The sequence below is a fragment of the Lissotriton vulgaris genome, chromosome 6 (genome assembly GCF_964263255.1).
Source record: "Lissotriton vulgaris chromosome 6, aLisVul1.2, whole genome shotgun sequence".
NCBI classification, from domain to species: domain Eukaryota; kingdom Metazoa; phylum Chordata; class Amphibia; order Caudata; family Salamandridae; genus Lissotriton; species Lissotriton vulgaris.
Window position 1 is genome coordinate 389,486,074 of NC_141694.1, and position 72,089 is coordinate 389,558,162.

Here is a 72,089-nt window from a genome sequence, read left to right on the forward strand (position 1 = left end):
CACTGCAAAGGAAAGTGCACCTCCCAAGGCCAGGGACACTCCCAAGGACAAGGACACTGCAAAGGAAAGGGCACCTCCCAAGGCCAGGAACTCTCCTAAGGACAAGGAAACTGCAAAGGAAAGGGCACCTCCCAAGGCCAGGGACACTCCCAAGGACAAGGACACTGCAAAGGAAAGGGCACCTCTCAAGGCCAGGGATACTCCCAAGGACAAGGACACTGCAAAGGAAAGGGCACCTCCCAAGGCCAGGGACACTCCCAAGGACAAGGACACTACAAAGGAAAGGGACACTACAATGGACATGGACACTACAAAGGACAAGCCAACTCCCAGGGACAGGGCACCGCCCACGGATCAGGCACATTCCAGAGACAGGACACCTCCTACGGCCAAGGCACCTCCCAGGGCCAAGGGTTCTCCGATGGACACGAGCTCCACCAAGGACAGGCATACATCACCCCTGCGTGCCCTGAGTCTGATGTTGGTGAAGGAACGTAAAACACATGTGTCAGCGGTGGAGTCCCCCCATACCTCTACTTCCATCCACACCGCACTGAAGCAGAGGAAGGAGTACACTATTGTTGCATCCCCCATTACACATGATGCAGAGGGCAGAAGGCAGGGCCACAGCAAACGTCAAGCAGGGTCCAGCACGTCCCCAGAGAGCAGACCCACACCAGCACATGATCCACCTTTGATGGCTGATGTTTCTGATGAGGCCACACCACTTACCAGTCCAGTCATGTCCAGTGTGCCCTTCCATATGCCAAAGAAACGGAGACACACACCAGTGACACCAGCCCACCCCAATGTCGCTCCAGTACAGCTGCCCCCAGCTCCCAGAGCCACCCTGCCTCCTGGACCATACAGCCCTGTGGCTCATCATTTCAGTGGTCCTAGTGGGTCAGCTGCAGTTCACTCTCATGTGTCAGATAGTGGCACTGTGTCTGTTGTTCGCTGTCATGCCTCATGTAGTAGCACTGTGTCAGTTGTGCCCTCTCCTCTTTCAGGTACTGCCAATGTGTGTGTCCGCCACTCTCTTGTATCAGATGCTGGCATGGTATTTGTTGGTCACTGTACAGGGACTTGTCCTGGCAGTGTGTCTGGGTCTATGGCTCATGTGTCAGTCACTAGAGCTGTGGCTGTGTCTCACACTCCTGTATGTGGGTCTACGGCTCATGTGTTAGTCACTAGAGCTGTGGCTGTGTCTCACATTCCTGTATCTGGTGCTGGCAGTGTGTCTGGGTCTATGGCTCATGTGCCAGTCACTACATCTGTTGCTGTTATGATACTGCATTGTGCCCTCTCATGTGCTGCCTCTGAAGTACCTGTTCTGTTATGAACACTGCCCTGTTGCTGTTATGTTACTGCATTGTGCCCTCTCATGTGCTGCCTCTGATGTACCTGTTCTGATATGAACACTGCTCTGTTGCTGTTATAATACTGCATTGTGCCCTCTCATGTGCTGCCTCTGATGTACCTGCTCTGTTAGGAACACTGCCCTGTTGCTGTTATGATACTGCATTGTGCCCTCTCATGTGCTGCCTCAGATGTACCTGCTCTGTACCTTGCCATGGACTGTTGATGCTCTGTGCCCCTATCATGTGCTGCCTCTGATGTACCTGCTCTGTGCCATGGAATGTTAATGCACTTAACCCCTCTCATGTGCTGCCTCAGATGTGCCTGCTCTGTGCCATGGACTGTTGACGCACTTAACCCCTCTCATGTGCTGCCTCTGATGTACCTGCTCTGTGCCATGGACTGTTGATGCACTTAACCCCTCTCATGTGCTGCCTCAGATGTACCTGCTCTGTGCCATGGACTGTTGATGGTCTGTGCCCCTCTCATGTGCTGCCTCTGATGTACCTGCTCCCCGCTGGTTCGGCCGCTGTACTATGATGGTGGCGGTAGGAACACTATATATTTCAATAATAACCGTGGGTCTAAAGAAACTCAGGTCTCTGTGTTCAAAATATGTCTAATCTGCTACAAGATACATCTGGACTCATCACTGTGTGATATAGATTCCCATCAGTTACACACTCTGAACCGCCCTTCTTGTCATCATTTGGGCCAGTTTCACAAAGTGGTATGTCCACAACGTACATACAGTATACTTGGATAGTGGTAACCGAAAAGCAGTGCACAAAAACAGTGAGAGAAAGTGATATAGTTAAAAATGGATAGTGGGTGCACAAATGACTTTAATGAAAAGCAGTCCACTTCCAAGATTAAAAACGTGAAGTGCAAAATGACAGTAGTTTTAAACAAATATCTACTGCGTGTATGGAAAAGTCGACATGTTTCTGCAGTTGACAGATACTAACGGTATCTCCTGCTTCTTCAGGACCAACAATGTATTTTGCTACTGCTTAAAAAGTGCGTGCGTGCATAATAGAAATTATATATATACCAGGATATCACCTGAGTCGGCCCTCTCAATGCTCCTATTTAGGAGAAGCGGATTTCCACAAGCGAGAGGGATCATGTGTAGACGACATATATAAAAGAAAACAGAAAATAGGACAACATATTAATGAAAGTTATCTCTCCTGAGTTTCAACAATTGAACACCACAAGACAACTACCTCCACCAGAATGAAGGATCCCACAGCGGGATCCATGTTAAAATATCGATGTTAAAAATATAGATGAAAAATTACATAACTCAAATAAAATTAATTAAATAATATTAATATTATTAACAAACTTAATTAAATTTTAATATATATTTGAATTAATTATAACAAATAAACACAAAAAAGTTTTTATATACATATATTTACTTAAATACATGTTATTAACTATTAACTGTATTTAATTATTAAGCTATTTAAAGTATATAAAAATAAAATATACGCATATATATTTAATTTAAAATAACATAAAATATTCTATATTTATTTAACACATTAAACTATTAAAAAAAGAATAAAACATACATTTAATAACAAAATAACCACAATAGTAGTGAAAACGTTGGATAACTAGAGGGTAAAAATGACAATTCCCACTCCAGTAAGTGCCATAGTAGGAAAAGCACTGGATAGCGGAGGGGTACAAATTACTATTCCCACTCCAGTCAATGCAACAGTAGGGAAAGCGGCGGATAGCAGAGGAGTATAAATTACTATTCCCACTCCAGTGAGTGCAACAGTAGAGAAAGCGCTGGATAGCGGATGGGTAAAAAATACTATTTCCACTCCAGTGAGGGCAACAGTAGGGAAAGCGTTGTATAGTGGAGGGGTAAAAATGTATATTCCCACTACAGTGAGTGCAACAGTAGGGAAACAGTAGGGAAAGCGTTGGATAGCGGACGGGTAAAAATTATTGTTCACACTCCAGTGAGTGAAACAGTAGTGAACGTGCTGGATAGTGGAGGGGTAAAAATTACTATTCCCACTCTAGTGAGTGCAACATTAGGGAAAGTGCTGGATCTCATAACAATAAAAACAAAAACATTAACATTTTTATTACATTTATTTTCTAATATTAACATAATTATTATATAAATGTAAATATAATATTATTAACAAAGATAATAAAAATCATTATTTACACATGCATTAATTGAATATCTATTTGAACTAATTATAACAAATAAACGTAATTCAATAAATATAAACACAAAAAAGTGTTCATATACATATATTTACTATTATCTGTATTTAATATATAAGCTTTTTAAATTATAAAAAAAAAAATATACGCATATATAAATAATTCAAATTAAAATAAAATATTCTATATTTAATTAACACATTAAACCTTTAATAAAAATAAACATACATTTAATAACAGAATAAACAAAATAGTAGCGAAAACGTTGGATAGCGAGGGAGTAAAAATAACTATTCCCACTCCAGTAAGCGCAACAGTAGGGAAAGCACTGGATAGTGGAGGGATAAAAATAACTATTCCCACTCCAGTTGAGTGCAACAGTAGAGAAAGCATTGGATAGCGGAGGGGTAAAAATTACTATTACCATTCCAGTGAGTGCAACAGTAGGGAAAGCGTTGGATAGTGGAGGGGTAAACATTACTATTCCTACTACAGTGAGTGTAACAGTAGGGAAATCGCTGGATAGTGGAGGGGTAAAAATTACTATTCCCACTCCAATGAATACAACAGTAGGAAAAGCGATGGATAGCGGAGGGGTAAAAATTACTATTCCCATTCCAGTGAGGGCAACAGTAGGGAAAGTGCTGGATAGAGAAGGGGTAAAAATTACTATGCCCACTCCAGTGAGTGCAACAGTAGGGAAAGTGATGAATTCCACAACAATAAAAAACAAAAACATCAACATTTTATTTAAATTTAATTTCTAATATCACGATAATTATTATATAAATTTAAATATATTGTTAACAAAGATAATAAAAAAATCATTAATTACACATTAATTAACACTATAATATCCACAACAAACACCTAACATTATTTACACAATTACAGTTAATAATTACTCATTTATTAATTTAAATTAGTTTTAAAATATTTAATAATTATTAAATAAAAAAATTAATTACTTACCACCCTTCACACCATTTACACCTATAAACACCACAACACACACCTAAAATTAATATTAACAATTAATATAATTAAATATTAATTGATTAATTGAAATTAATTAGCATCTAATTATCAATTATTAATTATTCAATTAACACATTTAACTCATGAAATTCACAATTATACAAAATAATTATTCAATTAATTTTATATAATTAAATTACTTCCCACCCTATTCCCCTATAAACCTACCACCCGCTACAGAACTAAAAACGCAAATTTCATTGTAATTCCTTTTTATTAACTACTATAAATAATGATTTAAATATATATCATTAAATTATTTCCCACCCTATTGCCCTATACACCCAAAACCTGCTATGCAACTAAAAACACAAAAGTAAACGTAAAACAAATGAATAATTAGTAAAATTTTAGAACATATCATAAAATAACAAACAATTCTCATAAAACACACTAAAATACATAACATTATTAACCCCTTGTATGCTCATGACAAGCTCAGCTCAGCATGGCATACAGCTCTCGGGTGCTGATGACGAGCTGAGCTCGTCATGTGCCCCACCCACGGGGGTGCGCTGCTGCTCCCCCGTGGTGCCGGATCTAGATCATTTTTACGGGGAAGGCAGGGGAAGACCTTCCCCTGCCTCCCCCGTCCGCGTCATCAATGATGTCAGCGCGCGAGGTGTGCTGACGTCATTGGAGGTTCCCTTTCTCCTCTGACGCGCAGGGAAGCCATTTGCTACCTGCGTGTCAGAGGAGAAAGAGGTAAGTTTTGAGGCTGGGGAGGGGGGATTTAAACTAAAGAAGCATCAGGGGAAAGGAAAGCATTTCCCTCAATGCCTCTTTAGAGCGTTCCTGCTGCACGATCGTGCGATCATGCAGCAGGAAGGCCCACTAGACGACTTGGATTTTTTTTTTTTTAAGTTGGGCAAAGTTTGTTGGTTTGGGGAGTGGCCCCTTGGGCAAAGGTCGTTCCCCTTTATGGGTGCATTAATTGTATCGATGTTTGCCACCCGGGAGGGGGCAGAAAAGTTTAAAAAAAAAAGTATATTTGTCAACAAAAATTGGGCATTTTTTGGGGGGAGTGGCCCCTTGAGCAAGGGTCACTCCCATGGAGGCCATTTTAGGCATGTATTTGCCTAAATATTTAGTCTTGGGGAGCAACCCCTTAGGCAAGGGTCGCTCCCCTTTTGGGGGCAATATTTTTTTATAAATGTTGCAATTGTGCAGGCGAGTGGCCCCTTGGGCATGGGTCACTCCCATGGAGGCCATTTTAGGTAGCCTGTTTTTAATATGTAGTTTTGGGGGCATTTTAATTCGCTTTGTCTGCCCCTCTGGGGCTGCAGAACTATTTACTTTTTTTAATTGGGCCAATGTGCTGGGGAGTGACCCCTTGGGCAAGGGTCACTTCCATGGGGGCCATTTTAAGGAGCCCAGTTTATCAAATGTAGTTTTGGGAGTTGCTCCCCTTTTGGTGGCCTATAATTTTTCTGTATTTCTCCCCCCGGGGGGGGGGGGGCTGATTTAAATGTTTAGAACTCGGGTGGTGGAGAGAGCTAAAGAATGATGATGGATTAAACCCAGATTAGTTGATGGAGGTGAGAGTTAGATTTGCTGAAGCGATCCGTCCATCATCCCTTTAGATATCACCCTGAGGGGCAGTTTGGTGGGGTGCTGCCTTTGGACATGGGTTACTCATCTTTATGGGAGGATGACTGTGACCATTTTTGCCCTCTTTAGGTGGCAGAGTAGCAGTAAGAGTTTAGGCCCATCTGCTCCCAAGGGGTACAGAAGCCATTAGACACCAGAGTTTTTTGTTAATTTTTGTTTTGGGGGGTGGCCTCAAGGGCAAGGGTTGCTCCCCTTTTACGAGGGTGAATATTTAATTTATACCACCTACCCCTTAGCTTGGATGGTGGCTTGGTGCATTGTTTGCATATGTTATTGTAATTTTTTTCTCATTTTTATTCTAGTGGAAAGCTTTTGATTCCTGTTTCTGGTTTTGACTGTGGTTGTTGTGCAGTTTTGCATACTTGCAGCTTTTGGGTAAGTAAAATATTTGGATTGTATTTGCTCCAAATGAGTAATATTGTAATGTATGAATTAATGTTTTTGTAAGTGGTCTCATAGTGGCAGCATATTTAGTTAGTGCTTTGAGCAAGAAAGTCTGTGTGATGTGTTTTGCATTGTCTAATGTAATTTTTTTTCTCTTTTTTTTAGTGGGTTATTGTTGATCCATACTGTGTCTGTGCAGAGTTTGTAGTGTAACTGCTTCTTGCAAGTCAGTGGTATTGTTTTGCAGTGTATAGGTAGGTATTTTTGAAAAAGGAGATTTTTGGTCATTGCTTATTTTACATAGTGTTTGTGGTTGTTGACTTGTGTGACAAGTTACCTTTATTAGTAATCATTATGGCTAGCCGTAGAATGACTGCTCAGCAGGTGGTTGGTATGCTTCTTGAATCTTCCTCTGAGCCGGAGTATGACACTGACAGTGCGTCTGAGGGAGAGGAGGGAGGGGAAGATTCTGGCAGTAAGATTTCTCTCCACATGGAATCATCGGATGATGAAGGTACTCTCAGTGCAGATGAAGGGTCTATTTTAGAGGAGGATACTGCTGTGCCGATGGTGCAAGATGGCATCTGGTTTGCAGCCTGAGGCTGATGATCTTCTTACTGGAAGTGCTGGACTCTGAGTTGATCCTAACATGGTGCAGCCGGTGTTGCCTGCCTTTAGCGGTGATGCAGGGTGTAGAGTGGCTTGTGAATTCTTTTTGCCTATACAGTATTTTCAGTTATTCATTGATGATGTGTTTTGGGGTGAGATTGTTGAGCAGACTAATTTGTATGCTGAACAGTTTTTGAGGGACAACAGTGACAAACTTAGGCCCCACTCTAGAGCTACTCGGCGGACTCCCACAAATCTGGAAGAGCTAAAGAAGTTTTTGGGTTTCACTTTATTGATGGGTTTGGTAAGGAAGACAAACCTGGCTCCATATTGGTCTTCCAGTCCCTTGGTGGCAACAGCCATATTTGCAGCTGTTATGACTCGTGATCAGTATTTACTTTTGCTACGCATGTTGCATTTTGTGGATAATTCTTTGGCGTTGCCACGTAGTGTCCCAGAGAATCTGCTTCTACACAGAACTGTGCATAGAGACTTGGAATCTCAGTGAGTTAGGGTGTGCCAAAACTCACCTTAGTATCGAAAATCCCCTACCATACTGGCAATCAGTGTTTCATTGGTTCTTCCATACCCCCAATGATTAGACAACTCAGAACATGAACTGGTAACGTGGAACACACAAACACTCTTTTGTTATACTATCATGCCAGTCAAAAATGAGGAGTAAATGAAGACACGTGCAAGTTTGAAATATTTATTTCTAGTGCTGTGTTCTCAAGCGAAGTATCTTAGCTAATACAAGCAAACATATTATAAGCAACAAGGTTATCAGCATAGTTACTATTCCATAGAATACAAAGGGAGAAAGCATGTTAAAATGCTAAAGGGAAGAAGGCTAAATTACACTTCAGTCTTACCCTCCCTTGCTAGTATATAATATTATATCTATAGAAGGTCTCTTTCGGTTTACAAGGATGGCCCCATACCTCTGGTCCTAGTATAAAGGTATCACATAATTTTCTACACCAGCTCTCTGCATGTGAATGTTCTTCAAGTGTGTGTGCATGCTTTGCGCAGTGCATTATTAAACGCGCCAAAATCAGAGGTGGCCACAGCTGCATATGTGTTATGTCTAGGACGTGCACTGATCAGACCGAACAACAGCCACTGGAGTTATTTCCTTTTAAATAATGAGAACTTCTAATAAGCTCATGCTAACTTAACACAGTGTAAAGGCAAAGCCCATCTCCATGACACCCTCCCTTGATCCAAGCATGGATAAGATAAGAGAAGAGAAGGGGCAAATTTTGTAATGCAGAGTTCAAGAACAATAGTCAGAACAAGTCTCAAATTTGCACAAGGAGGAAACATTTTTTGAAGAAAAACCTTATAGTCTGATAATACTTCAACTTAAAAAAAAAAACGTAGCCATTGGACATAGTGAAGTCAATAGGTCTGGGCAGAAAAAAAATTGACAAAAAAGTCAAAAATATCCGATGTCCAATAAGTGACGTCGGTCATGGAAGAGAGAGACGAAGACACATCTCATTCTGATAATGAATATGCAAAATATACAGCAACATCCTCCAACAGGAAGTCAATGTTCTCATCTGAAAATAATTCAGCCATCCAATTTAACAAAGGGAAAGAACATACATGTTCCTCAATTACCGGAGCCACTAACACCATCAGAGGACAATTCGGTGGATTTTCAATGAAGCTGTGTGCCAAGAAATCTTGCGCGCTGCAAACACATTCCAATGACCCAGACCTCCATGCATCGCTGCAAAGGCCATAATACCTCCGCCAGAACAAAGCAAGAGAGACACTGTATTGCAGAGACACGAATACAGGGCCCAGTCGAAATCGTAACTCAGGCAATGAAAGACAGGCTGGACGCATGTAAAATAGGAAAATCGAAACGATAATCCATAAGCTGCACTCAATGTAGCAAGAGGCAGCGCTCCATAGTACACAAGCATTCGGTTGTGAAGCAGCCCCAGCCATGACAGCTCTTCTTGTAACACAGGATGTGCATCCATTTTGAAATGAACAAAACAGAAAAAGCACGCCTGCAGCCAGAGCCAGCAGTAAAAGAAAACTACCAAACAGGACAGAAAAAATAGAATGAAAAAATGCTGGGAACGCACCAAATATAGTTTGAAAAAAAGTCACAAGGCCACTGCTTATAACTTTAAAAAAGTGTGCCAGCCCTGTGATGGAGGAGGCATTAACATGCACCGAAATGCAAAAGCAAATCAGTGTTCAATAAAGCATGCACTTCTGTGCGGGTGTTTGCCACGCCAAGGACGAATGTCTCACTTCTTTCTGGGACAATAGAGCTCTTATGCGACTCATCTTGTTGAACTCTGCTCTCAAGGTCCGAATCTTGGGCCAAATAGCTACCCATGCGGAGGAGGATCCATTACATTTTTACGGCACACCACACGTTCACTGTTGGTAACCACCTAAGCAATTCCCGCTGCTAACCCACAACAGTTCTCATTATTTAAAAGTAAATAACTCCTGTTTGCCAGTAATGTGAATGTGGGTACGATAGCAGGCACTGGGGTACCTTTCAAAATACAGGCTAAATTCGGCTCATTCTGATTACAAGAGCCATGAAATTGGATATGTCTACACATCAATGAGTGATTTGGTGTCTCAGTGCATTCTTCACCATTCAAATAAACTTTCTTTCCCTCCCTAAGGCATTTATATGTAAATGGAAGCAACCAAGCTTCATGGAGATAAGTACTGCCAAGAGGCTCATATCTTCCAATGGCAAAGTACTTCATACATGCCTCGAACTTGAACAAAGGAAACGGGAGAGTTATTAACCTGTGGATAAGCCACGTTGCTGAGTTGGCTTCATCCACTGAAAACGGTAAAGGTTCCAACCTCTCAATGTGTAACATAGAAAAAAGAAGCATCTTTCATTGACAGTAAACGTTGCTTGTCAGTCAAATTAAATGGAGCAAACAATGATGAGGTGTTCATGCACTGCCAGGTAACTTTTCCAGCTTTTAAGGTCTGCAAGGTCCATGCAAACTGCATAATGGAACGCAATTGATTTTAGACCATGGTACAAAACAGACACTTCATCCTGTAAAATATCAACAACAGATGATACAATATTGTCTAACGTGTAAATGCGGGAGGAGAGCGTGTTTATGCTGTTATCTACAACTGCTAGCACTTTCTCTAAATTAGCCTGATCTATAGCTCTAATGTGGGTAGCCTCCTCAATCTGGGACATTTTCCAGACTTTGTTGTAAATAGGATATATCCATCTTTTGTATCTGCCGTTAGCCGGGCCTTTTATGAAATCATTCAGATCAACATCGTCAGTCCGTTTAGATAAATGTAGCTTAACTGACGCCAAGGTGGACTGTTTGAGCCAATTTTGACATAATTTGCCTACAGAATAGGTAGTCACAGAATGTAAATGTAGTGCTTTTATATGGCACACGAATAACCCCCGAAGGGGTCTCAAGGCGCTGTGTACATACCGCTGTGGAATCCTTCCTGGCCTTTCCCTTTGAAGTGCCCACTCCTGGGCACCCCCAAGGTGAAGCCAGGCATCCTAGCGCTGTTGGGACCATTGTGGAGATTAAGCAAGCTATTGCCCAGAGTTGCAGAGTGGGACCCAAGATTAGAATAGGCACCGAAGCGAGAATTATCAGGTCCGGGGAAATTGAGCCCAAGACCCGCCGAGGTGGGAATTGAACCCTGGTCCGGGCCAGACCTCTGCATCAGGGTCTGCCGCTCTAACACTTCTCCAATGGCCACTTTCAAAACGGGGATCCACCCTGACCTGTGTAAAGCCATGAGGCAAACTCAGAAAACAATGCTGGCAAGAGTCTGCACTTCTGTGCCAGAGCAGCAAACCCTCGGGATCCAAACTGGATATGTTAAAGGAAGACTTTAGCAACAGAGTAACTCTTTGAATGAAAATTTTGTGACATTATTCTAACCAGAATATTCTTCTACTTCAGGAAAAGAAGGAGCATTTATTATTTTAGTTGTAGCCAATCCAAAGCAAGTTGTCTGTGAAATTGTAGAATTCAAGTACAACATATGGTTTGGGATGAGGCATGCACGGTGTAAAGCCTCAGTGCCTTGCACTTGCCAGCTCTTAGAACCCAAAACTGATTTAAGATCAATGGTATCCTTCCACAAACTCATAGCCCCCAAAAGCTAACTGGTCTAGAAAGGACTTCAAATACAATAATTTAGTATTGGTAAGTCTAACTTTGGATGTGGGCTTTTCAGTCATTTTAAAATAAAAGGGATTGGAATTTGACTGATTAAAATCGGTAAAATAAGTGAACCTTTTAAAGAAGGAAGCAGAACTGCCTTGTATAGGAGCCGGACAATGTTCCCATTTGTATAATTGACAGTGTTCCTCCTGGTATTAGCTTTATGGAGGTAGTGATTGCCAAAATGTTGGTAGCAATATAAATCACCATAATTAGCAGACTCTAAATGCAAATCTTCAGCATCAAAGGCAGTATAATATTTCAAATCAGAAAATAAAGCTTCTACGGCCTGAACATCCCAATCATCAGAACGTATATTTTGTTTAATCACATCCCCCATAGAAACTCTAAGCACATTAGGGACATTTATAACTTCAGTGGCCCAATGGATTTGAAATCGAACAGCATCCCATACAATCCCATCTAGGACAGGCCAAGCAGTGATATTAACAAAAGCCAATTCCCTCTTCAATCTGTGTGACGAGGAGTGGGGAGCCAATGTTCCATTGATATGGTGAATGCAAGTTCTCTCCTCGACATAGTGTCCTTTGACAAGTCGAAAAAAATATACCACAAAGCCAATATACATGAATAGGTAAATCGAAAAAAGCACCAACCAAATGTAGGTCCAAGGAGGAATCAAAAAATGTTTTTTAAACAGTGTTGCCAAAACAGAAATGTTTCGAAGGGGTCTTAGATGTGTGGGAAACAGTGTCAAATGAAAATCGGGATTCTGTAGCCAAGTGAGTTTGCAAATCAGGCATCGATAAGTCTGTTGGGTATGTGTAGTCAGTTTCATCAAGGTAAGCACCAGGCAATGAACCCATTTAAGGACTTGAAACTGCAGGCATCTTGAGGGCAACATCATTCCTGGGATCAGAAGCAGGGGCCAAAACAGAATGTCTCAAAATTGATGGACATGAGACTGCCGGAGTCATACTAAGAAGAATAGGCCACTCTGTGTAGTTTGACATTGTCAATGGAGATGTACCTCTGTTCTTTACGACCTGGAAGTTGTGGTAAAATGGCTGTTCTTGTGCCCTTTACGCCAAGCACTGGAACCGGAGCTCGATATGAGGGACCAAATTCTTTCTTGTTTCGATCTTCTCAGGAACCAGTTCTCCAACTTGGGGTAGCCAGCCAACTACCGAGATCTGCAACGCATCATCAGATGTGGAGGGCAAGTGTTCCTTTGCAAGACTGTCTCTCGTCTCTTATATATTCTGTAAAACATGACAATGTTCATCTACGTCAAAGGGGGCAGCAACCGCCACCTTGTTTAGACTGTCAACGTCCAGGACGAACATTTTGACACCATAGAACATTTCGTATGGGGTCCGCTCACCCAGAGACGTTCTAGGGAGAATATTAGGGGCACTCTGCAGGCTATTGAGGTGGGCAACTCTAATAAAAGAGAGAGGGACCCCACAACCCAAAGGGATGGAGTACCACAGAGAACTTTTTAGTCAAGCAAATATTCCCTTTGGGACACCTTATTATTGAAACAGATATTTTCAAAAACACAACAACAAGAATAAACATTTAACACAAAACAGTACTTAAGGCAAAGTGAAAATACATACAAAATTATGAAAAATACTGGACAGTTTATTCATCACATAATACACTATTAAAAAGATATTTCCATTAAAATAAATTTAAAAACAAGGGAGTAGACATTAAAGGTAAGGAAACAATAGATACCTATTTGTAAAAAAGGAGGTGTAGACAAGCAGAATTCATTCAGCGAAAACGTCAATAAATATATGAAACAATCCTCCTTTCTCTCATGTGACGCGTTTCGGTGGATCAATATGATTACACCACCTTCATCAGGAATACACTGTAATGTCTTCCCAGAAGATTTCCTAATGGCTATTTTATAGACATAACTTCTCGGGGTAAGTACCTCCTATCTCTTAAAAATGACTCTCGTCCAGCGAGATCAGAACTTTTTATCACCGGCAATCTTACTCAATGCCTGTATCTGCAGTGTAATATAGACTTGGTCAATCTTTCAGGTATTGCAGCAATGGACTCATGCAGGATGTGCAATTAAAATAAATGAATATTCATAGAGTTCATCAATGACACACGGTACCGTGCGAAGGTTCACCGCAGGGGAAGTTCTTCAAAATTAGCGTTTATAAACGGCGATATAGCGTAGCATCAAGATGGTTCCTTTATGTATTATGGTCGGATACCACTTCAGTGTTCAAGATACTCGCATCCTGTGTGTCAGCCTCCGCCAGCCCAACGACTTAACACTTGGTATAATGCCCATTGTATCCACCTTGGGTGCAAAGCTTTAGAATTTGGTACACTGGCCTTCGTTACTGCCTCTAGTGCAGGATACGGGGTAACAACCAACATGCGTTTTCCCTGAGACAGTGCACGTTCTTTGAGAATCGCCATTTGCACTGCTATCAAAACTTTTTCCACAGTGGAAAAACACATTTCTGCCCCAAGTGTACAAGTGTGACTTGTAAGCAATAGGTACTGTGTCTCCTTCGTTAAAAGTAAGGTAAGTGAAACCCACCGCCCCAGGATTGATTCTTATCACCAGGTTGGTGTGGTTATCACGAGTCAGTAAGAATTTAGATTCAATAAGATCACCCAGCAAAGACTGCAAAATGGCTGAGTGTTTCGGCAGCCAGCACGATTTGGTAAAATTTGGTTGTATCAAAGCATACAAAGGCTTGATACGCTGGACATATTCGGGTATGTAAGTACGTTCAAAATTCAAAAATCCCAGCAAGGATTGTAATTTTTTCAGAGTTGTAGGAGCACGCAACTGTGCCCATTTCCCCAAGAAGTGAGGAGCCAATCCTCGACCTTCATTGTTGAGCTCGTAGCCCAGGAACAACACTGTATACTCTGCAATGTGAGACTTTGCAAAGTTGAACTTGTAACCGAAGTCTGTAAAGTTACAAATTATGTGGTCAACGCGACACAGATGCGCCCAAATTTCGTCGTCTGTAAGATAGATGTCATCCACATACGAACACGCATCTGGGTCAACTCTCTCCAAGAGAGAGACTATACGGGCAGCAAACACACCTGGACTATTTATAGCCCATATCCAAGCGCTTAAATTGGCGGTGTTTGCCGCCATAGGTAAAACTGGTCCATTGGGAACTTAGACCATCCAAATTGTGGGAAAAAAACGTTGGATATGTCAAAAGTGGTTTTAAACTGTTTTCGCACAAGACCTTCCACTAGAGCAGAGCCGTGGGTATTCTGTACTGCACAGGTACGGCAATGCAAGTTCAAATGCCGGTAATCTAATTCCAAATGATAAGATCCGTCTGGCTTGGTCACAGTAAAAAGTGGGTTATTCATCAGTGACACACAAGTTTCAATTACACCTTGATATTCAAATTGTTCAAGGATTTCCGCTACGGAAGCCTTAGCTTTACATCGGATGGGATATTGAGGTTGAAGCTGTGGCAGAGATCGCAAGGGAATCTCGTGGTGTGGGGAAAATGTATCCCAACCACAGTGCGTACATTACAGAGCCGGCGCAAGGGCTTCAGCCGACTCTTCTGCAAAATTCAGCGAATGCTCCTTCGAGACTGTGTGCGAGAAACTAGGGAGGATTACCTCCTCCCCTCTCGAAGCTGCGAAAACAAAAGGTGGGGGCCAGTCAGCCTCCGCTAACAAAATGTCATAGGTAGTTGTAAGATTTTCCCAAAATACCCCTTTTATGGTACACTGTATGTCACCTTCAATTAAAAGGACTATTTCATAAAGTCTTTCAGGGGGAGCTACTCTGGTATCAGCTGCCTCCACAACAACATATCGGTCAGTCGCTGTCACCTTCAGTAGTGGACGCAGGGACTCTCGCACAATGATAATCTCCACCGCACTGTCCAACAACATCAGCGCCATGTCTGATTCCGAAGCTGCGTTCTCACTATCTGTGGCATATCTCGCTGTTAAAGAAGCAACTTTCTTCTTCTGAAACTGGAGTCTTTTCGATGTTGACTCGTCCTGCTTGCCTTTACCGTCTTTGGGACAGGGCTGGTCGCGTCCCTGCTGGCCACCCCGACCTCTGCCGCCTCCTCCATCACTCGTGGATGAGGCCGATGAGTCCTGAAAAGAACGAGGAGAGTGTTGTTCAGAAGCCTGAAAACGATCAGGTGATTTTATCGTCGTGCGATCGCGCATGTCATAAACACGTTCTGTAGGTGCAGGCACAGGAGATGCAGGACGTGACCCCTGTTTTTGTTGTTGTTGTTTACCCTGTTTTTTGTTTTTCGCCCAATTTAGCTTTTTAGCCTTGGGCTGTTCGTCCGTTTCTGACTTTTGCCCTTGGGGTTGCTTTTTCTCCTTAGAAGAGAAAGGCTTGACACCCAAACTATTACGGCCCACGGTTTTATGAGACGCCGTAATAATTCTCGGTAACTGTCAGAGTTTATCGACATGGGAAACATCCTGCAAAGCATTAGACACCTGAAAGCTCACCGCATCTCCCTTGACATTTGCAAGTACGAGATCAGAAACTACGTCAAAAGTGTCGCATAGCTGCATACCCTATTCAACTGCTGCCTCAGGTCCGTGCTCATCCGGAACACGCTTAATGACCGAGGTTAGGACAGTCATTGACGGAGTCCCGAAGCACGTTGTATACACCACCGCAAAAATCTTACCCCAGGACTCACAGTCACCAGCCTCCGGTATCAAGTCTTTAGGCAAACTAATTGTTAGAATCCTGTGTTTTTCAACAGGGGTTGTGTTAGGAAATACTGCCTCCAGCGGGTCCAACTTCTCGGCAAGCCAGAAAGGCATATCATCCTTATCCTGGGGAAGCTTGCCCATCACTGCGTTGACCATCACAGGACTAAGCTTCATTACGCTCCGTCCGGCTGGAAGCGCCGCAACACCCGGTGCCCCGCCCGGGAGATTGCGGGTAATGTATTGTACTAACGACCTAATGACACTAATCGCGACTGTATGTAGCCGCCTTAGATCTGCAACGGGAACCGCTCCTGCTTGAGGATGCAGTGTAAATCCAGCCAAAACAGGCCAAGTAGTGACTGGAATGGACAAAGGACCTAACCTATTTATTGTGAAAGAGTGGGGTAGGGCGCCATTACACCAAACTCGGCCCTGCCAAGCATTAATTGGAACTTCCTGTGTCCGATACGGAACATATTCGCCGGGCACGGCTTTGTGAGTATATGTGTGAAACACACCAGTATTTGCGTTCACAGCAGGGAAGGTCACCCACGAGTAGAAAATCTCAAAAGGGTAAGCCACTTCCGCACTCACATATATGATAACCGCCATGCTCTCTAACCCGGCGTTATAAGCTTGCAAATGATTGCGAACTGCAATACGACTATGCTGCGGTATGTCAACGCCAGCCATATCGACACAGTAAGAAAGTGGTACAATGAAGAACCTATGTAGCACAACTGGGTAGCAATTCAAAAGTAAACCGTTTGAAAAGACTTATATTATTATAGGTAGGTTTGTCCGACACTACTGTTATCCGAAAACAATAGCGAAGGGGTTAAGGACTGAATGAAGTACTACTCAAGCGTCATGTAATAAGACCACCAACGGTTGGGCGCCATGTTGCAGGGATTCTGCTCCTACACAGAACTGTGCATAGAGACTTGGAACCTCAGTGAATTAGGGTGTGCAAAACTCACCTTAGTATCCAAAATCCCCTACCAGACTAGCAATCAGTTTCTCATTGATTAGACAACCCAGAACATGAACTTAGAATACCTCAGGTAACGTGGAACACACAAACACTCTTTCGTTATACTATCATGTCAGTCCAAAACGAGGAGTAAATGAAGACACGTGCAAGTTTGAAATATTTATTTCTAGGCCATTGTTCTCAAGCGCAGTATCTTAGCTAATACAAGCAAACATATTATAAGCAACAATGTTTTCAGCATAGTTACTATTCCATAGAATACAAAGGGAGAAAGCATGTTAAAATGCTAAAGGGAAGAAGGCTAAATTACACTTCAGTCTTACCCTCCCTTGCTAGTATATTATATTATATCTATAGAAGGTCTCTTTGGGTTTACAAGGACGGCCCCATACCTCTGGTCCTAGCAGAAAGGTATCACATCATTTTCTACACCAGCTCTCTACATGCAAATGTTCTTCAATTGTGTGTGCATGCTTTGCGCAGTGCATTATTAAATGCGCCAAAATCAGAGGTGGCCACAGCTGCATATGTGTTATGTCTAGGACGTGCGCTGATCAGACCGAACAACAGCCACTGTGTTTAAATAACCTTGAAGGCCTCGGCACTCACTGTTCAGACATAGCTTACTAAGCAAAGCTGATACAATAATAAAACATATTATTCTTGTGTGAAGCAAAATGTTCTGCTAGACTCTAAACATTGATAATATTGTGTGCAGTGTGCAAAAGCAGCAGAAAGGAAAAATGGCGTTTATACTTCTAATAAGCTCCTGCTAACTTAACACAGTGTAAAGGCAAAGCCCATCTCCAAGACAGTAGTCACCCTGACTGTGACCGTCTTTTTAAGATTCGGCCTGTTCTTGATCACTTTGTTGAGCGACTTTCAGAGATTTTCATTCCCGGGAATTAAATATCTATTGATGAGTCTTTGGTTTTGTTCAAGGGTCGTTTGGTTTTTAGGCAGTACATCCCTAGCAAGAGGGCACGCTATGGAATTAAACTGTATATGTTGTCTGAGAGTAAGACAGGATATGTTTTTAATTTTCGTGTGTATACTGGTAGAGATTCCACTATTGACCCCCCTGGTTGTCCGTCCACTTTTGGAGTTTCAGAGAAAATTGTGTGGGATCTTGCTAGAAGACTGTTCAACACAGGCAACCATTTGTACCTTGATAACTTCTACACTGCTGTGCAATTGTTTAAGGAATTGTTTAAAGTAGACACTTTTGCATGTGGCACAATCCGCTCTAACCGCAAATGTTTTCTGAAAGAGCTTGTTTGCAAACATCTTCAGAGAGGTCATTGCAGTTCCTAGCGTAGTGAACAACTATTAGCTGTGAAATTTGTTGACAGGAGGGATGTGTACATGCTGACTACCATCCATGATGAGAGTACTTCACCTGTGCTTGTTTGGGGTCAGGTTGCTGATGTGCACAAACCTGTGTGCATTCTGGACAACAATAAGCACATGGGTGGTGTTGACAGAGTACATCAGAGGTTGGAAGCTTACACTGCTATTCGGAAGGCTTATGTTTGGTATAAGAAGATGGCCATCCATTTTTTCAACTTAGCAACTTTTAATGCTTTTATTGTGTTCAAGGAGTGTTCTCCTGCGTCCAAGTTGACATTTCTTCAGTTTCAGCACTCTGTGATATCTAGCCTTGTTGTTGTGGAACAAGTAAGTGTTCCTAGATTTGGAGTTGTGGAGGATGTGGCTCTATTGAAAGATCTGGAGAAAACACTCGGGCACCGCATTTTGATCCCCGTACCAGCTGCACAGCCTTTTAACGAGTCCAATGAATTAAATTCATAGTTGACACTCCACTTATTCAACTGTTTTGGCCAATATTCATCCAACTTTTATCCTATGTATTTCCTTTATTTCATTATACTCATTTTCCTCATACTCAAATCAGTATGGTTCATCAAAACGCAGGAGTAAATGATGTTTCTGCATGCCATACTTTATTTAAAAGTCACCCAATGCATTTCGGTAAAAAACCTTCCTCTTTAATACAAAAGAATTCACCATCATCGATTCATTTATAATATGTATGTAACCAGAACCATACTAAATACACTCGTATTATACTGCTCTGCTTGACCCAAAAGACGCTACTATTTACCGTAGCCTGCTGTGTCACCCATTGTGCTAACAGCTCTTGAAACATGAGCCTGTATTTAGATGCGCTTACTAACCAACCACCCCACATTGTTGGAGTCCTAGCATTCTTACTTGCAAGTTCGTAAGCCCCTTTAGTCCCACCACAATTTACAATATTCTTTTTCAATATAAAGGAGCTTACCATGACATGCTGATCTGTCTCCGGACGAAACCGAATTAAACAGGAAATGTATATGTCGTCACAAATTATTCACTGTTACCATCCTTTTTAAGATGGAAACCTGCAAAAGGCTCCCGCCCCTCTTGTTCATGAAAACAGCTTTAACTACATCAAGCGCCCCCTTGCCTTAATTACCCAATTCACTCCCGGTGAATTATTGCTTGCCAGCCAGTATGTGCTAAACTCAGCACCAGATTCCTAAACTTACTTTATAAGCCCCTTCTGAAGCACATAGTTTACAAAACTCAATTACCCAGAATGCCACAAAAGTTAGTGTACTATGCACTCAAACTGATGTTCCCCACCCTGGTACACTGGAATCCAAATTTTCTATACTGAAACAGTCTTCCAAGCTTAAATCACCACATGCACTGACATAATACTGTGCAAATAATATTTCACAAGTGCATGATGATTGCCGATGATGTCAAAAAAGTCAGTGACTGAATAGATACCATTTCCTAATCGAAAAATTGTTTTAACACAGTCTTCCATGACAAGGAAACATCATTCCTGCGTCTGCGATGTTCTAGGCGGTGTATTCATACTGATGTCTCAACATTTCAACCATGTTTCATTATTTCACTCCTCCTGGGAGCAATATCTCCTTGGACAGAAAGTTCATTTTAAATTAGTATAATTAATTGAAGACTCCCCAGGTCTCCCGATAAAAATGGTGCCTCACTTGTGTGGGAGGCCCAAGTACCTGCGACAGGCAACGACCCAAAACGTAGTGTGGCGACTTCAAAATTGCCTATGTCAAAAACACCTGCTTTTGCAAGGGGGGTCACTTGGGTTTTTGGCCCCTGGGGGAATGCTAGGTGGTAGCAAATTTGTGTGGATGTACCATGTTACTCCGCATACTTTTACTCCGCATACCGTTACAACGCGACTTTTACAACGCATACCATTACAACGCATAGCGCTTTGGGGTGCTGGATAGTGGTAAGTATAATTTACTATTCTAACTCCAGTCCCCGTGGACCCTAGGGAAGGTGTTGGATAGTAAATTATACTTATTCCCTATCCTAGAGCGCCCCCCAGCGCAATGCGTTGTAATGGTATGCGGAGTAAAAGTCACGTTGTAATGGTAGTGCGGAGTAAAAGATGCGTTGTAACGGGTGTATACCATTTGTGTGAGCCCAGTGATGCCACGCTTTCCCGCACACAAATGTGTGAAAAAAGTGATGTCTTCCAGCTAAAATTGAGGTTTGCAAGGTATTCTGGGCAAGCCATACCTCCTTTGAAGCCCCCGGGTGTCTACTTTTCAGAAATATGTCTGTTTGGTAGGTTTCCCTAGATGGCCGTCGAGCACGGGGCCAAAAACCCAAGTGACCCCCTTGCAAAAGCAGGTGTTTTATACATAGCAATTTTGAAGTCGCCACACTACATTTTGGGCCCTTGCCTGTCACGGGTACTTGGGCCTCCCACACAAGTGAGGAACCACTTGTGTGAAGTAGTGTGGCTCACTGGTTAGAGGCGGCAGACCCGGGAGCAGAGGACGGCCCGGGACCAGGGTTCGATTCCCGGCGCGGCAGGTTTCTGGACCAGGGTCAGCGGACTCGATAATTCTCTCGCCTCGGTGCCCACTCTGATCAGCGTTCACACTCGGCAACTCTGGGCATTAGCTTGCCTCATCTTCACTAACGGCCCCACCAGACTGCCGGGGATGCCTGGTCTCACCCTGGAGATACCCATTAAGGGACCATCTCTCAGGGAAGCCAGGAAGGGTTTCGCAGCGGTCGAAGCGCCTTGGGACCCTCCGGGTAAGTAGTGCGCTATATAAATGCTTATACATTTACATACACAACCATTTTTATCAGGAGACCTGCGGGAACGCTGGGTGGTAGGAAATATATGTGAGCCCAGTGATGCCACGCTTTCCCACAGAAAAATCTGTGAAAAAACTGATTTTTTCAGCTAAAATTGAGGTTTGCAGGGGATTCTGGGAAAGGAAACGTTGGGGGATCCACGCAAGCCAAACCTCCTTGGAAGCCTACGGGTGTCTACTTTTCAGAAATGTGTGGGTTTGGTAGGTTTCCCTAGATAGCCGCCGAGCACGGGGCCAAAAACCCAGGTGACCCTTCTTGCAAAAGCAGGTGTTTTCGACATAGGCAATTTTAAAGTTGCCACACTACGTTTTGGGCCTTTGCCTGTCGCGAGTACTTGAACCTCCCACACAAGTAAGGCACCATTTTTATTGGGAGACCTGGGGGAATGCTGGGTGGTAGGAAATGTGTGTGAGCCCAGTGATGCCACGCTTTCCCACACACATATGTCTGAAAATACTGATTTTTTCAGCTAAAATTGAGGTTTGCAGGGGATTCTGGGTAAGGAAACGTTGGGGGATCCATGCAAGCCATACCTCCATGGAACCCCAGGTGTTTACGTTCCAGAAATGTATAGGTTTGGTAGGTTTCCCTAGGTGCCGGCAGAGCTAGGGTTCATAAACTACAGCTGGCACTTTGCCAAAAAAGGGTAATTTTTCACTGCGAAATTGAGGTGTGACCACGTTGCTTTTTGCACCGTTTCCTGTCGCAGGCACTAGGCCGACCCACACATGTGGGGTACCATTTTTCTCTGAAGACTTTGGGGAATGCAGGGTGGAAGGAAATTTGTGGATCCATGCAGATTCCAGAACTTTCCACCACAGAAATGTGGAGAAAATGTGTTTTTTGTCCATTTTGTAGATTTGCAAGGGATTCTGGGTAACAGAACCTGGTGGGAGGCAGTCAAGTCACACCATCCTGGATTTCCCTGGGTGTCTAGTGTTTAAAAATGTATAGGTCTGCTAGGTTTCCATAGGTGCCGGCAGAGCTAGGGTTCAAAAACTACAGCTAGGCAATTTGCCAAAAAAGGGTCATTTTTCACTGCGAAATTGAGGTGTGACCACGTTGCGTTTGGTGCTGTTTCAAGTCGCAGGCACTAGGCCGACCCACACAAGTGGTGTACCATTTTTCTCGGAAGACTTTGGGGAACACAGGGTGGAAGGAAATTTGTGGATCCATGCAGATTCAGGAACTTTCCACCACAGAAATGTGGAGAAAATGTGTTTTTTGTGTCCATTTTTTAGGTTTACAAGGGATTCTGGGTAACAGAACCTGGTGGGAGGCAGCCAAGTCACCCCATCCTGGATTTCCTTGGGTGTCTAGTTTTCAGAAATGTGTAGGTTTGCTAGTTTTCCCTAGGTGCCGGAAGAGCTAGGGTTAAAAAACTACAGCTAGGCACTCTGCAAAAAAAAGGCAATTTTTCATTGCGAAATTTAGGTGCAACCACGTTGCGTTTGGCACAGTTTCCTGTTGTAGGTACTAGGCCGACCCACACAAGTGAGGTACCATTTTTCTCGGAAGACTTTGGGGAGCACCAGGTGCATGGAAATTTGTGGATCCACGCAGATTGCCGAACTTTTCACCACAGAAATGTGGGGAAAATGTGTTTTTTTAGGTTTGCAAGGGATTATGGGTAACAGAACCTGGTGGGAGGCAGTCAAGTCACCCCATCCTGGATTCCCCTGGGTGTCTAGTTTTCAAAAATGTATAGGTTTACTAGGTTTCCCTAGGTGCCGGCAGAGCTAGGGTTACGTCTGCGGGAGTAGCCAGCTGAGCGAGAGATTGGGCTGTGGTTGTGGCATCCGGCTGAGGCTGAGGGAGAGGGCCAGCAGGGAAGGATCAGAGCATCTCCGGGTGATTTTTGACAGTGGGAACCAGAAGCCAGTGCCCACCTCTTGTGGGGCCGGTTGACACCATGACGACCTTCAAGCAGGATAACGTGGAGGCACACTATGACATGCGGGAGGAGCTGGGCAGCGGCCAATTCACCATTGTGCGGAAATGCGGCGAGAAGGGGACCGACCGCGAGTTTGCAGCGAAGTTCATAAAGAAGCACCGCCTGTCTTCCAGCCGGCATGGTGTGAGTCGCGAGGAGATTGAGCATGAAGTGAGCATCCTCAAGGAGATCCAGCACCCCAACATCATCACCCTCCACGACATCTTTGAAAACAAGACCAATGTGATCCTTATCCTGGAGCTGGTGTCGGGTGGGGAGCTCTTCGACTTTCTGGCAGAGAAGGCGTCCCTGACGGAGGAGGAGGCGACGCAGTTTTTGAAACAGATCTTGGATGGTGTTCAATATCTGCACTCAAAGCGTATCGCCCACTTTGACCTCAAGCCTGAGAACATCATGCTTCTGGATAAGAACGTGCCCAGCCCTCGTATAAAACTCATCGATTTTGGCATCGCCCACAGGATAGAAGCAGGCAACGAGTTCAAAAATATCTTTGGGACCCCGGAGTTTGTGGCTCCAGAAATTGTGAACTATGAGCCACTTGGACTAGAGGCAGACATGTGGAGCATTGGTGTTATCACATACATTATATTGAGTGGTGCGTCTCCGTTCCTGGGTGAAACAAAGCAGGAAACTCTGACCAACATCTCAGGAGTTAATTATGACTTTGACGAGGAGTATTTCATCAACACGAGTGAGCTTGCCAAAGACTTTATCCGCCGGCTGCTAGTGAAAGACCCCAAGAAAAGGATGACCAGAGACCAAAGCCTTGAGCACCCTTGGATCAAGGTTAAAAAAAAAAAAAAACTACAGCTACGCACTTTGGCAAAAAAAGGTCATTTGTCACTACGCAATTGAGGTGTGACCACATTGCGTTTTGCGCTGTTTCCAGTTGCAGGCACTAGGCGACCCAAACAAGTGGGGTACCATTTTTCTCGGAAGACTTTAGGGAATGCGGGGTGGGTGGAAATGTGTGGATCCACACAGATTCTAGAACTTTCCACCACATAAATAAAGAAAAAAATAGTTTTTTTTCTCTTTTTTAGGTTTGCAAGGAATTCTGGGCAACAGAACCTGGTGGGAGGCAGTCAAGTCACCCCAACATGGATTCCCCAGGGTGTCTACTTTTCAAAAATGTATAGGTTTGCTAGGTTTCCCTAGGTGCCAGCAGAGCTAGGGTGCAAAAACTACAGCTAGGCTCTTTGCTAAAAAAGGGTTATTTTTCACTGCGAAATTGAGGTGTGACAACGATGCATTTTGCACCATTTCCTGTCACGGGCACAAGGCCGACCCACACAAGTGAGGTACCGTTTTTATCGGAAGACTAAGGGTAATTCAGATTTGTAAATCAACTGTTATTACCTATCGAGTTACCATGCATTTCAGCCTTCCAAATGAAAGACATTGTGAAAAAAAAGTCATTTTGAAAAATGACCAATAATTCTCATGCTAGTATGAGTATTCCCAATTTTGAAAATGTGCAAATATATACTGTTTCTAAACTATATAATTTATACCCAATTCAGAAATACATAGGTGTCTTTCATACCGATGTTTCCATGTATACATTTTCCCAGAATAATTGCTCTATACCCGGTACATAATAAAATACCATTGCAAGTTGCTTCTTAGTTTTTGGCTTTTGGTTAGTCGGGTTCTTGTTGAACCTACAAGTCCTATATATCTCCACAACCAGGAAGGTCCAACGGATGTAACCGTATATTGATTTTAAAGAGCTTTCCTAATTACAAGAAGTTACAGGTGAAAACGTTGAGTCGAAAGGCTGTTTTTTTCAAGTAATTGTCAATTTTTCCAATATTTAACTGTTAGTTTCTGTAAAGAAACCTTAATGGATTTAGACAAATGACCCCTTTCTAAATTCAGAAATGTGTCTACTTTTCTAAAATGTATAGCTTGCCAGGATCCATTATTGCTTTCATACTCATTTTTTCCATTAACTGGAAGGAGGTTGAAAGCACTAAAAATAGCACAAATAGGCTATGTCCCAGGAAAATGCCAAAACTGTGTGAAACATCTTCAGTTCAGTTTATAGTTTATTGCGCAGTTAATTAAAACCAATGCAATACAGTACACAATAAGAAAGTTAAAATGCTCATTAAAAAACATGCGTTTAAGATCAATTCTATACTATAGTGCGATATGCATAAGCTGTTCAGCATAAAAAATTATTTTGCCTGCCGCCCACAATAGGCCGTTCTGTACTTCTCATCCACTTTGTAGGCCTGTTAGTCTATTCGTATTTCCCGTAAAATCCATTAAAGTTTACAACATAGATGGTTCATCAATGTAAATTAAATCATATGTCCTGTTTATAGATTGTTCATGGGTCAGTTTTTGGTAATTTTTTTTCCACTGCTTTTAACAATTTCACGAAGCTACAGCTCAGCTGAGGGTCCTGTGCTGAGAAGCAGGTTAGCACTGCACTCCTTTGTGGGCGTACACCCTGCAGAATAAAATGGCGTTTCAGCAGGAGCTTCCTTTCTTCTTGCAGTTCTTTACACGAGCATAGCAGATGCATCATGTCTTCAGCCCCAATGCCACATAGCCTGCATAGTATTCCTGCTTTCGATCTCAGCCAGTGAGGGAGGTGTAGGATGCATGGTAGTAGGCCCAGTCTGTATCTTAAAAAGGACAGTTTGGTTTTTTTGTATAGCCTAGACCGAGATAAGGTTGGGGGGCTTGTGTCATGTATGTGTTTAATACCATCCATGCGTGAGATCTTTTTGATAAGGTGGCTTTATCCTGGACCCATGACTGAAGCTTGATCGATTTCTTCACCAATTTATTTAGTGATTTGTGATCTGCAGGGGACGCCCAGAGTTCTGCCAGCCCGGTTTTCACTATGCTCTTTTCCAGATATTTTGCTGCTGGTGAGTTTTGGGTCTGCTCTAGCTCTATCCATAAATATTCGTTCAACGTTCCTTCAGTCGTTTTCCTTACTTTGTCCCATGAGCAGATATATGCCCCCTGTCGTGCCAAAAACTGTGACTGAATACCAAACTCCAATCTGATCTGTGCTGGGGAGGTTCGCTTTGGTAGGCTGAAGATGATTCTATATGCCGACACGATTGTACTGTCAAGTGTTACGACATCTCTGCCTCGGTGGGCCTCACTCCCATAAGTCAGTGTTGGTAGCAGTTTGGCACGTATCACATGTAGTAAAGGGGTCAAAGAAGGGCCGGAGAGGTTGTTATTTAGTGTTTTTAAGGCGATTGCCAGAGCGAGGCCTTTGCATCTTATGCTGGCCCTTTGTTCGCTGAATTGGCCACCACTGTCAATTTTCACACCTAGATATTTGTACGACGATGTGTCTTTAATGCGGGTGTTATTCCAGAACCACGAGAAGACTTTCTTGTTTTTGTTCTTGCTGATTGTCATTGTTTGTGTTTTCTCGAGGTTCACTGTTAAATCATTTAACTCGGAATATCTCTGGGTCGTATTTAAGAGATTTTGGAGCCCTACTCTTGTATGGCTTATTAGCACCAGGTCGTCTGCATATAAAAGGCATGGTAGATTTAGGCCTCCTAATTTTGGCGAGTGTGAGTTGCAGTTGTTTAATAGGGGCACCAAGTCCGCCAGGAACAGGTTGAACAGTGTGGGGGCCAACACGCAGCCCTGTTTAAGGCCGTTGTTTGTTTGTATCCGCCTTGAGCGCATTGAGCCGTCCCCCACCTTAATCTGAATCCAAGTGTCTGTATGTAAATTAATTAACAGCTCCAACAACCCTTTTGGGATACCCCAATCATTGAGTTTTGTCCATAGTAGATTGCGGTTAATGTTGTCGAATGCCGCCTTATAGTCAATATAGCAGAGGTGCAGGGGCATTTTTTTCATCTCTGCCTTATCTATAAGCATACCCATAGTCAGTATGTTTGTTGTTGTCCCCACTGCTTTAACGAAGCCTGTTTGATTAACAGGTATAAGAGACTTCCTCATGGCCCATGCCTTTAGTTCTTCCAGTATTAGACCTGCAAAATACTTCGCATCATTATCGATTAGGGCAACTAGCCGGTAATTTTGAGGAAGGCCTCTATCCCCTGCTTTATATATGGGGGCAATGATGGAACCCTTCCAAGTGTCTGGTAAGATGTTAGTGTGCCTGATCTCCCGAATAAGGGGTTCAAGTGCCACTGCCCAATAGTCCATATCTTGTTTGAAGAGGACGGGCGGAATCCCGTTTGGACCCGGCGCGCCTTCCCTTCTTCCTTTCTTTATTTGCCGCTTTATTATGGGTTCCAGTAATATATGATCTACGTCCCCTGCCGTGTCCTGGTCAATTGGGCACCTTTGTAACCTATTACCAACGTCATGGGCTCGTAGAGGTAAAGGTTTGCTCATATTCTGATTGGCCGCCAGATCACGGTTAAAGTGATTTTCGAGATATACTGCCCAAGTTGCCTCTGTGATGTTTGATGTAATCTCCATTTTTGAAGGGTGCGTTAATGAATTTATTGTTTTCCAAAAACTTGCACCATCATTCTTTTTTATGTCCTCATGAAGTGTTGCCCAGAGTTGTTCCTCTATAGTTCTGTTTGCTTCCCACTTTAGTTTTTTTAATGAAGCTTTTAATTTAGAGAGTTGATGCAGCTCCCCTTTGTTATTATGATCCTGCTGTACTGCTCTAGTTAACTTAGAGATTGTGTGTTTCATTTCTTTTATTTTCCCTCTATATGCTTGGGGAAGGGTGCCCAGCTTGTTCGTCCTTGTGCGCCCTTTTGGCTTTGTTGCATATTGTCCCAGGGTAGTAGTAAACTGCACCCATTTCGCTACTTCATTGGGGCCTGTGCGCTCCATATAATGTTGCTTTGCCAGTCCAATCAAAAATTCACCCATTGCGGCCGAATACTTGATCTTTTTAAAATTTACGGTGTAGATGGTCTCTTTAGGAGCCATCGAACACTCGTAAATTGGTTTTGCAAGGTCCATAGTGATTTCCTGAGGACAATGATCACTATCTGTTTGGTTCCCTATCCGATAAGATATTGTAAATTGGAAGAGTGAAAGTGACATGAAGGTATAATCTAGCGTACTATTCGCTATTCTTGAGTGAAAAGTTGAGGCTGGCGGGTTATCCCCTGCAAACCTGCCATTTAATGCCCTGATGTTGAAGTTTTCTAGTGCTTCGAGTACCTTCTTTCCCAGTTTTGATTGATTGGCTGTTCGTGGCTTGCCTTGTTGTGGCAGGGCCCAGAATGTATTTTGTGCCATGATACCCTCCTCTTGTGTTGTTCCCATAAGATTGAGGTTGAAATCCCCAGTGAGTATTAAGTTCGCTGTTTTTTCCCCCATGATGCACTCTTCTATGTATGCATATAACTCCTCCGCTGCTTTTTTCTTTCCTTTGGGGTGAATATAAGTATTGACCAGGATGCAGTTATTAATTGTTTTACCTTGTCCTGTTGTCAGAGTCAGGTTAACTGCAAGTGCAGCTGTCGCCGAGGGCCTGATTTCTTTAGCCATCGCAAAACTAGTTGTAGCTACATATATTACCAAACCTCCTCTTAAGTGACCATACTTGGCTAAGCGCTTTGCACCGGAGAAAAAGCGTAGGTACCCCTGAATGTGCGGGGGCTCGGCAAGCCAGGTTTCTTGTAGCTCAATTAGATCAAAGGATCGGATATAAGCTATGAAGTCCGAGTCAAGCATTTTGGATGCTTGGCCATTTATATTCCAGGAACATAAACGCAATTGATCTTGCGGGTGCTCCGTTGTTGTCCGCTGCACTTGTCAATTACTGTTTGTTATGGTTCTCACGAACCGTCTTTGTTCCTGCCACCCGTTAGGGGCTTGTCTTCCATGTCGTTCCCCGTGAGTGAATCCAATGAACCCATTTCTGTCAGTGCAACTTGGCCCGACAGCACCCCTTAGAACCGAGATTTTACTGCCTTCTGCGTGCTCCCTCAGGTTCAGGCTTCTCTCAGAGCACAGTACGTCCGGGTATCGTGGCTTTGTAAAGGGCTTCAACGTGATGCCCCAGTTTTTAAAGGTCTCGGATTCCATAAGGATCTTCTGTGCCAGGTCTACCGAAGCCCAAATTGCCTTCGTCGCTTCTTTTCCTGTGCCTTCTGCAGCTATAAATTCAATAGACTTCAGGTCAAAGCTTGCCACAAATGCCAGTGAAGGGATATGGGCCAATAATCGAAAGATGTTGCCTCTGTTAAGGATATCGTGACTTCCTTTGGAGGTAAAATCAGGGGTGAACCATATGGCATCCGAAACTTCCCCTTGGTTGGTAGCACCTCCAGATACATTGTCCGTATTTAGTGTTGCTGTCCGCTTCGTATTACTTATTGTATTTACTGATGCCCGAAAGCCCTCTCGATTGTGGCTGTGACACTGCCACCGCAAGGCCCACCCAACCTGGATTCAACTCGGAATCCGGTGGACAGGTTCTCCACAGGCTTGGCAGTCTTCCTGGGACTGCAGTGGTGGCGGTCCCACAGGAAGACTGCACAATTCATAATTGGGCCCATAGTGTATAATTCAAGAAATGTTAAGCTTTATTTCTCAGGAGAATGATAATGAGGGCATATGGATATTATTTAGAATGTCTTATGTCCTAAATGCAGATAATTATTCTAAATATGTATGGACTAGGAGAGAATAATCCAAGATTTTGGAATAATGTTAAATTTAGGGGTGGATGGGACTCACAGACTTTCATTCTGCAGAATTCCACAGAGTTACCTAAAAACTCTGTGAGATTCTGTGGCGCTCAGTGAGAGGGCTGAATTCGGCACATCTCACTGCATGCCCTGACTTTTAGCACTGGGAGCTTATTGAACGCTAGAATATCAGTGTGAATAGTGCCATGCATTGTGCCAGAAGGTGTTACTTCTTTGTGCTGATCAAGTAGATTTTCTACTTAAGTAGCAGCATTCTCAACGTGAATGGTCAAGACCAGCCGCGACTGCCAGTGTTGAGAAATCTAAACACAGTGCCTGAAATCATGACGAGGGGTCAAAAATTCTCATTTGCACTTGCCAACTTAATGTTGGCGAGCTGTGAGCAAGAAATAACTCTGCCGTTCGGTGGTTGGCAGAGGTTTGAAGGAACTCTGTGTTTCAAGCAGAACGCGGAGAGGGCAAAACACCGTGAACTCTGCTGGAGGAACGGAATTATTTGCCCACCGCTCCGTAGTAAAATTGAAAATAATCCTTTGTTATAATGCTATCTTAATTGGCAGTGGAATTCTAGAAACACATTTGTGAACCATACTTGACATAAAATGTAAATTTGAATGTTCTCCTGGCAAAACACATGCAGGTGCTGATTTTGTTCAAAGAGAAGTGCAATTAATTATATCCATTTCTCTTTTGATAGCAACCATTAGAAATACTTGGAAATGTGTTGGAGTCGGATTTGTGGAGTTAAAAGCAAAGCATGTCACACATTAGTGTATGGTAGCAGATAATCTGAACTTTGCTGCCAATAAATCATTTTTAATTCAGCTGCTTCTGGAAAAGCCATGTTCAGGAACATAATAAAAACATTTTTCTGTTCAGAGGATTGTTTGGCAGATCAGTTATCAGAATGCAGGCTACTCGGCTGAAAGTAATCTATTTTCAAACATGGCCAATGCAAATCTATGTAGAAATAGGAAGGCAAAAATGTCCGAACAGTCTTTGGAACTGCTTGTTGATTCTGTCTTGGAAACTATGATGTTTTATTGGGTTCACAGTCTTATCGTACAGCTCTGCACATTAAAAACGGTATCTGGGACAGTATCCTGAAAAATAAATGCCATCTCCACTACCAAATGCCTTGTAACTGATATTTTTTCGAATGTGAAAAACTTTATTGTATAGTTAATTAAAACCATTACAAAGATACAGATATGATAGTATGCTAAAAACACACTGAAAATGTACACTAATGTGAGAATAATAACATTTAAAATTGGAGGTAAAAACAAGTGTCTTTCTGGGGTAAAGAATAACAATTTCCAAGTTCAAGATTTTGCCAATGTTCTTTGCTTTTTCTCAAAATATTCAATAAATTTGATTGATCTACAAATGAATTGTGGGTCTGTGGTACATAATGTTTGTATAATCGCAGACCTACAGGTACGTATTCCAAACTGCTTGAACTTGGCTTTCAACCAATTTCGACGTTCCTGTATGAGAGCCGGGCAGATGCACATCAGGCGGATGAAGTCTTGTCTTGCTGCACCGCATAGCCCGCACCCTTCACTTTCTTGGGACTTCCACTTAGGATGCTCGGTGTTGGTTGGCAAACTACCCAACCTTATATTAAGATATTTATGTTTGATATAAGGCGAAAAAGTCAGGTCCAGGAAGTGCGCCAGCACTAGTTTTTTGTACGATTGGATAGTCATCCAGGCATGTGACCGGAGACTGAAAGCTATTTTGTCACCCAACAATGAGTGTTTGATGGCTGCCTTCCTGACCACCTGTTTGAATAAAGGTACTTGTAGCTTGGTTTCCCAGAGTCCAGCCAGATTTGTTGATTCCAATGACATTTTGAGGTACTTGGCATAGTTTGAGTTTTGACATTTAATGATGGTTTCCCACATAGCACGATAAATCATGATCTCTTGGTGCATCTAGACATTATACCAGAATTTTATGGTCTCATACTTCCTCAGTAGCACTTGAGATTTCAGGCCAAGTTCCAGTCTTACCTGTGCCGGGGATGCTTTACTTGGTAGCGCGAAGATGCGCTTGTAAATTTTCATTTGCGCCCTATCCAAAAGTTGTGCACTCTTGCCATGGTGCAATATGCTCCCGTAAGCTATCGTTGGAATAAGTTTAGCTTTCATTATTGTTAACAGTGGTGAGACCAAATGACCTTTGAGTTCGGTAACTAAGCTTGTAAAGGCGTGCATTAGGGCCATGCCCTTCTTTTCCATGCTGTTGAATTGTGCCTGGAAGTTGAGACGCTTATCCAGCAGTATCCCGAGATACTTGTAATTTCCAACCGCTTTCAGTTTGACATTGTCTATGGTAAATGTTGGTGGTGGTTTATGGCGTCGGGTTATGACCATGGTTTTTGTTTTTGCACTATTTATTTCTATCATGTTGTGTTTTGTGTAGCGGGTCAGCTCCTGTAGTAGCCGATGCAGGCCTATTCGAGTCTGGCTTAACAGGACCACATCATCGGCGTAGGATAGGTGTGTTACACGAAGCGTGCCCAGCCGAGGAGGATGGGCATTGATCAGATCGAGCCTTAGTGTTAAATCGGCCATGAATAAATTGAAAAAGTGGGGAGCCAGCACACAACCTTGCTTCAACCCATCAAAGGTGTGTATCTTCCTGGTTAGCCTTTGCCCATTGCTGATTTTTACCTGCATCCAGGTGTTGCCATACAGGTCGATGATCGGCATTAGGATTGACTCCGGCAGACCCTCCTCTTTCAATTTGGCCCATAGCAAATTCCTATTAACACGGTCGAATGCCGCTTTAAAGGCGACAAAACAGGTTAAGTAGACTGCTTTCGCCAATCATTCACAGCGCCATTGCATTAACCATTGTACCAGTTCCGCGACGAAACGTTATCTGATTTAACGGGACCTTGCTGTTCAAGTCCGATCACTGTATTAGATCGGCTAGCACCAGGGATGCATAGTATTTTGCCTCTGCATCAATCAGGGCAATTAAGCTGTAATTTTCTGGATTTTTGCGATCTCCGCCTTTATAGATGAGGTTGATGATGGCACTCCTCCAACTTTCTGGGACCCGACCAGAATTACTAATTGACTGGAATAGGAGATTAAATTTGCATGCCCAGAATTCAGGGTCCTTTTTATAGATCGCCTGCGGGATGCCTTTTGGCCCCGGTGCACTCTCTTGCTTGCCTTTCTTTATTATAGAACATATTCGTTGATCGTCAGCTGACCAGATTGATTGGTCCAAACCCTCCACGCAATTAGGTGTGGCTCTGGGACTGGAAAAAGATTTGCTTTCCTTGATCCTAGTTCTTGTAGTTTCCGGTGCTGTTGTAGTCATCATGACCTGAAGCTCCACTGGTTTTACTGCGAATGTGTCAACTATGTGTTGGACCCAGACGTTTTCGGGGATGCATGTCATGCTTGTGGGTTTTGCTGCTCTGTTGATTGCATTGACTTGCATCCAGAACGCCCTGGAATCTGCTTTTTTAGTGTTAAGCATCAATTTGGCCCAAAAGTCATTGTATTTGTTCCTTTTTTTCCATCCATACTAGCTTTTTGTATTTTTTCCTAATCAACCAAACTTCTTTCCAGGTGCTTTGCTTTGTCCTTGAACCTTGTACCCGTCTTGTGAGCTTTTGAAGATGTTTCTTCATAGCTAGAGTGGTTATTGAGAATTTGGTTTTGGTTTTGGTCGTGGGACTGGTCTCCCTCCTGGCCTTGCTGCTTGATTTTGGCAATCTTTCCAGGTAGTTAGCCCAGGATTCTGAACAAAGATCATTCTCTGCCATGACCATTTGTAATAAGTTATTGGCATCCAACGCTATTTGGAATAGTGTTTTGCTTGTCCACTTAAGCCGCTTCAGGTTGAAGGTTGATAGTTGTCCTGGTATTTTTGGAGCCATTGTATACCTAGGGGAGCTTAGTTTCATTTCAATATGTTGCATGGAATGATCACTATCTAGTGTGCTGATTATTTGAAATTTTTGGACCAGGCTCAATAGGGGCAATGATATCAATGTGTAGTCCAGAGTTGAGTTTGTATTATGCCCTATGTATGTAGTAGCTGGGGGTTTATCGTGCATCGATCTTCCATTTAATACTCGTAGACCGAGTCGTTCCAGGTCCCAAACCAGTTGCTTACCCAGTTGGTCTGACCTCAAGGGCGATATAATCTCCTGAGATACGACATTCCACATTTCATTTACCACTGAAATATTGTCCTCTTCCTCCGATTGATGCAAAAGATTGGAGTTAAAGTCGCCCGTAACAATAATCTCCCAACTTGGGTGATCTAAACGGATGGAAGTTACAACATTAACTACACGTTGGAACAGTTCTTTTTTTTGCTGTTTTTTCGGGTGGGCGTATATGTTGATTAAGACAATTGTCCTTGCCACGCGTTTGATTATGCTCTCTAGCTTAATGATTTTCATATCCGTTGCTGAAGCAGGCATTTGCAAGACATTGATCTTTAATGAGGTGGAAACATAAATAGATAGACCTCCCCTTGCGTGTCCGTAGCGCTGAAAGCGTGTCGCGTTTTCATGGAAACATAATCTTCCTGGTACATCAATTGGCTCAGTTGACCAAGTTTCCTGCAGCGCTATGATTTCATATTAATCCCAGGTAGCTGTTTTCCTGCTTTGATTTAGGATGTTTTTTGCTCCTGCGATGTTCCATGAGAGCAGTTTTATAACGTTTTCTTCAGTTTTGCCAGCCTCATGATAGGTTCAATTACCATTAACGCCTTATATTTGTCTCTGGTAACTATTGATTGATGTTTCGGCCCCCCTGGCACCATGTAGAATTGAAAGAGTGGTCAGGATTGTATAGTCTTCTCTTTTCCTACATCTTTTTAGCAATGGAGGTGGATAGCCCTTTTTTGATTGTTCCTTCAGAGAAATTCCCCACTCTTCAAATTTACTTCCTTCTGCAAGGATGCTTTTTGCCACTTCGAGACTCCTCCAGGTGGTAAGTGTGCCTTCCCTGAAGGCATTCTCTCCTAACGTGACAAATTCGATTGATGATAGGTCAGCCGACGTTAGGTGGGTTAGGCTGGGAATGGAGGATGTGAGATGGAGATTGTTCCCTCGGTTTAAGAAGTCTTGGGTGCCTTGGGGCTCGTAGCTGGGGATGAACAGTATCTTCCCCGCTGTGGCTAGTTGCATCTCAGAGGGTGTTTTGCTACTGATCTGGGCTTTTTGATTAGTGGTAAATTTCTAATCATCGTAACCCTCTGCATTAAGGTGAAGGTATTGCCCTATTTGATTGTACGTTTCATTCTGAGTTAGTACTAGCGGCGTATTTGTCATGGTTTGTGCCTCACGAGCTAATCTGTTAGGTCCCGCCTGTTCTCGGTGGTGCCCACTGGATGTAATCACTGGTCCAGGGCGTGGACCTATTCTTTCTGCATTTACAATCTCATTAAATGCTTTAGTACCATTAATGCCAATATGTATTGTGAGTTTTGGTTGGTCATCCATATGACTGTCAGCCTTTATTATTATTTGCCTATGACTCTTTTGGTCACTTTTTCCCGGAGTTTGATGGTTAGGTGATATGGTGATATTTTTTGTTGCGTTAATGCTTGGAAATGTGACACGAATGGAGTGGACCTTTTTTTGATTTTTATTTGTGTCTTTAAGTACAGCCCAATGGGGTCTCTTATTACTTAGCTCATATCTATTCATTTGCTTGGTCTTATTTGTGGGATTCCTTTCATCATCAGAACTGGTGCGCCCTGTTTGTTTGGGAACGGACCCAGTTTGTAACTGATATTAAAAAGAGGTAGTGTGACCTGCGCAAGAAAGTGTGTGACGATTATAGCAAGGCAAAGCAGCACACTAAAGGGACAGGTGACAGGTGCCCCTTAGAGCTTAACCTTATTAATATTGAATTGAAAATGTTGGAGATTATGGATCCTGCTGGTTTTGAAGCACTAGATGGAATTCATACCTCCCTGGAATGTACAAAAACTGAACAGCCAGGTAAGCTTTTTCTCTTCTCCTTTTGGTAAAATCTCTTTAGGCCTTAATGAAATGTCCATTACGTGAGCGTAATCTCACATAATTTAGGTAATTTTTACATCACTCTTGTTAAGCAACATTCCCAAAACTAATGTATTATCTTAAATCACATAATTAAGCATCATACATAACAAATATGTAGCAGAGAACATTGTAAATGACCAGAACAGAACTCTACTGACTGCTATTTGCTGTCCTTCTGTTTTTTTGCACCATGTATTTAGCTAGCAATGCGACCTCTCATCAAGAATGGATGCAAGCAAGCAATTTGTGCTTTAACCAAGGCCACTGAATTTATGTGAGTGTGCAGCAGCAGTGATGTTTGAATAATTGTAGATTTGCTGCATTTGCCACATAATTAACCATCTGCAAAATAATCTGCAGATTTGAACAAAAAAAGTGTTTCTACCTCAAACGGATCAAAAGTTACTAAAAATGCGACAACATGTGTTACTGCACAATGGAAACCCCTTTGCAAAGCAGGACTGGTCACCTTTCTGTTGCCGAAGGCTATAGTTGGGTGTTAAACTTGTATTAAAGAGGTGCAACCAATGCCCAGAGAGTGTTAACGAGTTTAAAAATGACCAAATAATGAGGAAATACGATAACAAAATGTGCCCCATTATGCACACATAATTGACCTATTCCGGTCGCATAATTTACTTAACCCTTCCGCATAATTTGGCCCCCTCCTGTCGCATATTTCTAGTTAATCTGACTATAATAATGCGCCAAATGTCGGTCTTCCATTTCATGTAAGTATGCATTTCTATATTTTTCAGACATTTCTCATAATTATGCCAAAACACATTACACACATTTCACACATACCTACATACATTTAAACACTTTTCAAAAGCTTTCATTTTATGAACTTTCTTGTTAACTGACTTCTACATATTTTTTGCAGCCTGTGCACCATCCCAGAGACCAGATAGGCATCGGGCAGGAAGTCAGGTCTCCACAAGCATAAATGGAAGCTGGTTCTCAACAGAGTGTTGAATCTGAAAATTTGTTAGCTGAAAATGAAGTTATGATGTTGGAAGTCAGAGACAGAGAGTAAAATATTTTGTCAAGTACCACGTGTCTTGGGGAATGTACAGGATGTTATAGACTTTGAGAATTAAATAGTCCTACCAGAGTGGGGTGATAATGGTGAACTGGAGATCGTGCAAGAAACATACCCTGTAAGGAATGTTGATAATCTTGAAACTAAAAACCTTGTTCAAACTGCACACAATCTACAAGGTGTAGTGGGTGAAATTAATGATGTAAGTCAGAAAGATGAAAGGGATGTAAGGCGACTTAGGGATCTAAGTACTGCAAAGGGTAGAGCGGGTCAGGCAAATCTGACAGATGTAATGGGTGACACTGACGAAATGGGCAGAATAGGTAGGAAGAGTCAACTGTTTGTAATGAATGAGAGGATTAAAAAGAGTATGGAGGGTCAAATGGACAATGAAATTAATGGGGGTCAATATTTTAGAGAGTCAAAACAAATTAATGCAAAATACTGGCAAGCAGTGTCTATTGATGGAGTCAATGAATATTTTAATACATAGACATACACTTGCAATGAAAAAAGACCACGTGACCTCTTATGTGGACAGCTTGTCCACATTGCACGAGTTGAAGCAAATAGGTAAAAGTATTGATAATTTGACAAAGTCAGTGACAAAATATCTAGACTGTAACTTAAACATCAAGAAACAGTTAATTACAATACAAGCCAATTAGAAATACTGCATTGACAGTAACACCAAATGTATGGAAGCCATAAAGACATACTTGCACAACAGTGAAAGTGTCTGAAGAAAAACAGACCTTAGTAGTGGACAAAAGTTAGTAATTTTGTCGACTACTAAGGTCTGTTTGCTGAAAGATTCCCTCCTGTGCAATATGCGAATAACACTCCTTCCATTTTTAATGTGCTCCTGCCAACTTCACAAGTGCTATGTAATCAGTGTGGATGTGTGTAGGAGAGTAGGATCTGCTATCCTATGGTGACCCCAATTTTTGCTTTTTGCTTCACTGGTTTTCGACTTACAGAGGCTGTGGGCCTGCTAATCAGACCCCCAGCCTGCTGTTCTCTCTCTAAATTCATAATACATGTGCTATAGGTACATACCACAATTGGAAATGGACTCCTTGTCAGTCCCTGTACCATGCACTATAGGTGCTCAGGGCATAGGTGCCACCAAGGCCTACCAGGGGCTGAAGCATAGCTTTTGCCACCCCTGGCTGGTTCTTAAATAGACACAACTGGCTGATCACTCAGCTGGGGCAAGTGGGTGTAATCACCCCTTGCTTAGATATAGTATACCTATATCTAAACCTATATCTGGACACATCTAAACCTGTGAGTCACTCCTATGGAAGGCCTTATCAATCCTGGAGGCAGAGTGCGTGGTTTAATGTGAGATGGAGCTCTGGAATGAGCTGAGCCTGTCTGCAGCTGTCGGGAACAACTCCCTAAGCTGATCTGGGATAATGCCATACCATATACTATTAAGTGCCTTATAATCCTCGCGGTTATATAGCAACTTTGGTTTGGCTTTATCAAAACATGTCGTGTAAGGTGTCATACGAATTGGAATACTACCCCCTCGCCAGTTCTGGCGATGGGGGTAGCATTCCACCCTTCTAGAGGGAGAAGACATGTTACTTTACTGAAACACGGTTGATTTTAAAAGAGCTTCAGATCCACAAAATCGATGCCTGTGCCACAGACACGGGTCTGGCCTCCTGCTGCTGAGCGAAACTCAGCAAATGGTGGCCTGGACAAAGGGTTTCCTGTCGCAGGGCAGTGTTACACCACCCCAGACAGGAGATAGACAAGATCAAGCTTGCCTGCCTTCGTCCAGCCTGATTCACAGTCCCTGCAGAGCTGAGACCCGTGGAGGCGACCGGAAGCGTGGGGCACGCCATCTTGAAAAGGCCACGAGACGCTGACCGTGCAGCCCACGAGTGACCCTTGAAGCTGTACACCAGGGATTGAGAAGCCCCAGCCCTGAGCTACACTTGCACCAAAGCTCACCCCTCCACACTCGACGAGTGCTGCGTGGGGCCCTTCTGTTTGTGTTGGCTCGACGCCTTGGCCCGGTCACTTGCCAGCTGGCTTGTGGCCCCTGTGCCAACGAAAACCTTAAACCAACCTGCTTTTCTGGTTGCTCCAGATTTGCACCAGCTCCTGTGAAAAGGAGCGCCTGCTCTGACCCTCCTGGTCCGAGTGAGAAGCAATCACCCAGTTCCGCGTGGATTGCTTTTGCCAAGTGATGTTTGCTCCAATCTTGAAGCCGACAGCGCTGACGGCGAGAGCCTACGTGGGACAGATCGTGACCAGCTCCTGGATGTCACAGATGCCCCAGAGCTCACGTGACAGCGGAGAGAAGCTCCTCGACAACCATCTGATTGCGCCCGACATTGCCTGGTTCCATCCTGGTTCCACCCTGGTCACTGCTGAGAGACCCAGAATCTGTCCCCTCTGCTTTCAGATACTTCTCGACTTCGATCCACCCTTGGATCACACCAGACACTTCTGCTTCCCATCGCCTGCAGCATCTTCAGCTCCAAGCACCAAGAGCCTGCGTGTCAAAACCCGACGCCACTTCGACCCTGTGCACCCGCTTCCTGTGGGTGAGGTAACATTGCAACGCCGGTGTTCCCACACTGGTACACACCTCTAGGGTCTGTGTCTTAAGTTTTGTTCCTCTAGGTTCAGCGGAAGTATCTTTAAACTCTCTTTGTGTAACTTTTACGCACCATTGACATTGCATTGGTGCAAGCCGCACTTCACGTGCTGCACCCGAATCCCGCGGGCTTTTCCCGACTTCAGCATTGCTAGTCCAGACTGCTCCCAGCGATTCTCTAGGCCCTAGGCCTAACCACAGTTCGATTGGTATCTCTTATACCACTTTTTTAATATATGCTTTGAGTGGTCACCCGCCCTCATCCATAATTGTGCAACTTTGTATGTTATAATGTGCTTTTGATTTAACGCTTGTGCCCCTTTGCTCATTAAGAGTACTGGGGATTATTTTAGAAATAAACACATATATTTTTATAATATATACTTGTGTGGTGTCCTTTCATTTGGTATTACAGGATTGTATGTGGTAAAACAGCTCGCTTAACACGACCTCTTAAGTTAAGCCTTTAAGGCTGCTTAGTCCATGCTACCCCAAGGATAGCTTGTCTAACAAGGTTGACTTACAACCAGGCACCATAAGGGATTGTTTGGACTGATACAAGGTGGTTCCAGAATTGGACACACCACATATCAGGCCAACTTCTCACAATGTGTTACACCTGCTCCAAGGAAATCAAAGTTTTAAAAGTAACATGATGACTGTTTTGTGTATTGCAATACATGCCTCCTGCTAAATGTTACTGAGGCCACTTAAAGGTAGCATGAATGTTGTAGAGAGTCTAAGTTGTCTCTCATGTACAATTAAATGTATGTCCTTATAGTTGTTTACTTAGCAAGTTGCAGGTTTGTTGCCGCTTACAATAGTTCCAGGTTTCAAATGCTACGTTGTTACTGCACAGTGCAGCTACCTATTAATTGCACATTTGATTTGATTGAATATGTTGGATTATCACTTTTGATAAATAATAAAAGTGATACTTGATAACTTCTTGTAAGTCTTTATTTTGCTCTTTTTTGCATGCCATGATTAAGAAATATAAAATGACCACCTTCCATTGACCAACACAGAAATTTAATTTGTTTTTGTGCCCATACCAAAAATGCAAGTAGCTAAACAACTGGTTTGTGAACATACCAGCAAAGGATTGGTGAATGCCAAGAAATAGAACATCACCTGCTGGCCAAGGAACACTTTGATTCATGTGATATTTGAACCACTTATATTAAAAACTTCTGAACTATTTCTTCACTAACTTGAGCAGCTTCACTTCCTTCATCAACCATATTGTGATTATGCACACCTATATCTTCCATGTTTATGTCACGGTCCTCGGAGGCGAGGAATGTTATGCCTGCTGCTATTTTATGCAACATGCAGTACAACACAATGATGCAGCACACTTTCTCTGAAGAATAGAGAAGATCACCTCCTGATCCATGAAGACAGCAACATCTACTCCTTAATAAGCCAAATGCTCTCTCTATTGTGTTCCTGGTTTGTATCTGGGAGGCATTGTACCTGTATTCTGTTGCATTACATGCATATAAAATTGGGGTCCTCAACCACTCCTTTAATGGAAATACACTGTCACCTGTAGAAAACAAAACATATCGAAGGACGTGTTACAAAAAAGGTAATCATTGATCTAATTGTATAAACACAGTTTTGTGAAAACTCTCTGACTTAGAGAACACAATTGCCTGGCCTTGATCTAATGCCATGACTGTGGCTGAATCCATAAAACTGGCAATGGCTATTAACAGTTGGTCAAAATATAGGGCTGGGCACATTGTACAACCAATCCATAGTTAAAGGAAGTGAATACAAAGGCAAACCTGCTTTTTGGGTGGGATCTTCTACCACCTAGCATTGGCTGGAAATGTTGCCTGCAAACAGCAGATATTATCCCTCAGCGGTTCGTAGACAACTGTGAAACTACCAGACCACACCAGAATCCCAGACTGTTTGGAATAACTGAGGGCCTCATTCAATATATTTTGACACACTGCGGTGCAGCAAGCCTTCCTACTGTACTGCATGTGTCAAAATGAAAGGGCAGGAATGGGCCGTACCTACAGATACAGTGTATTCCTGTCCTCCCCAATGCCGGTGCACAAACAGCAGCCGTGCGCCAGCCCAGACACCCGTGCGTCATTTTGCACGGGAGCTTGCGTTGCGGGGAGGACTGTTTTTATGCAGGAAGGGTACACCTTCTTGCACAAATAATGAATTGCTTTTTCCTCTTTCTATGTGGGTATTCTGCCTCACGCATAGAAAGAGGAAACAATTAGGAGAAATAAGAGTATTTCTTTCTCACTGCGCCACTCCTATGCCTCCCCTTGGGATGCGTAGGATTCTGACGCATTCTCAGGTTTAGAAAATGTAAATATGGGAACTCGTCAAGTTTCACAGCAACACCCATGGAAGGCCCCTTTTATGCAGATTAATGCGGGAAAGGGCCCTTATTTGCAAGGCCATAAAAGGCCGCGCAGGGGGACTTTTCAATGTCGTGTAAATATGGGCAAGCTCATTGCACCATCAGTGCATCAACAAAAGAAACACACCAGCAGAGGAACGGGCTTGTAAAGAAACCCCTGATTGTCTGTCAACAGCCATTCAGAAGAGCCTAACAGAGGATCCTATTCTCACTGTTCAATAAGGAAGCCAATCAGATTGTTAATACAGCAGTCTCTTTGGTACTCTATCAGACAAGCACTATGGTCTCTCTGTTATGGCCATCTTATATGGATTTTCAAACAGAAATTACATTTTTCGTTAGACTGAAGAAAATGGCAGCTTTTAATGAACTATTTTTCACACGTAATAAACAAGTGATTTGAACATGATGTGCCTTACTTCTCATTCCTATGACTGTATGTTAATGATAAACTAATGGCAATAACAAAATGTGATTGACAAAAAGAAATATACATAAACTAAACCCACTCACTAAATTACAATTCCTTTCATTTTGAAGAGAATTCCTAACCCCAGGAATACAGCTACTGAGTAGGATAAAGGATTCATGTGAAGATTCTGGGAACTTTACATTGCAGTGTGTGATGATGAGGTCAGCAGTGCAAGTCATCTGAACATTGATGGAGTAATTCAGCTTTCAATTCCTGAACATCTGCTCTCAAGCATGGGATAGAACAATGCAAATGTGTGTACAATCAATGGTTCCAACAACATTTGGGAACCCAGCAATGCCATAGAATGCACTCTTCCCTTTGGTTAGCACGCATGCAGTTTTAGGGAAGATGACAAATAACTGTATAAGTTTCAATAGAACACTGAGTATTTGTTGCAATATTTTACTGAAGGTAGACTGAGAGAGTCCAGAAGGCATGGAAACAGTTCCTCGAAAAGAACCAGTTGCACAGAAGTGCAACACTGACAGCAATTTAACCAGTGGTGGGACAGCTGTTGTAATATTACTATTGGGCTCTAATTCACACTTTATAAGGTCAAGTATGAATAATATTGTGTGTGAATCAAGTCTGTCATTCTCTAAAATGTATTCATCTGACATTTCAAAAAGATCAACTCTACATCTGTAGATGCGCTGCTTGTACCGTCTTCTAGTTTGTAGTGCACCATGGTATGCCACATCCTGCCGAGAGCCAACCCTGATCGACAACAGGGAAACAGCGGCCCTCATCCTCCTGGACCTCTCTGCGGCGTTCGACACTGTCTTCCACCGCACCCTAGTGAAGCGCCTCAGCAACATCGGAATCCGAGAGAAAGCACTGGAGTGGATCATCTCGTTCCTCGCCGGAAGAAACCAGAGGGTCCGCCTCCCTCCGTTCAGATCCGAGGCCACCGAAGTCATCTGTGGCGCACCACAAGGATCTTCACTCAGTCCAACCCTCTTCAACGTCTACATGAGCCCCCTCGCAGCCATCGCACGCCAACACAACCTCAACATCATCTCCTACGCCGACGACACCCAGCTGATCCTCTTCCTCACCAACGACCCCACCACCGCCAGAGCCAACCTACACGAAGGTATGAAAGACGTCGCCGACTGGATGAGGAACAGCCGCCTTAAACTGAACTCAGACAAGACAGAAGTCCTCATCCTTGGATCATCACCCTCCGCCTGGGACAACTCCTGGTGGCCCCCGGCCCTGGGCACCGCTCCCAAACCTACGGACCACGCACGCAACCTGTGCTTCATCCTGGACTCCTCCCTGTCGATGACCAGACAAGTCAACGCCATCTGATCTTTGTGCTTCAACACCCTGCGCATGCTCCGCAAGATCTTCAGATGGATCCCCACTGAAACCAGGAAGACCGTCACCCGGGCACTCGTTACCAGCCGACTGGACTACGGGAACACACTCTACGCCGGAACCACAGCCAAACTTCAGAAAAGACTCCAATGCATCCAGAAAGCCTCCTCACGACTCATCCTGGACATCCCCCCACACAGCCACATCACCGGACACCTGAGAGACCTGCACTGGCTCCCTGTCAGCAAGAGAATCACTTTCAGACTCCTCACCCACGCACACAAGGCTCTCCACGACCTGGGCCCCAAGTACCTCAACGACCGCATGACCTTCTACAGGCCCACCTGCCATCTACGATCGACCAGCAACGCCCTCGCCACCGTACCACGCATCCGCAGAGCCACCCCCGGAGGAAGATCCTTCTCCTACCTGGCAGCCAAGACTTGGAACTCCCTCCCCACCCACCTTCGACGAACCCAAGACCATCTCTCCTTCAGGAAGCAGCTCAAGACCTGGCTGTTCGAGCAGTAACACACCCCTCTCCCCCAGCGCCTTGAGACCCTCTCGGGTGAGTAGCGCGCTTTACAAATGCCGTGATTGATTGATTGATTGATTGATTGAACATCAGACTGAACAGGCACTTGTCTAGGCACAATATGTGAAACGTTGTTCCACACAGCTGCTCCTATTGCTGCCATTTCGATATGTATTCTATATAAAATACACAAAAGACAAAGATATAACCAGTTTCCCGAGATGAAAGGACCACAATCTATGTCAGTGAAGTAAAATGAAGTTGCTACCTCCAGCTTCTCCCAGGAGGAAAATAGCTCCAAACATAGCACTAGAAAACTAGAGGTAAGTGGGATCAAAATGAGCTGCACAGCAACTCATTTGGGTTAAAAACTAACAGCAGTGGTAACCATGGAAGGATGCACCAATTCTGCAGGAAATACTTCAGCCCTCGAAAATGGATTTTCCTCCACATTTACACACACATCAAAATCAGCACCACAGCGTATAAAAGTATTATTCATTCAGAGCCTTTTTTTATTCTTCATGAATCTGAGACCCAAATTCAAAATTACGTACATTTTACTCTTTCCCCTGTCCAATATATCCACTACTGCTAATTTGATAAATTTTGGTATTTGGTCTGTTATCACGTCTGATCATGCTCATGTGATAATCACTGTAGATCATAATTGTATTAGGAAGCCCGCTGGTATGTAGCGGTTCAATTATTACTGCTTGTGTGATGCTAATTTTATAATCAAATTGATTGACTTTTTAAAGGATATTTTCTCCTAAATAATCCTGAAGATACTTCCATATTTTATTCTTATTTTTTTATTTTTTTATTTTAGAAGTTTTCTATAGCGCTGTCAAGACCCAAAGGTATCAGAGCGCTTTACAGTAGGAGCATAGTATATAATCAACAGAAACATGATAAGTGAGCAATGTACAATAAATGAATGACATAGTATAGAGCGGCATAATTGTCATGTAGAGCTTCTTTGGTTTCAAGGTTCTTAGGGATCCCATAGCTCTATGCTTACTGTCTATCCCGTGTTGTCCACATCCAAGGGAATGGGTAAGGAATAAGGATTTGAGATGATTTTTTAATTCCATAAAGGAGGGTATGGTTCTGATGTGCGGAGGGATGGAATTTCAAATTTTGGGGACTTTTCCAGTGAAAGAGCAGTCCGCTGTTCTTTTCCTTCTAGTTTTAGGTGGGATGAGTAGGAGGGAGTTAGAGCTTCTCAGATTTCTGGCTTGACCTGCCTTTTTGAGTTTTTTTGCCAGGTATTCGGGTTTGCCTGTATGGAGGGCTTTGTGGGTTAGGCAGGCCGTTCTGAAGTTACTTCGCATTTCTACTGGAAGCCATTTGAGTTCTTTAAGTGCAGGGGAGATATGATCAGATTTTTTGATGCCGGTGATCATTCTGGCTGCTGCATGTAATGTTGTTTTGATTGGTGCCAGATGCGCTTTAGGAATTCCTGTTAGGACTGCGTTCCATATTCCAGTCTTGACAGTACCAGAGATTGTGTGGCCAGTTTGAGATCCTTTGTTGGAATATTGGGTTTGATTTTGTTCAGAAGTCTAAGGTTAAGGAATGCACTTTTGGCCGAGTTCTTAATGTATTTCAACATATTCAGTTTCGGGTCTAAGGTGATGCTTAGAGATTTGACAGTGTCTGCTAGAGTAAGATTCCCTTTGAGTGCATCGATAGCCTTTAACCATTCAGCGATTTGTGGGTTATGCTCCTTGTTCGAGATCAGGAGTGTCTCGGTCTTGTCTGGATTTAGTTTTAGGTGATTGTTTGTCAGCCATTCTTACACATCTTTCAAGACATTGTTTAATCTTTGGATGTCTTTGAGAGAGGTAGTTTCCAGATAGATCTGCGTATCGTCCGCGTAAAGGTGGAAGCGGATGTTGGCTTTTCTGAATAGTTTGGATAGCGGTTTCATGTAGATGTTAAAGAGTTGTGGAAAGAGCACCTATCCTTGGGGGACGCCCTTGTTGACTTGCTGCGTTTTGGAGGTGAAGTTCATGATTTTGATTTTTTGTGTGCGATTGTGTATAAAGGAGGAAAACCACTTGAGAACTACCTCGCCAAGACCAGTTCTTTCTTGAAGAGCCCCGATGAGGAGTTTGTGGTCCACCGTATCAAATGCTGCCGAGAGGTCAAGGAGAATGGGGAGGTAGCATTTGTCAGAGTCTAGTCATCCATGGATATCATCCATGATGTTCAGAATCGCAGTTTCTGTGCTGCAACCTTTTCTAAAACCAGACTGGTGGGGTTCCAATAGGTTGATGTTATCCAGGTGCTGTGTTAGTTGATGAATTACGCAACGTTCAAGTGTTTTTGAGAGCAAGGGGAGGTTTGATAAAGGTCTGAAATTGTTCAAATCAGTTGCATCTAGACCAGGTTTTTTCAGCAGGGGGGTGACTTGCCCCATTTTAAGGCAATCGGAAACCACTCCATTTTTTAAGGAGCTGTTTATGATTTTGCCCCAAAGCGGTGCAAAAGTGTGTTTCATTTTTTTGATTAGAAAGGGAGGAATGGGATCTGAGATATGCGCTGATAGTTTGGAGGTGGCGATCAACAAGATTATCTCAGTTTCTTGAACGGGGCGAAAGCTCAAACAGAGGGTGGGCGAGGAGCCAGGAGAGAGAGCATGGGGTACAGCTGTGATACTCTTTATGGGGAGGGAATTGTTGAAGGCTAATGATAGTTCGATTTTTGTGATCTTGTTGTTGAAGAAGTGGGCGAAGTTGTCGCAGAGTTCTTTGGACGCCTGTACGGATGAGGCCAATGGCATGGAGGTTTGTTGCCTGATGATGCTATAGAGCTCCTTCGGTCTATTTTCCGCACTGTCCAGTGCCTCACAGAAGAAGCTGGATTTCTTGTTTTTGATGTGGTTGTTGTACTTCCTACGGGCTGATTTCAGTTGATCGCGAAGGATGGTGGTCGGGTTGTTTCTCCATTTTCTTTCTTTAGCCCTTAAGTTTTTCCTTTCTGAGTTGAGGTCAGAGTTGAACCATGTTCTGGATGGAATGGTTCTGCTCCTCTTGAGCTTAAGCGGAGCTAATTTGTCAAGTAAGGAATTGTACCGGTCAGTGAGGTCACTGGTGGAGAGGTGGACTTTGTTGTCCGGGAGAAGTGAGCTTATCTGATTTTCCAGGATATCTAGAGGCACTTGAGAGAGGTTTCTCATAAATTTGGGAGGGTCTTGTGAGGGTTGTTGGGAGAGAGTGGGGTGATTAATATGAAATAGTATCATGTGGTGATCAGAACAGTCGACGGGAAGTATGTGGTTGACCGTGATTGAGTTCTTTTGCGCAATGATGACATCCAGTGTGGCTTCTTTGTAATGTGTCTCCTCTGTACAGTATTGTGTAAGATTGTTATCACATAGGAGACTGGATAGCGATTGGATTAGAGGATTGTTTGTCTCGTCCCACCGTAGATTCAGATCACTAAGAATAAAATTATTGGCATCATCGAGAGCCCCTTGCGCTATCAGGTCAGATAATTGTTCTCCAAATGAGGCGTTTCTACCTGGGGGTGACAGAGCAGGTGACACAGTAGGGAGCCACTATCTTTGGTCTTGATGATGGAGGAGAGAGATTCAAATGAATCGTAATCGAAAAAGGTGGTTTCCGAGATGACCAGACTATCTTTGTGGATAATCGCAACCCCTCCTCCTCGCTGATCTATCCTGTCTTTGGTGATCAGGGAGAAGCCAGGTGGTACCAACATGTCTAGGCAAGGGGGAGATATCTTATTCAGCCATGTCTCTGTGAGGAACGCAATGTCAATGTCATGTGAGAGCACAGCCTCAGCTAGTTCCGTTGCGTGAAATGAGGCTGAACTGCAGTTGATCAGTAAGCAGTTGCTGAAAAGCTCTTGATTACTGGCGGTTCTTTCTTTTGTCGTCTCAGGGGTTTTGTGCAGGGAAGGTCTTTCTGGAGGCTTGTGATCACTTGGATTTTGGATTTAGGAGAGTCCGAGGAGTGGGTATCGTATGAGGAGGCTAGCATGGTTGCTTCGTAGTCTAACATGGGAGCTTCTGTCCTAATGAGCCTTGAGGTCAGGTGAATTATATCAGACAATGAACTGATCTTGGTCCTAGGGGATGGGACTCTTTTTCTTGAGGCTTCTTGTGAGCATGATTTCAAAACCCTGGTGGAGGGACTTTGCTGCTGGATATCAGGGGTTTCTGTGGGCCCGGGAGGGCTGTTTGCGTTGGAGATGTGGGGAGTCCCGGGAGGGGATTTCAGGGGTCTGCGGGCTTTACCTAGGTTAGACAGGATTTTGATTAAGCCCAGGGAGATTGCATCTATCTGGCTTTCAAGAGCTGCGAAATGCTGCGCCAAGGAGTCATGGGAAGAGTTGGAAGTATCTGGGGCATCATCTTGCGTCGTGTGGATCGGGTTGAGGGATTGAGGTCTTTTATTGGTGGAGCATGTCGGGTTGTCTTTTTTCGAGGGAGAGGTCAGAGGAAGGGGATGGGTAGGGACAAGGGAGGGCTTTGAGTGTCTGAGGGCTGGGAAGCAGCTAGTGCGGAGAGTGGTCTCTATCGGTGAGTTAGGTCTGTGAGTTTGCTGAGGAGGGATCCAGTAAGGGGGTGAGGTAGAGCTTTCCGTAAGGAGCTGGGGGATAAGCTTGGCATGGGAGGTGTGATGGGTGGGTAGGGGAATGAAAGTGTGACTGGAATTTCCTGTTGTGGCTGGTTGGCTGTAGGTGTGAATTGGGAAGTGGCGAGGCCCGGTGTGTGAAGAGGAGCGTAGCTGGCCGGAGCGGTACCGGGTGGGTGGAAGATAGAAACATAGGCTTCGGCGTTAGCTGTGATTGTAGGCGGGATAGGGATTGAGGCGGGGTGCGGTAGGGATGGGAGGGCAGATCTTAATGCTGGAAATAGAGAGTCGAAGGCTTCAAGGATATCATTGTTTGCCTGAATAAGGACCGTGCCATTCGTGTAGATGGTCACGGATGTGGTTCCTCTTCCGGCCGTACGGTTAGGGAGTATGGAGGTAAGTTTGCAACTGTGGGAAGTGGATGTGGTTTTGGGGATACAAAGTTGCGTTCTAATCATGGAGATCCAATCTTTCGGTCTCTCAGTGTGGAATATAAGGTCCATCTTAGTCGGACCTTTGGAGGCTGAGTGGTAGATGTTTGTGAATAGGGTTTCTATGTGTTGATGGATAAGTTTCGGTTTGAAAATGCGTCTAATTTTTGTAGAGAGGAGAGGGGGAAGATGATGGTGAATGAGTTCCGGCTGTGGGGTTTCAGGTGGGCAGGTAGGGCTTGCATGGGAGGGGATGGCGAGTCACGCGCCATCATGTAGGCAATGTGAGAGAAGGGTGCCTGAGCGGGGGGAACGGGGTGAGACGGTTGAGATGGAAGTGGGGAGGGAGAATGTGAAGTGTGAGCATAGGGTGTCTGTGCGTGGGGGCGGGGCGAGTCAATTGAGATGGATATGAGAAGGGTGAATGTGTTAAAAATAACCCGGGCCTAGGAGGGGTCGGAGCTCCTGGTAGGCAAGGTGTGGGATCTATTTAAAAGGTAGTCTGCGGTTCGAAGAGGGCTAGGGGGTAGGCGTCCGGCAGTCGACCAGAATTTCAGCTACTTTCAATACCAGGCTTATTCTCGAGTCATGGTTCGGCCAGCGTGTTCTCTGCAACCACGCTAGTCTTGTTGATGAGGTCAGGTGGATGACCTCTGCTGGTCTGGAGGGTGCGCTGAAAGGTGGGGGGACTTAATCTTAGGAGAGAGGGTCTTGTGAGGCGGCCGTTGTAGGGTTAGCTTTATCTACGAGTGTCCAGATTTGGTGGCGCTGGCCAGAGCGATTTGATTTTTCACGGATCCCCTCTGTGCTCTCCAGGGTATCTGTACTCCGGTTGACAGATTTGGGGCAATAGGGGTCGGAGAATTTCATTTGTGGTTGGGGGGTCGCACTTGGTGGCTATTTTGGAGTCAGGAATACTCTTCATATGACTGGACTTGCTTACAGGATTCTTCCGAAGATGACAAATTTTTTGCAAGGATCCCCTTTTTGTTCTCCGTGGTGGCTGCGTTCCGATAATGGGGTAGGGGGCACTAGATCTTCAAGTCGCCGGGCTTGTCCGTGGTCTGTTAGTCAGATTGGGGGCATTTGAGGTTAATACACTTCATTTGGTGAGGAAGTTGCGCTTGGCGGCCATTTAGAAGTCAGGCTAGCTTATCAAGTGATCAGGCTTGCTTGCGGGCCGCTAGTAGGGGCGATAGGTTTTTTACTAGGACTCCCCTTTGAGTCCCAGGGGTGCCCATGCTCCACTAGTCAAATTGGGGTCATTTGATGTCAGCCCGGTTCAATTGGTGGAGAGGAGGTCGTGTGTGATGGCCATTTTGGGATCAGCCTTGCTCATTCTGTAATCAAGCGTGTTATCGGTCCACTAATGAGAGCGCTTAATTATTCTGAGGTTCCCGTTATGGCTTCCAGGGGTGTCAGAGCTTTGCTAGCCAGATTGGGGGCAGTAGGAATTTGCGGGCATCGAATTTACGTTGTGGAGGTCACACGGCGGCCATGTTGGGGTCAGGCTTCCTACCTCCAGTGCTGCTCAAGTGCAGAGACCGACGTGAATCCCTCTGAAAATCAGATTGGCAGTCCGGGCTTGTGGCGAAAGCTCCGTCGGACTGTGGTCTCATTTTGTGGCTTCTCGTAGGGCTGCTGAGGAGGATCTCAGGCGGGCTGTAGATGATCCAGGTCGGGCCGAATCATCGGAGGAGCAGCGCACCCTCTTCCTGGGGATCTTCACGGTGGAGAGCGAAGCGTGGTAAGTAGTTGCTGTTGCTGGCCGCGTTGAACTGATTGCGGTTGTCTGTGGGTGGGCAAAAACTGATCAAGCACAAACACTTGGGATAAATGTAAAGCTATAAAACTGTTTTTAAGTTGTTGCTGTTTGGTATTGCACTAACGGAAAGACTTGAAAGCAAATTAACACGTTAGTGTATCTGTTTTACACATAGTATCTGATTAGATCAACGAAAAACTGAATTAAGAAGCTTGGTGCATTGGATGCAATAAGATTTTCCTCAAAGTGAAGACCAAATATTATAGTAGTCAAAATATAGAAGGCAAACTATTGTCAAACTATTTGAAAGTTAATAATAAATGTACAGTGATTGTCATTAACAATATAGAATAATCATATCTAAGTTTCAGGCAAGGACATTTCTAAAATGTGTAAACAATATTAATATTACTTAAATGTCAAATATGATGCTGGTTCACAACAAGAGCTTGATAATTATTGTGAACATATTTGATCTGTGAGAAATTGGAAATCAGTATAATCTTGTAAGAGTATTAAAATGCCATCTTTTTTCCTTACAAACACAAACATTCTTGTCCTGCTAAATGTTTCCATTACTCCTATATTTCAGATGATCTATTCTTAAAACTATTAGTAATTTTTATTTACTATCAACCCAAGTGTAAGAAATTACCATCTTTTGTGTGTCGTCCCTCCAATGTTTTGTTCTAGCTGCTTTTAAGGCTTCAGGACTCCGTGCACTTTACACCCGCTAACTAGGAGTAACGTGGCTCTGCTCTCCTTCAAACATGGTTACATTGCCTTATCCAGGATTGACACATTTATCCTGCACCTAGCTTCTTAGTATATGGTAAAGAAAATGCACCCAGGCCCTAGAAATTAAATGTCACCTGTAGACTGCAAGAACTATTGTGCCCTCTCCAGAGTGGGCCTTCAAAACATGGCTTCAAGCCTACCATTGGAACCTGACTGCTGCAGTGTAAAACCTGCAGTCTGATCTGCTAAAACAACCCTATTTAACAAGGAAAGATCCACTGTTTAAATATTAGGTCACCACATAGTGGAGTGCATGATAATTAAAAGTGGGACATGTAGTAAACCTTTATAAAGTTATATTTTCTGTGCCTGCAGCTTCTTGAGGCTAATTTACATTTGCTCTCCAGCAGCTGTCAATCTTCACATGTAAATGTAAATGTGTGTGTCTTGTAAAGCACACTGCTACCCGGAGGCATCCTGGTACTATAGACCGCTGGGGAACCCGTCCTGGATTTCCCTGTGAGATGTTCCCTCCTGGGTATCTCCATGGTGAAACCAGGCATCCACGGCATTGGTGGGGGGCCATTGTGGAGATGAGGCAAGCTAATGCCCAGAGTTGCCGAATGTGATCCCTGGTTAGTGTAGGCACCGAAGCGAGAATTATCGAGGCCGCTGACCCTGGTTCACGACCCTGCCGGGTCGGTAATTGAACCCTGGTCCCGGGCCGTTCTCTGCTTCCGGGTCTGCCGCCTCTAACCAGTGAGCCACACCACTCCACATCAATGAGGTTTTAAAGTTGCTCTCAGTGCACCGAGACAATGGCCTGGGGAATGGGGAGGTCTTTTTTTCGTGTGGCAGGAAGACCATTTGGTTCAGACTAAAAACTTTAAAAACTTAATGAGGCCTGCCATTAAAGTAAATGTGAGTTGACACCTGGAAACTCCCATCCTTTGTCCTGATAGTCAAGCTAACACCAAACCCATTGGAAGGAAAACTACCCCTGGACTGTTTTGAGTGACCACTGCTCCCTACCCTGGCCACATCTCTGGGTGGTAACACAGGCTTGCAGAAGGTAGAAGAGTTTCCACATCTTTGAGTTTGGGAATAAGGTGCACTATGGGTTTGTTTGCGGGAGGGCAAACAGGAACTGCTGCAAAAGTGGTGGGCAGTGTTGCCCCAGTTAATGTTTTCCCCATTGTTCAGGGAGGGATGTATGACGTTACAATGCAAACTATTACAAAACAACAACTTCTACAATGCAGTTTTTAAAACGCAACTTCCATTACAACGCATGCAAATACAATGCAAGCCATTACAACGTATGCACCATTAAAATGTAATTTACTATTCTAACACCACTGGGTGCATACCTCAGGGAAGGTGCTGGTCTGCGTTGTAATGGCATATGCTGTAAAAGCATGCGTTGTAATAAAACTTGTGTTGAATTGGCTGCATTATAAAGGTATTGTGTTGTAATGCCTGTGCTGTAATAAATGTTCCCCATCAGGGAGGAGCCAGGAGGCACCACAAACCTCTAGCTGGTGCCAGGCATAATTATGGGATTCAAGACCACCCTACTTAGAATACTGAATGGATATGTAGAAGATCAGAAGTGGACTAGACCTCCTGTCTGAGAGTTGAGAGGAGCCCTGAAGGACTGGACATGCTCCCTCTTGTACCCAGGACTAAGAAGTGGACTCCAAAAATCAGCTGGATTCCCTCCTGCGCAGCTACAGGGACCCAACAATCCTCACCCTGCTGAATATATCCTTGACCCAAGGGATTGTGCCATCAGCCTGTGATTATTCCACTTAAAAAAACAAGATGTTGACCCTCAGAAGCTAGACAACTATAGGCCTATATCCCTTCTTCCCTTCCCGGCTAAACTACTAACGACACATATAGTCAAACATTTTAGCACCTTCATAGAGGAAACTAATTTCCTAGATACCCATCAGGCAGGTATTCAACCTTCTCACTCCACAGAATCTATCATACTATCCGTCATGGATGATCTAAAAGGAAAGGTCTACGAGGACTGCACTCAGGCCATGATTCTCTTGGACCTGTCGACAGCCTTTTATACTATCAACCATGACATTCTGATGGAACGTATTGGTGCAGCAGATCTCATAGCAGATCTTTTCCATTGATGATTCAACAAACTCCAAGGAGGTTCTTAGGAACATCATGCTGTTCATCAGGAATTGGATGAACAATAATTAATTAAAACGAAACTCCCAAAAAGCTGAAATAATCATCCCCAACAACAAACTACTGCACTGGACTTCTGCACACTGGCCCTCTGAGCTAGGCCTTGCATCTATTCCAAAAACACGATTAAGAGCCTAGGCATACAGATCGAGACAGATCTGTCCATGAGCTCGCAGATCGGCTAGGTCACCTCTGCCTGCTTTTTCAAACTCTGGAAATTGCAAGAAATCCGAAGGTTTTTAAGCAGTGTGGCCAGCATCCAAATCATTATTGCCTTGATTTTATCAAAAATTGATTATGCAAACGCTATTTATTTAGGCCTCCTGTGTAACCAGAAATATCTTCATCAGCGAATTCAAAATCAAGCCGCCAGAATCATCTAACAACAAGGCAGACGATGTACCGTTAAATCACCGCTGAAGGTGCTCCCAGTGGAGCAGCGCTCCATGTTTAAAACAGGATGTATCTTGTTTAAAACCATACATGGCACAGGTCCCAAGTATATATCTTCTAGCGTGCACAAATACTTTCCACAGCGCACCTTAAAATCTATGCATATGCATCTATTGGTGGTCCCTAGATACAGACACAAACAGACGGGAGGGTCGCTTTTCTCATAACAGGGAACACAGTTCTGGAACTCTCTACCCATATCTATGAGACTAGAAACAGACCTTTTATGATTTAGGAAAAAGCTGAAAACCTGGCTTTTTACCCAAGCTTACAGTTAAACATGGACTTTTTAATTGGTGACTCCAGAAAGAAACCTGTTCGTGAATGTGCACTTTAGAAATCTCCAATAACATAATATAACAACAAGAGGCCTTTTCCCTCAAATGTCCAACTTATCAGCAGCAATTGGACCTGGACTGGACTTTGCTGCGGACCTTTGCCTGGCACCCTGAGAATTTCTAGGTTCCTTTCCTTGAGGTTATTGGGGCCTTAGAAGTGTATTCCTGTAGTAGTTTGGACACCAGATTAAAGTTTCTAAACTGTTGATCTTCCAGAGCTACAGCAGGACCCCGTTAGAGGCCTGTGGTGGGAGTGCTGCCGGGCGCTAAAGTGGGGTGTGGGAGGGGCAGTGTGGAGGGTAGTAAAGTCCAGAATATGACCATAGAGAGGTAATACACACACAAATGAATAAAACAAATGTTGTTGCGCACCCTGCATCTCACTACGGGCCGCTACTGCAGGACCCTCTGGAAAAAGTGTCAGTTAAACAGCTTCAGATTGAAATTCAGCTTCATCCAACTCAAAGGTTCTTGCACAACTGAAAAAGTGACAAAGTTCCATTTAGGGTTAGAATTTAAAAGAAATGTAACCAATTTTGTTTCAAAAAGTTACAAAGTCAGTTTCTATAGTGAGATTTATAAACTTTTTCCAACCTTTTGACATTCAGACTTCCACTGTGACCAATACACTTGGTGTAAAGTGCTTTTTGACACTACCTTTACTCAGACTTCAAACATTCTTTTCTCTGGGGCTCCATATTGGAATTGTGACATTTTATTGTCATGTTGTTTTGCTATTACTCTGTTTTCCTAAGTCAGTTTGAAATTTCAATTGTTGGTGTTCTGACTTTATTACTCTTTTGGTACTACCAGTCTTTAAACATTGCCCTATGTTAAGACTTCTGCTCAATGCCGTAGCTAAGAGGGGGTTGAGCTCAGGCTAGTTTAGCGACCTTGAGGGTTCACCCTGACAAGCAGCATTACTATTCCTTGAGGTGAGCAGTCGCCAACCTCAATTAATAATCCAGTTTCTTACACAAAGGTAATTACTCTTACTACTACACGAGGGAAGGATGATTGTTTGAAAACAACGTTTAGGCCAATATCTTTAATACATATTGTTATGTTTTACTAAAAAGTTAGCCACCCGATTGGACTCATTTATCCCTTCAAACATTCTTTTCTGTTGGTCTCCATATTGGAATTGTGACATTTTGTTCTCATTTTGTTTTGCTATTACTCTGTTTTCCTAAGTCAGTTTGAAATTTCAATTGTTGGTGTTCTGACTTTATTACTCTTTTGGTACTACAAGTCTTTAAACATTGCCCTATGTTAAGACGTCTGCTCAATGCCGTAGCTAAGAGGGGGTTGAGCTCAGGCTAGTTTAGCGACCTTGAGGGTTCACCCTGACAAGCAGCATTACTATTCCTTGAGGTGGGCAGTCGCCAACCTCAATTAATAATCCAGTTTCTTACACAAAGGTAATTACTCTTACTACTACATGAGGGAAGGATGATTGTTTGTAAAACAACGTTTAGGCCAATATCTTTAATACATATTGTTATGTTTTACAAAAAAGTTAGCCACCCGATTGGACTCATTTATCCCTTCAATTGTTTAGTAAGACCAATAAAGCAATTTTAAAGAATGATTATCCTTGGCTAATGCAGTTTCTTTCTAATGTTATTTTGAAATTGACTTCAGTTAATCAACCCCTAACTGCTTTTTTCCCTTGATGCTGAGGAGGTATTTGACAGGATTAAGTCAACTTTTTATATTTCAAACTTTATCTTGTTTTGGCTTTCAAACCATTTTTTTTTTTATAATCCTCATTTGCCAACTCGCCACCCAGTTTACTAACTGTTCCACCTGCTGTTTTTTTTTGTATCTCATATGCTAGTATATCGAGGAAGAGACATCGGGCTCACCTCCACAGAGTCCGGCCAGCGTATTATCCAAGCCCTTAATGCCATTTCACCCGTCCGGTGAGCCCATCTAATCCTCATTCCTGGAGCCTGAGTGTCAACCCAAATACTAGCGAGATAGGCGTGGGGCTTAATCATAGGATTGATGTTGCTTTGTTCAATAAACAATTCAAAATTTACCACATGCCAATCACCCAAAATGTAGAAGAAACGGTACCCAAAATGCTAGTTTTTTGCTGGTGTGATTCAACATATCTAATTTAGCTGTATATCTCATTGACTTTATCCAGTCCAAAACATTTGGAGAGAGGGGAGAGACCCATAACTTACAAAGTTCTCCTTTTGCCAGTAGTATAGCATAAAAAATCAATTTCACATTGTCAATAATTCTATCTTCCTCTAGGTCATTCCTCCCAGTAATTATAAGTTCGGGGCTTACCTCTATTTGTAGGTTCAGAGCTTGTGATAGACAGTTACTCACATCTTGCCAAAAGCCTCTTATTTCCGAGCAAAAGACAAACATATGGAGGTCATCGGCATTGGGGGTCTTACATTTTGCGCACTCCACCACTCCACTTGATTTAAGTTTTGTCAATCTGCGCGCGAGTCCAGTAGGCCCTGTGGATTGTGAACAGAAGCTTTCTTCTTAAATTCGCAGGTTTAACCACTCTGTATAATATAGCCATAGATACTTGCCATTGGTTTTCTGTTGCAATCTTTGGCAAGCTTTGCTTCCACAGGACCTCCGGAAGTAGAAAAGGGCCATCTTCCATCTCCAACATTGACCAATACCACAAGGCCACCTCCTTCTTATAAGACCCCTCCATCGCCAGTTTTGCTTCAAAATCATTTTGTATCCCAATTCGAATTTCGGCGCCCTTCGCCCAGCTCTGAATCTGTAGGTATTTATACCTTGAGAGGACTTGCCCCCACCTTCGTTGGCATTCACTCCATGCCAACAAATTGCCCTCCTGAAACAGGTCATTCCATCTCCGAACTGAACCCTCTCTCTTCAATGAAATTGCCAATAAGTCCTTTGTCCAAGGCGGAGAACATGGTGAGTCCCATATTGGAGCCATACAACTCAAATATGGTATCTTTAAGAATTTCCTAATCTTGTACCACATCTCCGCCAAATCAAATAGAACTTTCAGCCTAATCTTTTTTAAAAACTTAGGATCTGAGAACTTATACAAAAAAACAAAATCTGTATAACCACCATTCTTTAACATCACACCAAATAGATCCCCTATTGGTGACTGAAAGCGGGTACCCAATAGCATCCTACAATTTTTCAACCCAAAAGCCCATGCATAAATTTGCAAGTCCGGGGCAGCCAATCCTCCTTTACAAAGCCTCCTTCTTATTTTTGTCCACGAAAGTTGTGACCCCCTTTGATGCCCAAATAAAAGAAGCTATCTCGCTCTGTAGCTTGGCTAAAAACTCCTTTCGAAATCCAAGCGGGATAACCTCAAACAAAAAAGTTACCTTTGGCAGGATCATCATCTTCACTAAATTGGTTCTGCCATATAACGACAAAGGTAAATTCATCCATCCTTTAAGCATGGCTGAAACTTCTTGTTTAACTCTAAAGAAATTTGTTTTCGCCAAATCCGCATTATTATGAGTAACCCTTACCCCCAGGTATCTTATATCCGCCTTAGTAACTAACCCCTCTGTTGGTAAGTTCCAAGCCATAATCTCAGTTTTTTCTTGGTTGATCTTATAACCAGAGACAGCTCCAAAGTCCTTAGTAATATCTGTCAGGGCATCCAAAGAGCCATGCAAATTTGCAGAGAAAATAACAATGTCATCTGCATAGAGGCCTATTTTTTTTTTACCAATTTGCCACCCCAAAAGGCAGAATCCTGTTTGAGCTCCTTATTCTGCAAGGCAGTGGTTCTATATATAAATTAAACAATAGTGGTGACAAAGTACACCCTTGTCTCGTACCGCGCATAATTTGCACGGGTGGAGTTAATAATCCATTAACCAGAACCCTGGGTGTCGGAGAATCATAGAGAGAAAAAATAAAGTCAGTAAATCTCTTTCCCAAATTAAGATGTTGTAAAAGAGTATTTAAGAAAACAAAATTAACTCGATCAAAAGCCTTGCCGGCATCTAAAGCGATTACTGCCAAGGGAAGATCGTTTGTGACTGCCATATCTATAATACCAATAAGAGCAAAAGTTAGTTCTTTTAAATAACGACCCCTAATGAAGCCTTTTTGATCTTGGTCTATCAACTTAGGAATCACTAGGCTTAACCTATCAGCGAGAATCTTTGTGAAGAACTTATAATCACAGTTAGGGAGTGATATAGGTCTATACAAGTCTAACGATCTAGGGGATTTTCCAGGTTTAAGTAGCAAAGTAATAATGGCCTCATTCCATGTACACGGTATAGCTGCTCCACCCATAAAGATTTGATTAAATAAGTTACACAATACCGGAGCCAATTCTTCTACTCGGGTCTTATAGACTTCAGAAGGGAGGCCATCTGGTCCTGATGCCTTCCCCCTTTTACTCTCCTTAATGACCTTGACCACCTCTTCTACCGTTACGTCGTTATTTAGCACCACCTTCAGATCCTCAGCGAGGGGCTCCACCTCCAGCAGCCATCCCTCTATCTCCTCTAGCCTTGGGTGTAAATCATCCCTATATGTATCTTCAAAAAATGTGTGGAAGGCTTCTACTATCCTTTACTCTCAGTTATCAGAGACCCCGTAACTGAAGTCTTAACCCCCTTAATTTGATTCCGAAGCAAGTCCTTTTTGGCTTTCCAAGCTAGCAGTTTGCTACACCCTTCACCATAAGAAAAATGCGCTAGCTGACTCGCCTCCCATTTTTCCTTAACTCTTTGTGACAATATAGTTGTTAGTTCCAGCTTTAACTCAAACAGCTTGTTCTTTACCTCCTCCTCACCCAGTGTCCCCCCCTGAACCTACTCCTGCCTCCTCCCACGTGCGAATTTTCATCTCCAAATCCAAAACTTTCCTCCGATATAATCTTCTCTTCTTGGCGCCCTGTGCTCCCAACCTCCCTCTCAGAAAAGCCTTACAGGTGTCCCAAACGACTTCCGCTGTAGTCGAACCTTCATTAACCTCAAAAAATGCTTGTATCTCACTCCTCAAGATACCTACATATTCCATATCTAAGAGGACTGTTCGATCCATCCTCCAAGTTGAAGTCGAACCCTCCGCTCCTAGTATTAACTTCAGGGCCACAGCCGAATGGTCAGAGAGGTGCGTCCCCAGATGCTCCACTTCCGCAACCTCATCCTTCAATCTTACATCAACCAAAAAATAGTCTATACGGGACTTATGGTTATATTTCTTGTTGTGGAACGTGTACCCTACCTTCTGCCCTGCTTCTATTCTCCAAATATCACACAGACCCTGCTGAGCAGTAAGGAGTTTTATCCTAGCTGCCATCTTGCTATTTACTACTGCCCTGCTATTATTTGACCTGTCTAATGTATGATCTAACACAACATTGAAGTCTCCCGCCATGATTACTTTACCAGAGAAATCCAGCAGTTCTGCAGCTAACTCATCCAGGGGGGTTTCATCATCTACATTTGGCCCATAGTAACCAACCACTACTAGCTGTTCCCCGGCCACCCTCAATTTCACAATTGCTCATCTTCCACTCTTATCCGCCACCTTATCTTCCATTGAGATATTAACCCCCTTTCTAACCAATATTGCAACACCTTTTGTCACTATCTCTTGAGGGGTATAGAAAGCATTGGCAATCCACCGCTGAGAAGAAAAGATATCCTTACTCTCACTTGCAGATAGGTGCGTCTCCTGTAAAATTATCACATGTGCTGGGGAATCTTCAAGATATTTCAAAATCAGCTGCCTCCTAGACTTCACTCGCAAACCATTCGCGTTCCAAGTAAGGAACCTTAGCTCCACAGGCTTAACCCCATTCATCCCTGCTATCCCATCTTTTCCTTAGACTGGTGGCCAGAGTGCTCCTGAGGATGTTTTTTCGTTTTTCTCCCACCCCCCTCCCTCCCAACCCCAACCCCTAACCCCCAACTCCCCCTCCCTCCCTCAAACAAAGCCTAACCCCTCCCCTGGAAAAACCCAACCAAGACATCCGTGGCCAATAGGCCCATTGGATGCCCTCGAGTGGTGGTGCATCATCACCAACTATATTTTTAGTATGACATTGGTGCTGAGCTCACTATTCTCCTTGGCACTGCTCCAAAAAATCATCCGCCTCCTCAGTACTCCGAAATGTAAACATTTTATTCTGCCACATAACTTTAAAAAAAGCTGGAAACTTCAATTGAACTGTGGCCCCTAGTGCTCTGAGCGGTTCCATAAGCTTTCCCAGCTCCCATTGTCTATTTGCTGTAGCAGGAGAAAGGTCTGATCTGATATCTACAGAGATTCCATCTATTGTTATACTTTTCCTTTTTAGAGCCAATGCTAAAATCTTTTCCTTCAAATTGTAGGTAAAAAAATTAACCAAGATCTTCCTAGGTTTGGGGCGGTTCGGGTTCAACCGGAAGGGATCTCGATGAATCCTCTGTATATCTTTAAGTAGAATTTCTTCTGACTCTTCCAGCTCTAACTCTGTTTTTAACAGGTGTACTATATATGTCTTGATATCCGTCCCCTCCTTTTCTTTCGGGTAATTTTAAGATTTTCAAATTATTTCTCCTCTGCATATTTTGTAGCCTTTCGACCCTTTCTTCTAATTCACATTCTCTAGACTTAATTGCGACAATCTCCTTGTGATTATCAAAGACCCTCTCCCGCATCACTTTTACTTCTGACTCCAGGACTTCTGTGCGGGCACCCAGAATATCAAACTTAGTCTCAAGCTGGCTGCAAGAGGCTCTAATACTCTCCTGATTTTTCTTTGAGTCTTCAAAACTTCTATTCGACGCCTCAACCCCTCGTGAATATCCTTCTCCAGCTTCCTAAGAACCGCCACTACCGAGAGATCCGAGGTATCAAGTTCAGGGTCCACATGCCTCTTCTCTGAATCTGTGTGGATTAAGTCAACACCCCCTCCTGCTACCTCACCCCGTGTGCTTACTCCGACAGTTAATCCCACACTTAACTGAGGTGAGATATCAATTCTATCCGCTGCTGAAACAACGCTTGACTGTATTACTTATCCTGTTTGTCCGTGCCGTCTACTTGCACCAGCCCTCCTTCATCCGCCATAGTGAAGACCTGAAATCTATTGGGAGTTGTATGTCGTGACCAGTCTTGAGCTGCAATATTCTCTAAATTATTTACTAAACTAAAATCCTCTTCTGAATCTAATTGGGATTTTAGTTGATTATTTTGAGTGTCTTGCGGTTTTAGAACCAAAATTTTTGCAATAGGTTTAAAGAAAGTAGTGAGGGAAGGTGTTGTTACTAACTGATGATTTAGCCTCTTTTTCCAGCTCCTTTTTTAACTGGCTCCACCCAATTCTCCTCTCCCCTGTCAACCACCTTCTGCGAGTTCTTCAGCTTATCTGAGGAAACCCCCAACTCTACTTTCTTAATACTTCTTAACGGGTACCGGGAGGGCTCTACACTGTTTGTTACCTTATTCTTCCCTCTTCCTACTTTCTGTTCCACCTCGAGCTCCTTCTCAGCCACTGCCGTCTTGCCTGCCAACTTCCTTGTGTCAGCTATCTTAAGTGACAGTCCTTCCAAGGATTCCATATCTTTCCCTCTCCCACTAACTCCTCTCGGAGAAGACCTGGCCACAGCTCAGCGACCTCTATTCAGCTCTAATGCTGCTCTTCTCCAAGTGGCAGTCCGTGTAGATGTTACAGGGCGCTGCACGCTTTCATCTTCATCCAGCCACAAAGATGTGCATATCCCTCAGCCTCCACCATGCGACACTGGGCGGAGAGTCTGAACCACTGAAGTACTGGTTCACAATGGCAATAACACAAAAAAAACAATACGACATATACCAGACTAACAATGAGCTCCCTATGACCATACCTCCTCCCAGTGCCTCCTGTACCTCTAATACCTCCAAGCAAGTCTTCCGCCTCTGCTGAAAATAACCAAGCCACTGCAGATAGCTTCTCCTATCTTTTCAAGCCCCCGTTATAGGGGCAACGTTACTGAGGCTGTTTTTTACCAACTCACGGCCGCCATCCGCCAGTTACAACCAGCAACACAGCCTGCAGAGCGACGGACCGCGTCAAGCAGTTCTCGGCAGTTCACGGCTCCTCCTCTCCTCGAGACCTCCGCAGCGGTGCTCAGCAACCAACAAACAAGCACGATAGCATGGTAGCCGAGCCAGAACTCTGCCCCAGAGAAAACCACTGCTGCTCAACGGGCTGTCCGCGACCGCAACTGCGGTCAGCCTAATGTCCAAAGCAGCTCACCGTTCCGCTCCTCTTTCCCGCTGCCGGAGCGGGAGCAGTATATGGCAACCAAACAGAACAAACAAAATACCGGAGCCAGCCGCAGCCGCAGCCGCCGCCGAGCCTCAGCGGAACTGCGAAGCCTCGAACAGGACAAAGAAGCCGCTCAGTAGCACCCAGGTAAGAGCTTCAAACGGCCAGCACTTTCAGCAGCAGCACCGCCACTCTCCTGACACCCGCGACCCGCTACCTAGCCGGCCGCCATGTTTTTCCCCCCCTTTCAAACCATTTTTGTTAAGATAATAAATACTCTGTATACCAACTATAAAGCCTGTATTTTTCCGAATGGAATTGTTTGTCTTATTTTATTTTGCAATGTGAAATCATGTAAGGATGTCCCATTTCCCCTTTGTTATTTATCTATTTACGTATTCATTTATTTGCTAATATGTTGCACACCACAAAGTGAATTTATTCTACTCATCTAGCTGCACAAACTAATAATTATGACCGCATGACCACTGAATAGCTTCATAGAACAAAAAATATTTTGAGTACCCCCTGAATTTCATATTAATGGCTTTCTTTTTGATTTCTGAAAGCAAAGCATCCGACTGTTTCAAACCCGAAATTGAGAACTACCAGTTCCATTGGATGGATGATTAACACTCGGAAATCATCTGATCCCAAGGTTCTGCTGGTTCAGTATCTGCTGAATATTTTCAAAAGATTTATAGGAGCTTGTTTTTATTATATATATATATATATATATATATATATATATATATATATATATATATATATATATATATATATATATATATATATATATATATATATATATATATATACATTTTTTTTTTCTTTCGAAAGGGCTGACAGCTTGCATCCGCGCTGCAGCCACACAAAGAGACTCGCACTCCAGGGTCTGTGTTTAAAGATGTTTAATATATATATATATATCTTGACTAGAGGATTTGTAGAAAATTGGTATATAAACTTGTAGCCAGGGCAGTCACTTGATTCTTCCATTGATGTCATACTCCTTCTTGCATTTCAAGATCAGGCAAGCAGCTGCATTCTCTAGATCATGCATGCACACATTTAGGTGGCTGGAATGCCTCATAGCGATTCCAGACCTCCAAACGGACATGCTGGAAGCTGGAAAAGAAGTGGCTCCATGACCGCACCCCAGACAGCCACACAGCCCACAAGGACGCCATCCGCAGACATCACCACCTCATCAGAACAGCCAAGATATCCTCCTTCAAAACCCACCTGGATAACAACACTCTTGACAGCAAAGAGCTCTTCAACATAGCGAAGGAACTATCCAACCCCAGCGCCAACACCAATGACATCCCGCCCTCACAAGAACTGTGCCAGTCACTGGCCGCCTTCTTCCACCACAAGATCGCCGACATCAACGACAGTCTCAACACCCTGTCCAACCCGGCCACAACAGACCCCACTCGAACTCCACCTGCACCAACCAGCTAACCTCCTGGGCCAACGTCAATGACGACGAGACACGCAAGGTCATGAACTCCTTCCACTCAGGATCCCCGCCCGACCCCTGCCCGCACCATGTCTTCAACAAAGCAGACGCAACCATCGCCCCCCAACTACGGAAGATCATCAACCTCTCCTTTGACACTGCAACCTTCCCGGAAAGCTGGAAGCACACCAAAATCAATGCCCTCCTCCATAAACACAAGGTGGACCCCAAGGACCGCAAGAACTTCCGGCCCATCTCCCTGCTCCCCTTCCCGGCAAAGGTCATCGAGAAAATCGCCAACATACAGCTGACCCACCACCTCGAGGACAACAACATCTTAAACCCATCTCAGTCCGGATTCAGACGAAACCACAGCACCGAGACAGCCCTCATCGCCGCCACAGACGACATCAGGTTCCAACTCGACAATGGCAAAACTTCAGCCCTCATCCTCCTGGACCTGTCAGCCTCCTTTGACACGGTCTGACACCGCTCACTAAGAGCACGCCTCCAAGAAGCCTGAATTCAGAAGAAGGCCCTGGACTGGACCACGTCCTTTCTCTCCGGTAGAACCCAGAGAGTCCGCCTCCCACCCTTCCTATCCGAAGTCACCGACAGCATCTGCAGCGTACCCCAGGGCTCATCCCTCAGCCCGACCCTGTTCAATGTCTACATTGTCCCCCTCACACAAGTGGCCCGCCAACACGACTTGAACATCATCTCCTACGCCGACGACACCCAGCTCATCCTCTCCTTCACCAAGGACCCTCACACCGCCAAAATTAACCTCCACAAGGGAATGAAGGCCATCGCAGAGTGGATGAGGAGCAGCCGCCTGAAACTGAACTCGGACAAGACGGTAGTCCTCATCCTCGTCCCCCCCCTTCTGCCTGGGACGACGCCTGGTGGCCGATCGCACTAGGACCAGCACCAACACCCACGGACCACGCACGCAACCTAGGATTCATCCTTGACTCCTCCCTCTCCATGACCAAGCAGGTCAACGCCGTCTCCTCCTCATGTTAAAGCACCCTCCGCATGCTTCGCAGGATCTACAAGATGATCCCAACCGAAACCAGAAGAACAGTGACCCAAGCCCTCGTCAGCAGCAGTCTCAAAAATTACCGCCCCATTTCGCTCCTTCCATTCCCGGCCAAAGTCATCGAGAAAGCCGTCAACAACCAGCTCGCCGCTTTCCTCGAAGCCAACAAATCCCTCGACTCCTCACAATCTGGCTTCCGAGCAAAACACAGCACTTGAGACCGCCCTTATCGCAGCAACAGACGACATTCGAACTCTACTGGACAATGGAGACACAGTCGCCCTCATCCTCCTCGACCTCTCTGCAGCATTCGACACAGTCTGCCACAGCACCCTTTTACAACGCCTCAGCAACATCGGAATACAAGGAAAAGCACTTGAATGGATCACCTCGTTCCTCACCGGAAGAACCCAGAGAGTCCGCCTTCCACCATTCAAGTCCGAGGCCACCGAAGTCATCTGTGGCGTACCACAAGGATCCTCACTCAGCCCCAACCTCTTCAACGTATACATGAGCCCCCTCGCGGCCATCGCCCGCCAACACAACCTCAACATCATCTCTTACGCGGATGACACTCAACTAATCCTTTCTCTCACCAAGGACCCCAGCATCGCCAAAACTAACCTACACGAAGGAATGAAAGAAGTCGCTGAATGGATGAAACACAGCAGTCTGAAACTGAACTCAGATAAAACAGAAGTCCTCATCCTAGGTACATCCCCCACTACATGGGACGACTCTTGGTAGCCGGAAGTCCTTGGAAAAGCACCCATCCCAACAGACCACGCACGGAACCTAGGCGTTATCCTGGATTCCTCACTCTCAATGAACAGACAAGTCAGCGCTGTATCCTCATCCTGCTTTAACATTCTTCGCATGCTCAAAAAAACATTCCGCTGGATCCCCACCGAAACCAGGAAAACAGTCACCCATGCTCTGGTCACGAGCCGACTGGACTACGGAAACACCCTCTACGCAGGTACTACCGCTAAACTCCAGAAGAAACTCCAACGAATCCAAAACGCCTCAGCCAGAATCATATTGGACATCCCACGCAGCGAACACATCTCTGGTCACCTGAAAGACCTCCACTGGCTACCCGTCAATAAGAGAATCACTTTCCGACTGCTAACCCACGCACACAAATCACTCTACGACATTGGACCAGAATGCCTCAACTCACGACTGTCCTTCTACACCCCCCCGCCAACTACGTTCCTCCAGCCAAGCCCTTGCCACTGTACCTCGCATCAACAAGACCACCATGGGAGGCAGATCCTTCTCATACCTGGCTGCTAAAACATGGAACTCACTTCCCACTTACCTTCGCCTCACCCAGAACCACCTAGCATTCAGAAAGCAACTTAAAACGTGGATATTTGACAAGTAATCCTCCTCCCCTTCCTAAGCGCCTTGAGACCCTCTGGGTATGTAGTGCGCTATATAAATTCTCTGACTTGACTTGACTTGACTTGAGACCCTCACGGGTAAGTAGTGCGCTTTACAAATTCCCTGATTGATTGATTGACTGATTGATTGAAAAATCACCATACCCTAGTTTGGAATTTTTTCGTTTATCTTTTGCAGAGGAAGGTGGATGTAACAGCCTAGTAAATTTGTACAATCGGTTCTGAAATATTTCCCCATTTTATTTCTATGAGAAAATATTGCGGGTAGACCAAAAAGGTCAAGGCATTATGGGAGAGTTGCTAGATAAATTGTAGTGATGTACTCTCTTGAGTAGCACTTCCTTAGCTCTGTTGACCTTCTTTTTGATCGACTCATGGCGTTACTTTAACTAGTACAACTTTGAGTGACCTGAAGTCATCATTTTGTCCTTTGACCTGCAAACATTTCAGCATGTCATCAGCATAAGCACATTAGAATCTTCAACAATGAAAATATATAAAGAGTGGTTTTATAAGAATGTTTCTGTACATACAGAGAAAAGGACACTGCCCAAAAAAAACCCATAGATCCTGTATCAATAAGGATTAACAAGTAAAAATGACAAATAAAGCGTTAGATCAAAACCTTTGGTTTTCATTAACAATGAAATTATTATTCATCATTGTGCATATGAACACATCATGATTGCCACCTGGTTTAATTTTATTGCCCACCCTACAGAAGGCACAAACTACATTTTCCAGGTAAACATATTTGACTTTCACGTATACGTTCAAATGTATATAAACAACACATAGAAAAAATTAAATTGATGAATTATTATTTCATATATTCTGCGAGTGCTCCCTCTGTGCATTTTATAAATAGTACAGTTGTTTGTTAATTTATTTAGTTCGTAATCCAGTTGGAGGTAGTCCAGCATAGCAATGAATGCAATGAAAATGATCTCTCCATTCAATTTGTTCCTTTTTGCTTTCAAGAATTAATCAATCCATAATTAGTTTTCACCACATAGGCTCCCCTGAATTAAATGGAGCAACACATTTCTGCTATAATTATATTAGGCCTCTTCGGGACTTATTTTCCTGTAGAACACATGTATTTCACATGTTATATTGTTGTGTTGCATTTGCACTTCAAATGCAAATACAAAATTCTAAAATCATATAAAACATTTACAAGTCTGTATATCTTATGTTACAAAACACCCACAAGACACAGTAGTTAAAATCAAAGCTTCTCAGATATATTAGAAGTTATATAAAATGGAGCATTGTGTGTTCCCCACACTGTGAACCAGCTAAAAAAGAATACGCCACCACAGGTCTCATGCAACATGGCTTGTACTTTTATGTGATTGTTACATGTGTAAATGCACATATTATTCCCAATGTTGTGTATTCTCTGGCTAACATTACACAGCAAGTAGTGTTCACCTCATGCTTCAGTGTCTGGCTGCAGGTGCAAATGTGCCTTGAAAACTATATACCGCATTTGAAAAACAGACCGGCCTGGTGCAAAATAAGGAGACCTGGTGACTATGCATAATCATGTTACCTATGCTATTTTCTAAATGCCCTTTAAGGAGAGTCTAAAAGAACAAAGGGGAGCTTGAGAAAGCTGTCCTCCTCTATTTATGCACAGAGGGATATGTAAAAAATAAATTAGTAAATTACCATTTCTGAAACCCTTTTGATGGGCACAAATAATGACTATACGAATCGAAACAGCATAATATTGCTTACCCTCAAATGACACCAAGGGGATCTCCGCTTATCATGGTTGCAAAGTACCAGCTCCTTTTCGCCTTTAGTTAATTGAATCCCAAGGAGTGCTTGGGGAATGCTTGTGAGATGTATGTGCTGAGGGCCTTATTTATGAGGCCTTGCGTCTCTTTTACGCCTTCACGTGAGTCACTTTTTGTGATGCACCTGTGGCGTAAAAATGCGCCATGGTGCACCATATTTACAAAGTGATGGTTTTAGGCAGATGCGTCACTTTGTAGAGGTCTGTGCCACAATATACCTACACCAGGTAAAATGCATGTAGGGTGGGTGTTCCCCTACAAAAAGCCTTGTAGAAGTGGCGCATTGAAATCTATGAGGTTTCAGTGTGCCACTTCTGGGACTCCATTGCATCAATATCATACACCTGCCTCAAAGACTGACACAGGCTCTTTCACATTGGGCTTGCCACATGTGAAAGGATGCATTGCTGGAGTTTCATCTGTTTTCAGACACACCCCAGCAATGTGCACTGACGTATCTGTAACTCCTTGCAACATGATCCGTCATACGTAAATATGACGCATCCATCATGTCGCAAGGAAGGTGAATTGAGAAGTGACGTATCGCTGATTTCACTCTGTGATGCGTCACTTTTCATAAATAAGGCCCTGAGTACGTAGTGCCCCGAAGTAAATCCATGCAGTTTAACCAGCGTAAGTGCATCTGGGCATCCGAAAATTAGTTCATCCTTTTAGACCAAAGTGGGTGCCATCGTGAAGTGCTTTTGTGATGTGGTCATGCTTGTGTTTGTGTTTATGTTGCTACATAGAAGCCAAGATCTCTTTCATACTGCGTTCTCTGCATATTTCCCAATTAAAGGAATAGTATATTTTTTCAAAAGTTGATTGTGTGACCCTCTGGCTCATCTCATGCCACTTGCAGGTATATGCATTCAAACATGGTTATGCCTAGCATGTACAAAGGTTGCCATCTTTGCATTTCTACACCACAGATATGAAACTCTAATCGGTTCATAGTTACAGAGATTTTGTTATATAACATAATTTGTTATTCGTTTGATAGTTTTCATAGATGAATGTATGAAAACAAGAGTGTTCCGGTGCTAAAATGACTCTATCAAATCAGCAGCAACCCCTAAAAGCGAGAGACCAGATTAACTTTTGTTCAAAGATTGTTGTAACTTGAGTATACATTTATGCATCACCAATTTAGAATTTATGTTATTACATAGTTGCTATAATGTTTTTCCAACTAATCTACACCCAACAATGATCTACTCAATACGTTTTCGATTTAGCCATTTTCTTTGATTATCTTCAATTTGATTTCTAATGCATTTGTACATGTACTCTTTTTAGATATGAGTTGGAACCTCTGAAATCTATACCGTCACTATACTTTTATTGGTATAGACGTTTATAATCCTACATTAGCCCTATCGTACTTGATATATGTGAATCAAAAACAACAAATTCTGTAGCAAGTTACCACCAAGGACAGTCACATCTCACCTAAACCTATGTGTAACACCATTATTTAGCCTATCTGTGCTCATGTGTGACCTTTTAGGTTTATTAGCACTATATTTTGATCAAGGACAACATTTCATCTGAATCAGTCAAGCCTGATTACGTCATCTGGAATCTCTCAATCATAAGGGCTTCCATTTTAGAGAGTAAAGAGGAAATTGACCCTCATCTACTACTCTGTTGTGCTACAAACAGAACTAACGATTGAAAATAAGTTTAGAAGTGTTTCATCAACTCATAATGGTCAACTAATCGGGCCACCTGGGCCGTGCATTTAATGCAGGACCCATGCTGCAGAATCAGAGCCTTCACGGCTTGTGTGGTTTGTCCAATATACAGTTCATCACATGGACACTAAATGCCTGTGGAGAACCGGGCTTAATGGGCCTGGCGGCGCAGGGCACGCCTTAAATCCCCGAGTTCACCTGCCTTGTCGAACAGAGACATGAGACACTCTGTTGGGTGTAGAAAACCAGGTTTATTAGCTGCAGCTAAGCACAGTTGTCCCAGAAGTGCCTACAGAGTATATTCTGAGGAGACTGCCACTTTAGTCCGTGGTGCACAATCTTTTATAGCACACATATTTACAATGTTTACTCCCTGTACATACAAATCAAGCCAAAAGGAAAAGTTGGAAAACAAACTATCAGGTGTCCCAAATACACCCCTCTCTCAAACCACGTGTGTCACCCCTCCCCACAAATTAATCAGTGCTGGTACCGACAATCCAATTTGCAGGTGGCAGGATGTATTTGTGTGCCTCAAAGAATAGTTGTGTAACAAGAGAATACAAGGAGAGAATAGCGAAGGCCAGTCGGATAAGATAATGTAAGGAAAGAATAGGAGAAGCCAAATAGTCAGTCGAGACAGGGATCAATCAACCCAGACATGGATTAGCAAACTCGGCCAGACCCTGACATCAGTTTTGTAAACAAGGGCAGGGGGTTACTCTTTAACAGAAGAGGCACGTAGCAGCTGAGAAAAGCAAAAACACTCCGTTCGCCGTGCTGCCTGAGTGAGGGCAACACAAAATGGCGACGAAACATAAAACGGCGGCTAAATACGGGACGAAGTCAAAAACCAAAGAACCTCATCTGCCTAGTGTAATTGTAATGTAGTTCAGCGCTATCGTCTTAGAATCACTGGAGAATTGACTTGCTGTACATCTTTTAAATCTATAGTGTGCTGTTGGCACTGGAAGCACCACCACGAATTTTTGTCTCTCTTTTTGTTTCGAGTCTTGTTGCTCCTACTAAGGGGTCAATTCCGATTCGGGAAACAAATCCGTACGACGAATCGTATTCGTAGCCGTTTCTGTCCGAATCGTATGGATCCGTCCGAATCGCATAGTACGATCCGGTGCGAGAAAATTCGTCCGAATCATTGCAAACCGTATGAAAATGAAGTGTAAATCTGTACGACATCACCCGCACAGTGAACCGTACGATTAGGAAAAATGCCGTACGACCCGCCAAGTACGATCCGGACCGGGGAATGAGTACGCGATTCATACGGTAGCCATCGCCTATGAGCAATTCATATGGAGGGCAACACTATCACTAATGCACCATACCCCTAAAATCAAGGGGTGTACGCACGGGGTATACGCACCGTACACCTACGACCTTGGGGTGTATGGACTGTACCCCTATGGTCCGTACACCTACAATCATGGGGTGTACACACGGGGACATACTCACCATACCCCTGAAATCCAGGGGTGTACACACCGTACCCCAATGCACCGTACCCCTGCAATCATGAGGTATACGCACCGTACCGGGG

General features: G+C 43.6%; 1 pseudogene; it reads left to right on the top strand.

The window, feature by feature from the left end:
* The first annotated feature begins 23,032 nt into the window (after window positions 1–23,032).
* On the top strand, window positions 23,033–24,082 carry LOC147707372 (death-associated protein kinase 3 pseudogene; annotated as a pseudogene).
* Window positions 24,083–72,089: the final 48,007 nt, after the last annotated feature.